General features: G+C 33.5%; 7 protein-coding genes and 1 long non-coding RNA gene across 12 annotated transcripts; 5 read left to right on the top strand and 3 right to left on the bottom strand.

The window, feature by feature from the left end:
* The first annotated feature begins 11,065 nt into the window (after positions 1 to 11,065).
* LOC145015751 (putative receptor protein kinase ZmPK1) lies at positions 11,066 to 13,747 on the top strand. The gene has a single exon (XM_078974224.1). The coding sequence runs from the start codon at positions 11,105 to 11,107 to the stop codon at positions 13,484 to 13,486; it is 2,382 nt and encodes a 793-aa protein (XP_078830350.1). The 5' UTR covers positions 11,066 to 11,104; the 3' UTR covers positions 13,487 to 13,747.
* A 22-nt stretch (positions 13,748 to 13,769) lies between these two features.
* LOC145015752 (uncharacterized) lies at positions 13,770 to 16,122 on the bottom strand. Its single transcript, XM_078974225.1, has 8 exons — positions 15,847 to 16,122; positions 15,384 to 15,533; positions 15,074 to 15,253; positions 14,903 to 14,991; positions 14,679 to 14,743; positions 14,387 to 14,489; positions 14,167 to 14,280; positions 13,770 to 14,070 (listed from the first exon to the last, which is right to left on the bottom strand). Exons 1-8 carry the CDS (start codon positions 15,983 to 15,985, stop codon positions 13,948 to 13,950), a joined length of 963 nt encoding a protein of 320 aa, XP_078830351.1. The 5' UTR covers positions 15,986 to 16,122; the 3' UTR covers positions 13,770 to 13,947.
* A 250-nt stretch (positions 16,123 to 16,372) lies between these two features.
* On the top strand, positions 16,373 to 17,911 carry LOC145016115 (amino acid transporter AVT1G-like). The gene is made up of 4 exons (XM_078974528.1): positions 16,373 to 16,641; positions 17,119 to 17,405; positions 17,545 to 17,759; positions 17,864 to 17,911. The coding sequence occupies exons 1-4, from the start codon at positions 16,418 to 16,420 to the stop codon at positions 17,909 to 17,911; spliced, it is 774 nt and encodes a 257-aa protein (XP_078830654.1). The 5' UTR covers positions 16,373 to 16,417.
* Positions 17,912 to 17,988: 77 nt separating this feature from the next.
* On the top strand, positions 17,989 to 19,717 carry LOC145017930 (amino acid transporter AVT1E-like). The gene is made up of 7 exons (XM_078975875.1): positions 17,989 to 18,163; positions 18,252 to 18,471; positions 18,552 to 18,687; positions 18,788 to 18,953; positions 19,238 to 19,281; positions 19,364 to 19,426; positions 19,536 to 19,717. The coding sequence occupies exons 1-7, from the start codon at positions 18,007 to 18,009 to the stop codon at positions 19,620 to 19,622; spliced, it is 873 nt and encodes a 290-aa protein (XP_078832001.1). The 5' UTR covers positions 17,989 to 18,006; the 3' UTR covers positions 19,623 to 19,717.
* Positions 19,718 to 21,931: 2,214 nt separating this feature from the next.
* On the top strand, positions 21,932 to 26,024 carry LOC145018648 (DHHC-type zinc finger family protein). The gene is made up of 7 exons (XM_078976521.1): positions 21,932 to 22,472; positions 24,316 to 24,408; positions 24,488 to 24,589; positions 25,065 to 25,142; positions 25,217 to 25,315; positions 25,414 to 25,509; positions 25,596 to 26,024. The coding sequence occupies exons 1-7, from the start codon at positions 22,200 to 22,202 to the stop codon at positions 25,746 to 25,748; spliced, it is 894 nt and encodes a 297-aa protein (XP_078832647.1). The 5' UTR covers positions 21,932 to 22,199; the 3' UTR covers positions 25,749 to 26,024.
* Positions 26,025 to 35,832: 9,808 nt separating this feature from the next.
* Positions 35,833 to 41,323, bottom strand: LOC145014993 (general transcription and DNA repair factor IIH subunit TFB1-3-like). Of its 5 annotated transcripts, none has more exons than XM_078973441.1 (21): positions 41,129 to 41,323; positions 40,079 to 40,221; positions 39,830 to 39,935; positions 39,320 to 39,487; positions 39,112 to 39,190; positions 38,948 to 39,009; positions 38,752 to 38,812; positions 38,536 to 38,656; positions 38,354 to 38,429; positions 38,159 to 38,263; positions 38,032 to 38,076; positions 37,903 to 37,959; positions 37,668 to 37,823; positions 37,534 to 37,599; positions 37,272 to 37,455; positions 37,060 to 37,193; positions 36,675 to 36,995; positions 36,525 to 36,602; positions 36,348 to 36,395; positions 36,159 to 36,227; positions 35,833 to 36,068 (listed from the first exon to the last, which is right to left on the bottom strand). In XM_078973441.1, the coding sequence occupies exons 4-21, from the start codon at positions 39,398 to 39,400 to the stop codon at positions 35,991 to 35,993; spliced, it is 1,821 nt and encodes a 606-aa protein (XP_078829567.1). In that variant the 5' UTR covers positions 39,401 to 39,487; positions 39,830 to 39,935; positions 40,079 to 40,221; positions 41,129 to 41,323; the 3' UTR covers positions 35,833 to 35,990. The 5 variants fall into 5 exon arrangements, with proteins under 5 accessions (XP_078829567.1, XP_078829564.1, XP_078829565.1 ...); XM_078973438.1 differs by having other exon boundaries at positions 40,079 to 40,227; XM_078973439.1 differs by having other exon boundaries at positions 39,830 to 39,951; positions 40,079 to 40,227.
* An 18,085-nt stretch (positions 41,324 to 59,408) lies between these two features.
* LOC145014644 (uncharacterized) lies at positions 59,409 to 59,947 on the bottom strand. Its single transcript, XR_013665569.1, has 3 exons — positions 59,818 to 59,947; positions 59,584 to 59,662; positions 59,409 to 59,460 (listed from the first exon to the last, which is right to left on the bottom strand). It is a non-coding gene; the product is annotated as an uncharacterized LOC145014644 (long non-coding RNA).
* A 9,705-nt stretch (positions 59,948 to 69,652) lies between these two features.
* On the top strand, positions 69,653 to 70,993 carry LOC145016116 (uncharacterized). The gene is made up of 3 exons (XM_078974529.1): positions 69,653 to 69,762; positions 69,867 to 70,009; positions 70,778 to 70,993. The coding sequence occupies exons 1-3, from the start codon at positions 69,735 to 69,737 to the stop codon at positions 70,991 to 70,993; spliced, it is 387 nt and encodes a 128-aa protein (XP_078830655.1). The 5' UTR covers positions 69,653 to 69,734.
* The last annotated feature ends 378 nt before the right edge of the window (positions 70,994 to 71,371 follow it).

A 71,371-nucleotide genomic window follows, 5' to 3' on the forward strand; every position in this document is an offset into this window, starting at 1 on the left:
GTTTTGACTAAAATAATTAAACAACTATCAAAGGACAATCCAAAGTTCGACGAGGATTGGTCGCTTATGAGTAGTTGGAAGTATAGTATTAGAAATTATGAAAATGTTTCCATATTGGATGGACCATATCGACCTAATTACGAATAGATAAGATTCTATTAAGAATGAGTTGTCATATGGAAAATATGGAAGCGTGTCCATATTGGGAAGTAAATATTGAAAATCTATGTCTAGATTAGAAACTTTTATGCAAAAGGATGTTCAAAGGAATGTACTTTGAGAGAGAGACATCATATCTAAGGAATTGTCTTGTAACAATCTACGTTAGAGGAATTTGTAATATCATTGGCAATAGTCTTTGAGACTTTGGTGCAGTGACATTACAAAAGGATCATTGCATAAAGTGTTAGAATCTAGTATATTCTATAAGTAACAAGAATTTGATATTCTTACACTTAAGAAAATGGATTTGGAGTTGTAAAATGAGAATGATTGGAAATGTGTTCAATTTGTCTATTTCACAAAAGTAAGAACCATAGGTAAACATTGTGTGCATGCTAGGAGCATGGGACAAGTGTTGGAATTCAAGTAAGAAGTTGATTACCCGAAACGACAAATAATGAGTAATCGATATGGTGATAAATAAAACGTGTTTTGTTTATACTCAAAGGTTTGAGGCCATATGGGATTAGTATTATTCTTGTGTTTCACCTTGCATGTTTTGACTTCCAGAATAATTGAGTTTATTAAGAATAATCGAATTATTCAAACGGACCACAGTCGTTCATATGTTGGAAGTAGATATGAATGAAGATTGTCGTGAATTGGTGTGTGGATTGTCTAAAAGAGTATTAGACATAAGCAAATGTTTGCTGCAACGTTCATGAGTGCTTACGAATATGATTTCAGCATTGGATTAAACCCACGCTCACTTGGATCACTATCTCGAGTGATTAGTGAGACGATAACATCTTATATTCTTGAAACCGAGATGTGTGAGTTGTATCTTGCGAATCGGTTGCACATTGATAATATGTAAACGCACTAGTAACTTGGTGTTATAAAACATATTGTTGTGTGTGATATGGTTAGTGAGTGCAAGCGAGCATTGTATCAAAGTTTATCCGTTCCTTTTATCCAAAGTAGGATAAAAGCGATATCTTTGGGCCCCTCGATGGTTTAGTGATGACATACGTAAATGCTCGGCCGGGCTAGGGCTAATCTGATTTGTTCAATTAGTCTGTCGTCATAAATCGGAAATCGAGATATGGTACAAAGAGAATGATTTGAAATCATATCTCATACGATATCTAGAATGGAGGAATTATATGATCCCTTATCTAAGGACACGCGTATCTGATATGATCAGAGTTGACAGCGGCTTTGGAAAGCTAGATTGCAGATTAGGATCTGAAGTCATACGCAGAATAGTTGTTAGACTTATCCAAGTGGGAGACTGTTGGATTAGTGTCTAAGTCCATAACTATTTTGGTATGTACTTGACCCGATGGTGCATGGTCCTTTTGGGTTGCCTTCACCAAAGCAACTTGATTGGAGAAATGAATAAAGAGAGAGAGGATAATATGATTTATTAATATGTTATAAGAATAATATATTAAAGGAGAAATCATATTTGTTTAATTAATATTGGTCAATAATTAATTAAGAATTAGTTTTGTGATCAAATGTAATTAATTAAACTAGAGGGGCTGATTTGTAATTATGTGATAGTTACAAAATCAGGTAAGGATTATCTTATTTATATGGTGGACGAATTTAAGGTTGGAAAGCCTTAGAATTCGAGTATGATAAGGATTCAAGGATTATCTTATTGGTTGCTTAATGGATAATCAACTAGATAAGGATAATGACTGAAACCCTATCTCTACACCTATATAAACACCCCTAGGGTCATGAATTCGTGTATCCCTTCCCAAGAGGTCCTAGATACGAATTCTAACCTCTCACTTCTTTCTTTATACCTTCTTCATTTGCTTATGGTGTTTGTGAGCCATTAGAGGAGTGACACTTGTGACTCTAAGCATTCCAAAGTCAATCCAAGGTGGAATTGGGATTGTTATTGCTACATAACAATCAAGGTATGATCTTAAACCTAATTACATATTAATATGATTACTTGCATGCTAGAATTAGGGTTTATAGTCTTGGATTCAAAGCATGTACAATAGAGAAACCTAGATCCAAGCATTAGGGTTTGTATGAGCATATAGGATGTCTTATGACCAAAACCCATCATCTTCCTGATTCCTTCTAGCAGCCGAGAAAGAAAGAGGGTAACAAAAAAAAAGAACAAAATTTGTTGGTTTTGTTTTTAAACTATTCCTCTTTAGCACTTCTGGTCTATTGATGCAAAAACCATCAGATTCAGAGAAAGAAGTCTCTACCGATCTAGAAAAGTGAAATGAGTCTCCAACGGTGGTGAAAGAGACGGCGAATGTGTAACATCCTAAAATTTAAGACTAAGTTCTTAAATTAATAAAGTAAATAAATTAAAGATGATTTAGTTAGTTAAATCATCAAATATTAATTGTATCATTAATTGATATGAAGTTTAGAAAGCTAGAACTGAAAATAATAACATTTTAAAAGTTTAAGGGCCATTTGTGACAATCGCGTCAAAATTAGGTTTGACTAGAGATTTGATAAACTTAATAACTTGGACTAGTTTTGTGAATATTAGGATGGAGAAAGATCATTTTGGAATTTATTGAAGCTTATAAGTTAGTTTGGAGTTATCTTGAAAGATCTTTTGCAAGGAGGGACCAAAAGTGGTAAGTTAGGAAAGTTTAAAACTACTTAACGGGTCTTCTCTCCCATTTGCTTGGGAAGAATGTAATTGAGAGAAAGGAAGAAGGAAATGGCTATTTTTGATTCTCAAGAGCTCTTAGGGTTGATTCAGGTGGAGATTTGATTGTCCAAGTAAAAGGAAGATCAATCAAATTCTTTTTAAGGTAGAATCCCTTCTCCTCTAGCTCTCAAATGTGAAATTATGACTTGGGGGAAACCCTAATGTCGATTTTAGATTGTTATGATGGTTAGGGTTTGGTTTTCTAACCTCTCTTGAGTTGTTTTGATAATCCTAATCTCAATCCAATCATCTCATTGATGGATTTGAGGATTTGAGTGAAAACCCTCATGAACCCTAGAAACCCAAATTATGGATGTTGTAATTGATGATGAAATGAGATTTGATTCTATGACCTAGATGATATATGATAGCAATAAAACCAATTGGAATGCTAAAATTCATCTATAATGGTAGAATCAAAGCATAAAGATGGGTTTTATATGGTTATGTGATAAATTGTGATGAATATAATGAAATTCTTGGAATGTGAGAATTTGATGAGTATATGATACTCATAATCATGAGTTGATACTAAAAATATGATTTGAATGCAATAACATGAAGGCTTGAGTGATTTATGGTTGAATTTATGGAATAATTGGCCATAAGGGCATTTTGGGAAATCTAAGGATAACCACATGATGATTGACATCTAATAGGTGAATGACATTCATGGATATGAATTGACACTTTAGAGATGGAATTGGAACATAAACATGAAGGATCTCTTGAGCTATAAGTGGTTCTAGTGATTATTTTAGCCTAAAGGGAAATTTTGGGAAACATGGAATAGAATTGAGGATTCCATGGTTTGTTTATGTACTTACAATGAGATTAATGAAGGTTTTATGTACTTGACAACATTTATTTGAGTGTTCAATAAGTTGGGAACAAGCCTTGTGAGATTTGGAATGTTCAAGTGAAAATGGACTACTTACCCTTATTTTAAACACTTGAGGATCATCATGATCTTAAGGTTTCAATGAACACTTAATGGATTAAATGGAGTGTTTTAAGATGATAAAACACCTCATAAACATGTGTGACAACCTATACAAATGGTACAAAGTGATTTGGAAAAAGGTCTTTAAGAACTATGCAAAGTATAGTTGTATTTTGAGAAAAATTGAGTTGTGTGTGTGTGTGCAGACATGAAAACACGGCCCGTGTAAATGCATCCTTTAATTTAGACGGCCTGCGTAAATCCCTGATTTTGAGATTTTCTTGTTTTCTTCATAACTTTTGCTTACGGACTCGGATTTACACACGGTTTTCGTCCGCATTCATATTTTTGCATGAGGAATGATTTGAGACAATAAAATCCAATAATGGAAGATATGAGGGGTATTTTGGTCATTTTAATGACTTATGTTCATATATGGTATAGGTAGTGTTTGAAGAGTATTGCTATAGGGAAAGGAACTAGAAGAGCACTAGCTAACCTATGTGTGATTGAGGTGAGTATGTGTTGGAATTTTCCCACTTTGGGGTAAATGGAAAAATGATTTTTATTATAAAGAAATATTAATTATTTGATATACTAAATGTTTTTGAAATGTAAGTATTAAATGCTTTTGAAAAGAATGTTTTGAAAGAATGCCTTGAAGGCAAAAATGTTTTTGAAAGTAAAGAATGTTTTGGAAGATCGAATGTTTTGATAATGTGTTTAAAATGTTTTGAAATGATTATTTTGATAATAACATATGAAATGAGTGAATCATGGAAAGTAATGACAAGAAATGGGAAGTAATGGAAAGGAATGGAAAGTAATGAAATGAAAACTGCTCGGGCCATGATACCTAGTAAGAGGAACTAGAGGAATCTATCGGGGTGGCGCCTCCCCTTCGCGAGATAGATGTCCTATTGGAAATGATGCCTTGGTGGATTGATTTGTTCTTTCCACCTTGGTCTAGACTTGGGAGCGGTTCCTTTATTAGACGTAGACCTTAAGTATAAAAATGGCAACGATTTAATACCATAATTAGCCCTTAATGATAAAAGAAAATGAAATATGGAAATATGGCTTTTGAAATGAAATGAAATGATATTTGTGACATGTATGAAATGAGTTTTCCTTGAAAATTCTTGAAAATGTTTTATGGTCTAAAACTATGTTTTGCAAAGATGAAATGTTTTTGGTAAAAATATGATAAATGTTTTGGGTCACAAACTGTCACACCTGGAACTAGACGGCGGAAATATCCGGGGGCGGATGACATCATTGTACAATATCATAACCATTGAGTATAAATGAATCAAATAATTACAACCATTGCATTGAATATTAAATAAGTTTACATTATATTCAAATATTGTTTACATGATATCAAATGTATGTGACAAAAATAAATGACGTGATGCGATGACATCCTATCCACCAAAAACTCTCGTGGTTACATGTTTACTGATTTCCTCATAATACAAGTGATTTTGAAAAGTATCAACAATTAAGTTGATGAGTTCATAAGCGTTTTTGTTTGCGAAAGATTTGTAACTGTTTCGTATATAATGGTCAGCTTTACTTCCAGAAAATCCGATATTTTCTTTATAAACGAACTGTAAGTCTTAAATCCCAAGACTAAAAATGTAAGTAATACTGAAATGAGAAATAGTGTCATGAAGTCTATCTTTATATAAAACTACTTGAGTGTATGTTAACCCGTAAATCAAGTGTGTTGTCGACACCCTATGTGAGTTATTATAACCATGCTAATGCAACTAGTTGCCTGAACGATGTGCTTCAAACGTCGGAACTGTTACAACATTGTCACCCCAGACCTGCCGGTCTAACTGTAGCTAACAGTTTAGGTGCGGGGTTGTCAATCTTGTATAAATCTATACACAAGTGTCACACTCTCCTTACAAAAGACTTTGATTATAATACAGGTCTTAGTATGTGTACTCTGGTGGGTATGGTGAAGCCAAATGTCTCACAACCAGTATCAATCGATTTACATAAATTGAAAACTCCTTTTTCTTATAGATGGACTAATTATACCTTTGAATAATTAGATGTTTCTTTTGTAATGATAGTGTAGTTTTGTGACTCCCAAACTATACCAGTTATAGTTTATTATGTTTGTTTGTCAAGAACATTCATATAATCTTTTATATAAATAAATAGTAATCATCTTGTTTAGTTTCAAAATGTATGATCCAACTTCATGTTTTTGGGTTTTAACCCACAAAATAGTGAAATAACTTGAGTGTACTCCTTTTTGTTGGAAAAGCTATATTTTGGTAAAGAGCTTCCAAAAGCCTTGTAGTTTTGCAAATCATATTTTTTACCATGATTTTTATAACATAGATCATGTTTTGTTTTTGTTAGTTTGCATTTGAAAACTAATATATCACAAATACTTGTACAAAAGCAAGTAATAATCACATCTTATGCAAACAGTGGCTTATATTTTAACATAAGGATGAAATATGCAAGTATTTATATAACAAACAAATTTTGACTTGTATCCCCCCCCCCCCCTTAAAACATCGAAAATCTCGAAAATATGGGGGTATGAACTCACCCTGAGTGGATTTGTGGGTTGTTTGAAGTGATGATGTGAAGATTTCCAAGCCTAAACACTTAAATGTTGTTGATGAACTTCCTTGGAAACAATATTATCCTAAAAAAATTTAACACATAATAATATGTGTAAAATGATGAAACTAACATAAAAGTGTATAAATACACTAGACTTTGAAGGAATACTTACCAAATTCTAAGAACACACTTGAAGAATTTTGAATTTGGAAGATTTTTGCTTTCTTTTTTAGAGAGTTTGAAGTTATAGCAAAGAGAAATGGAAGTGGGGGTTTTTGATTGCTTACCGTCGTGTATAAAAGGAAAGGGTGAAGTGATATTACCTAGTTAATTGTTGGTTATAAGTTTGGATACTTGTTAGGTATACATCTGTTAGGTGCATTTCATGTACCTATTTTGTAGCTTTATTTTATAAAAAGTACATTGCATATAGGCTTAAACTCATGCATTTTGCATGTTTTTTCAGGATTTTTCATGAGGCAATTTCATTCAAATACTTTTTTGATATTTTAGGGACTTTTGGAGGAAGGATATTGTTGGAGGAGGTAAATAAAAGTTGCGGACAAAATTTCAGGACTTGCGGAGCACCGAGGAGCAAGATATCAAAGAAATGAGGATTTTGGCTTTACAGACGTTTACACGGCCGTGTAAATGGAAGCCTTGCGTTTACGCGGGCCGTGTAAACGTAGATTTCTGTGCAGTATATTTTTGCGTTTACGCGGGCCGTGTAAATGACAGTGTTAATTTACGCGGGCCGTGTAAACGTAAACGTGGGTTTTAAAGCAGTTTTTCACCATTCTTAAAGGGGGGAACTGATTTTTTACTTAGGGGGTCGAATTTTGGAGTAGAGAAGGCGAATTTCTTGAGGATTTTGAAGTTGATTAACACTTGGGAACATTTGATTTCATTTTGTAAGAACTTTAATTTCATTTTCTAGATTTGCGATCTTGTTCTAGAACCCTAAATTCTCCAACTTTATGTCTTGACATTTGGATGTGATTTCAATCATATGACTTGATGTTTGCTTTCAATTTTCTATCTAGTGAATTTAATTTTGTCTCAATCGAATGTTTGATTCTAATTGTGATTCTTATTGGCCATTTGAATTAGGGTTAGATCATTCAAGTTATCTAATTGCAAAATCCGTAATTGTTTTGTAAATTGAACTAGGTAACTAGTACTAATCTGATTTCTATTGAATGAAATTAGTGTAAATCTATTCACACATTCTTATGCTCCCGAGCTTATGAGGAGTATTGGGTATTGTTGGGAACATTCACATAAAGTTTAATACAATCTTTCAACCTAATTCCAAGAGCTTGTTTAGATTAGATTGGTAAGGTTAGGATTAATCAAAGAGCTTGTTTTGGTTAATTATTGTGGTGAATGGGAAGTGTTAGAGCTTGTTAACACTTTCAAGTACCAACTTAGATAGAATTAAACAAATATATTGTCATCCATGGAATCACATTGCTAATTTGTCTTGCATAGAGTTGGAGTTCTCACAAATCCTGAATTTGTTTCATTTAATTGATCATTTACTTATTGTTTTATCCTCTTGTTTAAATCATTGCATACCAACCCCCCATTTATGTGACCATTATTGTACCTTCCGCAAAAAGGTATAAACAATTGTTCCGTGTCTCTGTGGATCGACCCTGCTTACCTTGTATTACATTTCTAGTACAAAGTAGTAGTGTTTAAGGAGTTATTTTACCCCTTTATTTGTTGGGTTTGACACGCTCAACAACATCGCATGGGAAATTGATGAAATATCCTATCACAAAGTCAACTATCCTTATCTTTTACTTCTCTTAAACCAAAATCACATTAGAAATGACTCAAAGTACGTGGTGATTTCAGCCAAGGTATGACCGAAATCACCTTGCACCCTTTGTGATTTCGGTCCTAACTCCCCCACAAAGGTGTTTTCGGTCTTAGTTGTTTGGATCTTAGGTGTTTTCGGCCTAGGGGTGTTCTAGGTTGGTGATTTCGGCCTCCTTACAACCGAAATCTCAAGGACGGTGGGGTACTAGGCCAAAAACTATAAAGCAATGTTTTAAATTCATGATTTATGTTCCAACTATTAGGCTTTGCTTGACCTTTAAGTGTTTACTATAAATATGATTTTCAAAGTATGCATATATACATACATATATACTTTTACAAATAATGCTCTTTTTGGCTTTCAAAATTTTACTGCAACAAGGTTACATTATGGTTGTACTTATACATAGCTACATTTTAAACCTTGCTTACACGAAATTTGTCAGTTGTCACACAAACCCACGTATCTCACAAGACATTATTGTCTTACATATCTCTTTTTAGTGCCATGTATCTCAAGTTACCTTTAAGGAGAGAAGATGATAGATGGAAGTTAGAAGTCAAGTTATAGAGAATGGAGTGGAACTTGATTAGTTCCTTATTATTTTGTATTGATGTAATTCCTATTTGCTTGCTATGGATTTATTGATGCTTAATGGTAACACTCGATGTTTTGATTTAGAAAGGTTTTATGGGATGGTTTTGTTAAATATTGGTTAATACCAGAATGTTTTTTAAGAATTACATTTTAAAGTTAGAAAAAGTTTGAAATTTTTGGGGTGTTACAAAATGTGTGGTGGGTATGACAAATTTGGTGATGGAGACGGCATTTAGTGGTGGCTAGATTGTGTTTTGTTGGTTGATGAGGTGACGGTAGAGATGAGGGGATGGTAGTTAAGGTTTGGTAGGGGTGGCTGAAAGCGATGAATTGATTTATGGTCACGGTTGCCACGAAGTCGTTTGGTAGGGCAAGGAAATCTATGGGATGTGTCCCGATAAACTTGAATCCTCAAGGATATTAGTAGTGTTCATGTGATGTAGTAGTGAATAAGAAAGAGAGAAAAGGAGGAAGGAGACTCATCATCTTCAAAACAATGGTCCAGTTGTGAATGATCCACTGACTTCTGTAAGTTTGTCCTTACCTAGATCTAAACTGAAACAAAAGTTCCCAGAAGAGTCTCCGACACTACCACAGGCGGCGAAACTGCAAAGTGGTGGTGCGAATTGTGAGTTCTCCAACCAGAAATTAATGGCGATGAAGTTGGAAATGATAAAAACGAAGTAAGGCATTACATGTCTAGGATGGAGAAAAAGTCAACAAGTTGAAGGTGTTATCGGAAATGCTTTGATTAATCATATGGATGTGAACAAAATCGAGTAATGATTTGGATGAAAATATAGAAACTAGGTTGGTAATTGCCATTGATGATGATGATGATGATAAGCTTCGATTTAGTTCTTAAAGAGAAAATCAAAAATTAGAAATCTTGGGTAGTTGATTTGCATAGATATACAAATATAATTCTGGTGAATTTTTAGGAAAATGGAAACATTCTTTATTGAAAGAGATTTATAAATAATTTAATAAAATGTTAGATAATAATAGTTCTTTTTAAATTAAAATATTTTTTTGTTAAATAAAAAAAATAAAAGAGTTTTGAAAAAGACAAATAAGTCATTTCATGTGGCTCAAAGTTTTAGAAACCACAAGATTATTTATCAAAAAAACTAACATGATTAAAGTTGTTATCTTTGGTTAACCACAAAGACCATTTATGTAATTTTGTGTTATTTTTATGACAATGTCGGTAATTAATAAAATAAGTGTTGTCGTAATTCATTCATATGTTAGCAGTGACCATCTAGATTTGTAGTTTCGTACATGGATAAATGAACATGAATAAATATAGAGAAAATTACAAATTTAGACATTTTCTTTAATTATTTGCAAAAAATAGGCAAAAAACACAAATTACAAAATTAGCCACCAAAATCGCAGATGGATTAGAATCATCTGCAATTTCGACATTTAATATGCGAATGTACAATTGTTTAAAGTGTGGGCATGCATTGGCAGTTGTACGTTCGCAGATGGATTAAGTCCATCTGCGATTTTATTAGTTGATCTGCAATTTTGACTTTTTAAGGGTATAAATACCTTAGTCTTTTTTAGCTTTCATTTTGCAAGGTTTTTGTTGTAAGAACTCTCTTTGTAGACGAAAATCGGTAGCTATGGACGATTTCATATACAATTGTTGTTAAACCATATCATTTTCGTAGTCAATTTTTTTTTTTTTTTTTAAAAAGTGCAAAATCACAAATGAAACATTAGAGGAAATCGCAAATGAACTAACGTATAACTGGCAATGCACGTCCACGCTTTAAACACTTGTATATTCACAGATCAAATGGCAAAATCGTAGATGGCTCTAATCTATCTGCGATTTTGGTGGTTATTTTTGAAAAAAAAAAAAAAAAAAAAAAAACTATTTTTACAAAGTAATTAAGAAAAATGGCTAAATTTGTAATTTTCTAATTAGTATAACCAAAATGTTAAAAATCTACGAAATAGAATAGATTAATGAACCGTTGACATAATAAAAGAAATTATCATCAACTAAGACATAAATGATAATTCATAATATATTTCATGTCAGAATCTTTCATTGTATCTAATATAACATTAATCATTTTACATTTTAAACACATAGAACAAAGTCTTTAGTATTAAGAAATGTAAAATACAAGGATTCAGGTGATACATGCACGCCCTACCCCGAATAAATAATTAACACTTCCAAACGCAAAGTCTTCGCTCTTCACGAAAACAAAGTAAGCTGTTTACTGAAAGAATTAAACAGCCAAACATGACGAAAAGAGTCTTTCTCCTCCTCTTCTGTTGCTTAATGAGATCTTCCGTATCAAAGAACAAAATTCAGGATCATCTTTATAGAGGTTCGTTTCTCTCCGTAGATGATGATTCACACTTCATAACCTCCCCTGACAACACTTTTACCTGCGGCTTCTATGGCTTTCAAACCAATGCTTACTGGTTTGCAATCTGGTATACAAACTCCAAAGAACGTACTGTGGTTTGGACTGCAAACAGCAACAAACCTGTCAATGGCCATGGCTCAAAGTTGACACTTGAAACAAATGGTGCCATGGTTTTGACGGATGTAGATGGCGCGTTTGTGTGGGAGACCAACCCAACGTCCATGGATGTAGATAGAGCAGTGCTTCTTAATACAGGTAATCTAGTACTCATGAACAACAAAGATCAGATTCTTTGGCAAAGCTTTGACTATCCAACTGATACTCTTTTGCCTTCTCAATTATTAACAAGGAGCAAAAGCTTGATATCTGCTTTCGGAAAAGAAAGTTTTCAACCTGGGTATTTTAGTTTGAGCTATGGTAGTAATAACGTTTTAACAATGTTTTACGATGGCCCAGAAATATCAAGTGTCTACTGGCCTAGTCCTGATCCAAGTTTTAATGTTTGGGCCTATGGAAGAACCCCTTTTAACAATACCAGATACGCATTCTTTAACGATCTCGGTGTGTTTAACTCAAGCGATGGGTTGCAATTTAATTCTTCAGATATGGGTTTTGGGATCAGAAGGAGGCTCACCATCGACTATGATGGTAATCTCAGATTTTATAGCTTGAATGAGTCGACAGGATTATGGTCGATCTCGTGGCAAGCTATATCACAACCATGTAATATTCATGGAATCTGTGGGAGAAACGGGGTGTGTGTTTATGGAGACAAACCTGAATGTTCATGTCCACCTCACTATGAATGGAGTGACCCTAATTATTTAGGTCAAGGTTGTAAGCCTACTTTCAACGATACATGTGGAAAGTCAGCAACGTTTGGATTTGTGCCGATGCAGCATACCGATTACTATGGCTTTGATCTAAATTTCTCATCGGGCATTTCGTTTGAATCGTGTAGAGACATCTGCTTGGGTGATTGTCGTTGTGAAGCATTTGGTTATAGGCTAACAGGTGAAGGTACATGCTATGTAAAAAGCGACCTTTTTAATGGATACCAGTATCCTAATTTCCCAGCAACCATGTACTTCAAAGTACCAATAGGCATGGAAGCTCCGGAATCTGCCTCAATCCTTAATGGTTCAAAGGCGATATGTACAGATGTCCCAGTCATGGTGGGTTCTCCATCTATGTATAAATCACCTGCTGGAAAGGTGAAATGGGTTTATCTTTACTCGTTTGCTATAGCTATTGGTTTGGTTGAAGCTTTGGTCATCTTATTGGGCTGGTGGATATTTTATGGAAACAACGCATTGGTAAACAGCCTAGAAGAAGGGTATCGTATGATATCTAGTCAATTTAGAGGGTTTAGTTATAAAGAGCTGTTGAAGGCGACACATAACTTTAAGGAGGAGATAGGCCGAGGAGGATCAGGAGTTGTGTATAAAGGGATTCTGGAAGATGAAAGGGTGGTGGCTGTGAAAAGATTGGGAGATGTGAGCGAAGAAGGTGGAGAGTTTTGGGCAGAAGTGAGCACAATCGGTAAAATCAATCACATGAATCTAGTGAGAATGTGGGGATTCTGCTCTCAGAGAAAACACAAACTTCTAGTATATGAGTTTGTAGAAAATCAATCTCTTGACAAAAGATTGTTCTCCTCGAGTTTTCTTCAATGGAAAGAAAGGTTCAAAGTTGCCATAGGCGTAGCAAAAGGTTTGGCTTATTTACACCATGAGTGCCTAGAATGGGTGATTCATTGTGATGTTAAGCCAGAAAACATTCTTTTAGATGAGTCGTTCGAACCAAAGATTGCAGATTTTGGTTTGGCAAAGTTGACTCAAAGAGGTGGTCAAAACTCGGAGTTTACTAGGATCAGAGGAACAAAAGGATATATGGCTCCAGAATGGGCTAGCAACCTTCCTATTACAGCAAAAGTTGATGTGTACAGCTATGGGGTTGTGGTTTTAGAAATGGCAAGGGGAATTCGACTTTCTAATATTGTTGTTCAGGAAGGGGAAGAGGAAGAAACCGAGCTTATGAGGTTTGTAAGGGTAGCGAAAACGAAGCTTCAAGGGGAAGAAATGGAGTCATGGATTGAAGAGATAATTGATTCGAGGTTGGGAGGATTGTTCAGTATGAAGCAAGCTTCAAAACTTGTTGAGATTGGTGTAAGTTGTGTGGAGGAAGACAGGAATAAAAGGCCTACAATGGATTCAGTAGTCCAAGTTCTAATTGATTGCGAGCCTGAGTAGACTCGCTAAAAAGAATTGCATTTTACTGTTTATGAGAATGTTTGTATTACACTTTCCTTGATTGATGCTGCTTCAAATTAATGCAACTCCCGTCTTCTTTGGTCAAAGGTTTAGATCTAGATTGGCAGCCTCCCGCTCAAAAGTATGGAGGAATATTAGTTTGTATATGCATATTAGACTCATATATTATTTGCTAAGTCAATGTTGGTATTATGTAACTATATATACTTGGAATGAGAATTGGTATCCATTATGGGAAAATACGTGTCATAAATCCTCGAGATTAACAGAAACTTGCAATAATTTTCTTTTATTTCCTGAAATTATTCGTCCATTTCTTCATGCTAGAGTTCAATTAATCAAGAAAAAAAAAATAAAAAGGCAATCTTACAACGGTTGTCATGATGTATACTGACAACAAACTTATAGTCTCTAAGTCTGCAACTATCCAACAATAAATATTAAACTGCAACATCTGCATACGATGCAAATGCCTCTTCCACATGAATAACATCTCCAACATTGATAACCTTTCTCCAATTGTTATCAATACTCTCACACACCATCATATGCCCAAGGTAAACCTACAAATTTTATTCATTTAAATGAATAAGGAAAATTATACACAAGGATTCTTACTTTCTTACAACTAGGATAAAATATGGGGACATGTAACTCACCCTGCCCTTGTATTTTGTGGGGTTCACTTCCAAGACTTTGGCCGATCGGAACTTCATCATGGTTGCAGTTGGTTCACTCCCTACAGTCGCGTCCTCTTGATTGATTGTAGGCACCTGAGAAAAGGTTTTTGAATTAAATGAATATACATGTTCAACGTTTCAAAATAATAACAAAAATATATTTTAATATGACAAATGTGTTATTGACTAATTGCCATACCTTACAACGTGGGCAAAGCATGACGCCTTTAAAAGTTAACCCGTTAATTTTGATATGTTTCCAGAGGTCCTCAGCAAACGATTCACAACCTTCTACATAGATGCTGCATGAGAAATTTGTTATGAAAAAGCCAAAGATATGTTAATTGTTAGTACTTTTGACTTAATGCAGAAAGACTCGTTTGTTTTTTGTTTTTTTTTTCAAGCGTTTCCCAAATTGGATATAATTTTCTCAAATATTTTAAATTTCATCATCCAGATAACAATTTAAAACAATGTACTAAAAGACATACTTGGGCCTAAACCGGTTTATGCTAACCGGTTCTTTTAACTGTTCATTCACAGCATCCAAAGAGGCCTGCAGAGTTCAATATTTAAAATTATGATATGACATGATATAACAGAACCAAGCAGTTGTACGGTGCATTTGATATGAATGGGACAAAATTGCAATTCTTGTGTGGTGTGAAAAAGACGTAAATACCCTCCCTCCTCTCGAATAACAAATGTCACTAACCTGGGATGCTAAAAGGATGGGGAAAGCATCTGTAAATTTAACATTGAATCCAGGAGCAAATAAAGGGTCAGCTGGTCTAGTTTCGGTCTCTACATACAAAAAACACGAGTGAGTTAAATTTCTGTTGTAGTATTATAAAATGAATTTACAAAAAACGTGATAGGATTTTACCTTCATTAAAGCGCACCAATCGGCTAGGTTTTCCAAGAAATTCAGTGAACCATTTTGCAGCCTCGTCTCCTTCATCCAAGGCTGACCCGCACCACTCCCAGACCGAAATCCCGTCTGACCGTAATGATGGTTTGGTCAATGAGATCTTGAGCTCGGTAGTCATACCGGGCCCACGTGCCACTGCCCGAACAAGATCAAATCAATTCATATTGCATAAACAATTCCTCCACCAAAATTATTGGGACAATGCTTGTGAAATTTGGTAGACAATAAGTTTTAGTTGTGTTAAGGAAGAAAGAAAGATATATACCCATATAAGAAGTTTTTTTGGGCTCCCAACCCAAAGAGAAGGCTTCCATGGGCATCTCTACTTGAACTAGAGCAAGCTTTGGTTCAACCCTTTGAGTGTACGCTCTGCCTTTTGAGTTTATAACCACCCAATGACGATCCCACACAAACCCTGTATCAAAACAAAATCTAACAAATTTATTGATTGTTATGCTGTTGGCAGAGGTGCAAGTGAACATGCAGAAAGTACCACCTGGTTAAGCAAGCTACAGAGGTAAAATCGGTAAACGTTTAACCCCTTTTAGGTTGACCAACACAATTACGTAATAAAGATTAATGACTTTAACGAGTTGCATCCAGAGGATCTAAATCTAAACTTTTAGGTGGAATTGAATCTTTTTTTATTGAATTTGGAGACTGGATTTTTCACTGCATGTATAAAAATTGCAAGGATTGGAAGTTGAAACTGGAGGGACGAAGATTACCGGTGGGAGAAAGGGGTGCTTGTGAAACGGAAATGGCCTTGCATGATTTAATTGGATGAATGAAGATCGATTTTACCGTCGGTGATCCTCCGGCAGCAGCTGTTGCGGCTGAGCCTCCGTCTGCTCTCACTTCCGTCATCTCTCTCTCTCTCTCTCTCTTGATGCTTGGTTAATAGCAGCTAATATAGAGGTGGAAGTGTGGAATCTTGCTAAAAAATTAGGTGCAATTGACCAGTGTTTGGTCACTTTGGTGTGCGATGACAGAATAATAGAATGGGGATTCCATTACAACGACAACGGAATAAAAAAATGACGATTTTAACGTGATTGGTTAAAGCTGGTCCATTTATTTTTTATTTTAATTTTAAAGATTTAAGAATATAGAAAAAGGATTATTAAACATTAAAAACTAATAGTAAATTTCACCATATCGACATGCATGAATGCATAAATTTCGGACTTCGTGTCTCTAATTTTACACTAATCATCAAACAATTTAGCCTAACAACTTCACAATACATCTGACACCAAAATTCTATGAATGTGGTTGTAATTGAAGAATAATTTAGCTATGACAGGGATGAAAATCGACGAAGAATTTGTGCCTGATAGGCGCATTGAGGTTGAAACAGATGATGAAGAAAACGAAGCGGAAATACATTGCGATGGCGAGGATAACGACGATGATGAAACCGGATCCGACAGTGAATTAATCTACGCTGAAACCAATTCCGGCTTCATCACCGCTTCTCAATCTCAAAACTGTTCCATTGATCCGTGGCCTCAAACTTACAGGTTCTCTTCGTTCATTTCGAGCTTTGACCATTGATGTTTCCGACCATACCAAATCTCTATGCAACTGTGATCAATTTTGAGTATAAATTATCAAATCTAGAAGAAGAACACTTAAGGATACTGCCATTCATACCAAAAATTCATAGTGTTTATTTTTAAATATCCATGATTCTATGAAATTTGCACTTGAAGAGTAGATATCTCAGTCTTCTATTATATATATATCATATATAATAGTTTGAGTAATCCTGCATTCTCAATCTTTGGTATATTCAACAATGCAAAGAGTCTTTGCAGTTTGAAATCTCAAGTTTGCCCCTTCAGTCTATGGGTATCACAGGAGACAAGGAGTTTGATAACAACTCAAACCCTATAGGATATATAACTCACACAAGTTAAACAATAATATATATCCACAGATACAGTACATTACATTTAACTTTTATAGTTTTCCATGATGAATTGCAAATTATGCAGGCAGTCAATGGACATGTACACAATGCCCCTTCAGTCTATGGGTACTTTAAAAGGCGCATCAGAGTTGAATCTAAATCTACCTATAAAGAGATCACTTAGTCCTACAGATGATCAATCCACCTTGCAGAAGCCCCTCATTACTGAAACAAGCTTGGACAAAGATCAAGTTCCTATCTCAACACTCCCTATAAAGTTCTCTCGAATATCATCAGCCTTAAGAATCCCTAGCCTCCATGATTTACCACCTCCTGTAGAGCAGTGCTCATTTTCTCAATCTGTTCTTAATGGTTAGTCCATTATATATCTTCCTTCATCTCTTTTTCTTTTCTTTTCATTGATATAATAATAGCTAGAATATTCTTTTGTTCTCTATTCTCCAAGTGTTTAATTTTTATGTTCTTATTGTCTATAGTCATTGTTATGCAGCAATAAATGTCCTATGTGGTATAGGACTCCTATCAATGCCTTATGCATTTAAAGAAGGAGGATGGTTGTGTCTTCTGCTTCTATTACTTGGTGGTGGTATTTCTTGCTATACAGGAATATTGATAAAACTGTGTTTAGAAAGATATGATGGGCTCCAATCTTACCCTGATATTGGACAAGCTGCATTTGGTTTTGTTGGCCGCATATGTATAGCTGTGAGTATTTATACAAAACTCAAATATTTCTACAAATAACAAAAAGAAACCATGAGGACCAAATATGTAACTTTTATTTCTCTTTTTTTTTTTTTTCAATGCAGATGGTTTTGTACATGGAATTGTTTGTAAGTGCTAATTGTGAATACTAATTTCATTTGCATGATTGTATCTAATTAACAATTTAAATTAATCTCAAGTTGTGTGCTAATTAATACTGCAGTCTTCTTGTGTGGAATATTTGATAATGATGAATGACAATTTATCATCACTTTTTCCACTTGCTCAATTGGATATTGGTGGCATACATCTTGATTCTCATTACTTATGTGCCATTATATCCACCCTTGTCATCCTTCCAACAGTTTGGCTTAGAAACCTCAGTTTACTCTCCTATATTTCAGGTTCTAATTTCTATATCCTTCAGTAATTTTTCCCTTTTTACCCCTGAGATAAATTAAAGGGACTAATTCCATAGGTTTTTTTGAGCAGCTTTTGGAGTTGTAACATTGGCAACTGTGATTCTATGCTTACTATGGCTAGGGGTAGTTGATGGAATTGAATATCAACCGAGTGGAACTGCATTAGAAGTTGGAAACTTGCCTGTAGCAGTTGGACTTATTGGTTTTTGCTATGGTAGCCATTCTGTTCTTCCAAATATCTACACTTCCATGAAAGAACCTTCTAGATTTCCATCTGCTATGCTTATCAGGTGACACTATTATTCATCAAAACTACTTTTTTACCCCAAACACTTTTTTTAATATTGAACTTGTGAATTCATGCATGCAGCTTTTCTATAGGTTTCGTTTTGTACACTGCAGTAGGAGTATTTGGATACTTGATGTTTGGGGACAACATTAAATCTCAATTCACTTTAAACATGCCACCTCATTATCTTACCTCCAAGATTGCAGCATGGACAGTGGTATATATGCATCAAATAACAATTTAAACAAAATCCCATCATATCTATAGCTTTAAAATTAATTAATCTAATAGTATTATTATATACATGTTGTACACAGGTAGTTACCCCTGTTACAAAATTTGCATTAACCCTTACACCAATAGCATTTGGTATTGAAGAACTTTTGCCTCCATCTCAACAAAGTTCTTATGCTGTCTCCATAATCATCAGAACAGCTTTGATGTTCTTCACCCTACTTGTAGCTTTAACAGTTCCATATTTTGGTAATGGATTGTTTTTATTAAAACTAAATTACATTTTTCCTCCTTATTTAAAGTTTTTTTTTTTCAATTTTGAGGTTCTTGTAACATTTTCGGTCCCTGTTCCAAGTAAATTACTAGTTTTGGTCCCAAAAGTTTAGTCATTTTAGTTGGAACATAGACTAAAAACGTCAAATAAGTACCAAATGTATAAGAGGACATTTTGGGACTAAAATTGAAAAAATCAGCTATACACAAGAACCAAAACGTAATTTATACTTTATTTTAATTTATTATATTCATTACAGGAGTTGTAATGGCTTTGACCGGATCAGTACTCATGATGCTTGTAGTAAGTTTTACATTTTTATTCTTCATTTTACGAATATTTTTTAATTAATTAAAGGAAAATTAATTTCTTGATGTTTTTACAGTCTGTAATCTTTCCGTGTGCTTGCTACTTGCGTTTGCTCCGTGGTCAGACCACAACAATTGAGGTCCAAAACTTACATTTTTATTTTCATAGTCGTATAAAATATATTACCTCTTTTTTTGTATGTTCCTCAAGCATAAATCTATAATTTTTTTATTTTCATTTTTTTACAGATTACAGTATGTTCTTTAATGATTCTTGCTGGATTGATAAGTGCTATTGTAGGCACATATTCATCACTTTCAAGTATTCCTGGTTAGATTATAGGAAGATGGTAAGTATTATTAGGAAACGGGAATTTTATTGATACCACATTTTTATGTTTGATTAGATGTTGAAAATGATTTTTGTGTTGAGGCCATAAGGTTTATGTCGTTGCTATTGTTTTGAATCTTTCGTATATGGTGGTTTTTGTGTATTTAAAGGTTTCATTTGGGGTTAAGGGACTATAATTTTCCCACTTTGTTTTTGAGTTATTTTAAGAATTAAAGAGGGAAAAGAAAGTAAGGATGAAAAAAAAAATCTTGTTATTGAGTTAGAAAAAAAGACGAAGTTTTATATACGTTTGTCATTCAAAAAAGTCAAAATATATACCATAGCGTAATGAAATACATATTAACAACAAATAACTTAGTGAAATATCACATCAATCTAATATACTCATGGTATTACTCTATATACTTGTACCAAAAATATCACCAAATCTTCTATGATATTCCAACAAAGGCCACTTCATTATCACATTGAATATACAGTTTACGCTAAATAATTGAAAATAAATATCATGTATGTGTATATGTAAAGATTGAACCATTTACTCTAAATAAACCATAAATAGATAGATCATAGATACTTCAAAGGAGTCCAAAGAATATTCAGAAGAAACATAAACGCTTCACAAAGTGGGACAATATTTCATATCTCTAGTTCTACAATTGAAGCAAGACAAATGGTCGCTCTAAACTTGTTGGGCGCCGGTGTAAAAACAAAAATAAAAACAAAAACAAAAACAAAAAACCATAAAAAAACAAAAACAAAAACAAAAAACCATATTTGGCTAGAAGGGTGGATTACTCAATACAAGTTAAACAAAACTAAAGGGTTGTTTGTTTTTTTGTAAAGAGCTGCGCAACCACTTTTGTTTGTACCGCGCAGACATATGCCATCGCATAATATTTGTTTTTTGGAAGTGCGCAGACCAAAAAACGTCTGCGTGAGGTCTTCCTGACGCAGATATGGGCCACTGTCTTCAAAGGTCTTCAGACCTCATTTTAACCCAAAAAAAAAAAACCCACCTGTTTTTTTTTCTTTCTCTTTTTACTGAAAATACATTTTTAATCTTTATGACATGAAATTAAGTTTGAAAAATTAATTTATTTCAACAGCTGCAGACTTTAAAAACAAACAGTCTTCTTATTGCAGACTGCAGACATTTGGTCCACCTCTTCTGCGCAGAGGCTTGCAGATGTGGTCCGCAGACTGCATACATTTTGGCTTCAAAAAAACAAACAACACCTAAGATGTCTTTAACAAGACCTTTAAAGCTGTAGTTTTTTATTTGTTTAAAAATATTTAGCTATGTCTTTAACAAGATCTTTGAAGCTGTAGTTTTTTATTTGTTTAAAAATGTTTGACAGAAGTAGCTATGAAAAGGTGTAAAGTTCTATAGATTATAAAGCTAAAAGTTTAAAACTCCTAAAAGTTATTTTAATTGTCTTTTTAATTATGAGTTTTTTATAAAATTAAAGTTTTAAGCTCATATTTTTTTTTTTTTTTAAAAAAAGAATTTTTTCTTAAATTAGTATTTTTTTTTTTTTAACTTTTAAAAAATCTCAAAAACTTGTTGTCAAACAGCCCTTAGGGGACTTTGGTAAATTGCGTTGAATTTTGAACTCTTACTAGTTAAGGGAATGTAAGATTGCATAACCATTCAGATATAGTTATGAGGTTTTTTATTCATTCGGAAGTCTTTTGGAGATTGGATCACACGTATTGAATCCGAACAATTCACCTCAAAATGGTTTCATTTAAAGGTGACCAAAAAGCTATTCAGTTTGAACTAAAAAATGTCTATAAACGGAGCCTAACATGCTCTACATCAATAAATGGTTAGATGAATCTATAAATATTAGGTTAATAGTAACGTCAACTTACTTATATGTCTTGTGAAAATGAAAGATCATGGATTCTTCTTTATGAGGCATATCAATTCTGGTTATAAATCATTGTCATTTATTGATGAGAGAAATATTTGTTTGATTTCAATGGTCATATGTACAACTAAGATTATGTACTAGTCCTTGTAGTTGTTTTGTTGGTAAAGAGATGAGAAGACTATAGATTATAAATCAGTTTTCTTACTTTGGTACTATTTTCTTACTTTGGTACTATTATGATTTACAACACATATGTTGGTCACTGTCAAGAAATGATCGTGACCTAAAAGTTAAAAACAAATCTACAAAATCATAAAAAGGAAATATGACTAATGTTGAGCCACTTTTAGATGATAGAGAAAAGTGTAAGGGTCTATGTTGTAACTTATCCGTACTTTTCTTCTTCCGGAGCCTTTCAGGCTTTGTTTGACGTGGAAGCCAAAACTGGGAGCCTTCTTTGTCCAAATAGACCTATCGGACACCCACCGCTCCCTTCTGCAATCTCTCCTAATAATAAACAAATCCCCCCGCCGGAGATGCCGTCGTAAACCTATACGCCGGTACCTCCGCCGCACTGCTTCTACCTCAAAGATCAACCTACAATTTCCCCTAATCTTGCGCATTGGGAGATCACCGGAAAAGAAATTTTGAAAAAGAAGAAGGAGCGTGGCTCCTCGAGAAATGGCGAGTGGCGGCAAGCTCTCGCCGCACGTGATTGTCGTCTCACTTGCCATCGTTTACATATACTTTTCGACTGTCTTCGTTTTTGTGGACCAATGGTTTGGGCTCCGTTCGTCTCCAGGAATCATGAACACCGTTGTTTTCACCGCGGTTGCGATTATGTGTATCCGTAACTACGTCGTCGCCATGTTCACGGATCCTGGTCGGGTCCCGCCTTCATTTGCGCCCGACATTGAGGACTCGGAGCACCCGATTCATGAGATCAAACGAAAGGTACACAATGCGGGATCTCTTCTTTTTCTTCGAATGTTACTTGATTTGCATTTTCTTATTCTATTCATTCGATTAGTTTCCTTTTCAGGTTTAAGATCCCATCTGTGTTTTTAAAATCATTTCTGCAAATCAAAATCTGTGATTTGATAATCCGTTGTTATGTTAAAAGGGTTTTTCCCCTTAGCTTGCTAAGTAGCCATTACTTCTTGGGATTGATTGTTAGCTTGTTAATGTTCAACTACTCTAGCTGGTTCATATCAAAATCTACATCATTCCCAAAATACTCAACATAAGTGATCTTCATCGATATTTAAGATAAAAGTGTATACTTTCTTCCATTAGACGTTAAGGCATGTACTGAAACCAGGGGGTTGCTTCTTCTTTTTTTCCCGTTAAGTGTTCTTTCTCTGTTGAGTTGATCTTTCTGCATTTAGTAAAAAAGAAACAGTTAATTATAGCTTACCAAATTGAGCCATATCCCCATTGAAACTGTTATATTAGAAAAACTTAACACCTAAATGTGGTAATGGCATGTTCAAATTTAAATACCGTTGGCAGGAGGTTGCTTTAGCAGACACATTGATTTCCCTCACGTGCTACACCTGATGGCTATTCTTCTTAAAATTGAAACCCTAAGGTTAAGTCTTGTAAGCTTCTTCAAGATTGTTGTAAAGAGTTGTGTTCATGGCCATTTATAAATAGCTCTAATAAATAACAAACTAATTTCAAGATCATCCAACATGGCTTCCTTTTTAGACATGGAAACAAATTTGTTATGGTGATAAATGATAATTGATCAATGCTTCTCTTTTGAGTATATCTCTAATCATAGGTGCCTTTAGCTATTTTCATATCTACTTACTTACACCTGATGATTATGACCATTTTTGTCAACTCAACAAGATCCAATTATTTTTACTAGCATGATTCATACTAGATCTATCTCTATAATCTGTATATGTAAAGATGTTATAAATACTTAGGGGAAGAATAAAGGAAAATGCTTTAGAACATAAAAGTTTCCTATACTTGTATTTGGTGTTGACTTTTGAATTCTGGTCATGTTTTTTCACTAGTTTGTTCAATGTGATAGTAAGAAATCATGCAAACTGAGGAATAGTAACGCATTCGACAAGAAATTTGTAACTATTTTTTTTTGACTTGAATGTGTAGCTAGGAAATACAAAATATATATATGCTCAATCTTGTGAAGTTACATAATTTCTATGGTATATTCAACTCCCTAATAACTTTACAACATGTAACTATGAGTTTTCTTATTAAATCCTGTATGGATGAAGTGGTTGAATGGATAGTGATGTCTGTCTGGATAAAGTGATATATATATATATATATATATATATATATATATATATATATATATATATATATATATATACACACACATAAAGACTGTTTCTTTTATTGAACAGAATGAAGTGTATGAATATGATGAGTACATGACGGCCATTTTACCCTTTTGTATAGAAATGTTGGTAAATGACAAATGAATGTTTATATAAGAACTATTATTAATCACAAACTATTTTCTATAAATAACAATACAAATGTAATTATATTTAACCTCAAATATGATTAGAGCTTAAATTGAACACGATATTTGATCATAATATCAAAATAATAAATTAAATAAACCGAATGTAATAGTTAAGAATTAATTGCAGCATAAGCTTCATTTAGTGCTCAAATGGTGTCGATACCAATACCATATGAGACTGTATGAACAAATGCTGTTTCTTTCTTTCTTTCTTTCTTTCTTGGGCTGAAAATGACGATTTTACCCTTGTGTTTGAGACTGTAGATTTGTTTTTTTTTTTTGCAGGGGGGTGACTTGAGATACTGCAAGAAATGTTCATCATACAAGCCACCTCGTTCCCATCATTGTCGTATATGTAAACGTTGTGTCTTAAGAATGGTATGCCTGCCACCTTCTGTTGTTTTATGATTTATGCTAGTAAATGACGATTTTACCCTTTTTGGAAATGAAATTGAAGGATCACCATTGTGTTTGGATGAACAACTGCGTGGGCCACGCCAACTATAAGGTGTTCTTTGTGTTTGTTGTATATGCTGTCCTTGCATGCCTATACTCTATGGTGTGTATCTATCATCTTAAATCTTTCTTTCTCCATTTCTGTTTAAACTTTTAAATGATTGAAGTGATTTATTTATTTTTGAGTAAAGTGGTCCCTACGGTTTGGGGTAATTTGTGTGTTTGGTCTCTAACTTATTTTTTTTAACTCGGAAAGTCCCTGCTGTTTGTTTTTGTTACGTGTTTGGTCCCTACTACTGTTTGTTTTAGTTACGCGTTTGGTCCGGATCTTACAAAAAACGACTATTATTTAAATAGGGAAAAATGATGGGTAGGTAAGGTAAGATGAAGGGGGTGTGTTTATTTAAATAAATTAAAAAATCAAGGGAAAAATAGTCTTTCAAGGTAAGATAGGGACCAAACGCGTAACAAAGACAAACATTAGGGATCTTCTGAGTTAAGTTAGGGACCAAACGTGCAAATTACACTAAACCATAGGGACCATTCATGTAATTTACTCTTTATTTTTGGATGTGTAGATTTTGCTTTTAGGTAGTTTAACTGTTGATACACAAAAAGATGGACAGCAACCCGAAGGATCTTATAGAACTGTATATGTAAGAAGACTTTCAATTTTTTTTTTCTTTTTTTTTTTTTTGAAAAAATCTTACAAAGTTCATTTTTTTTGCAGATCATATCCGGGATGTTGCTAATTGCACTTACCATGGCTTTAGGTGTCTTTTTGGGGTGGCATATCCATCTTACATTACAAAACAAAACCACAATAGAGGTGTTTTTTTTTTTTTTTTTTGTTCTTTTTTAAATAATATATAGATTTTTATTGTAGGCATTATTATCTTTTTAAACATAAACATCAACATGTGACAGTATTACGAAGGCGTGAGGGCAATGTTGCTAGCTGAACAAGGCGGAAATGTGTACTCTCATCCGTATGATCTTGGGGTCTATGAAAATCTAACTACAGTGAGACAACATTTTTCTTTTCTTTTATAACATATTAAAAAAAAAAAAAAAAAAAAAAAGATTGATTAATTTATATATATTTATAGGTATTGGGTCCCAACATTCTTTGTTGGGTTTGTCCTGTATCAAACTACATAGGATCGGGTCTACGTTTCAGAACTGCATATGATCATCCACATGGCGTATTCAAAACAACAACAACTACAACTACAACTTCAACTTCTTCTTCTTCTTCATAAAATTATCATTGTTATATATAACTTAGTATAAAGGCCGGGGATCGACTAATGATATGATAGGGTGAGTAGAAGTACTAACAAGTTGTCCTTTTGTTGTGGGGTTTGTTTTTTGAGGGGTTGGTGGGGTCGGGTGGGGTGGGGATTACAGTTTGTTTTAGACTTTTAGTGCTTGTATTGTACATACAATAAGCAACATGGATGGATTATGGATAGATGAATATGGATTAATATTTGTATAGATAATTGCTTTAACTATAAAAGGAAGTCTTTTATCCCTTTCTTTGGCTTATGTGAAGGCCGGTAAACCTAAATATAAGACAAAATTTCACAAATTGTCATTTTGGTTTTAAATTTACCCACAAAACAGTTTTTATATATATATATATATATATATATATATATATATATATATATATATATATATATATATATATATATATATATAGGGTTGAGATTGGTGGAGCGTTAGATTAAAACTAATTCATTAAGGGTATGATCGTAATCTTATTAATTTCATTTAATATTTAATTTTTTGTGTTATTCTACATATTAATAGAAATGTCTAAAAAATTATATCATAAATCAAATTTTTGGATTTTTTTTAAAAGTATTTTTTTCAGTCTTTTTTAAAGTGCAGATTTTTTAATTTTTTTAAAAAAACATGAATTTTAGAAAAAAAATCAGTTTTTTTGCAGATTTTTTAATAAATAGTATTTTTCAGTTTTTTTTTTTTTAAAAAAAAAAAAGATAGCAGATTTTTTAGTTTTTTATAGAAAACATGAATTTTTGAAAAAAAAATTATTTTAAAAAAAAACTGCAACTTTTTAAAAACATTTAAAAATCAATAAGAAAAAATGGAATATTAAAAAAATACTATATTTTTTTAACCAAAAAAATCAATATTTTTGGTACATTTATGCATATTTTTACAACTGTATATATGCATATTTTATATACTATAATATTTGTAAGAAAATCATAAGAAACTCATTTTATTTACTAATCTATAAACACATTACAATAAATATTTTATTTGATACAATGTAAAATATGAAAAACAAAAAACAATGCCACAAAATTTCAAAGCATTTTCATGTCATCGTGTCAATATTTTCATATTTTCTTCAATTTATTATTTTCCACCTCTTCAATATTCACCACAACTTCTTCCAAATTTACAAGAAAATTAAAAAGAATCTGATTGATGCAAAAACACTCACAAAAATACATATGTGATTTACATGTAATTCATATGTGAATTACGTGTGATTCATATGTGAATAACATGTGATTTACATGTGAATAAATTTTGATTTACATGTGAATAAATTCATGTGAATTACATGTGATTCATACGTGAATAACATGTGATTTACATTTGAATAACATGTAATTCATATGTGAATTACACGCGAATCACATGTAATTTATATATAAATTACATGTGATTCATATGTGAATAACTTGTGATTTACATGTGAATAACTTGTGATTTACATGTGAATCATATGTAATTCATATGTGAATTACATGTCATTTACATGTGTATCACATGTGATTCATATGTCATTTACATGTGAATCACATGTAATTCATATGTGAATTACATGTGAATCACATGTAATTCATATATGAATTACATGTGAATCGCATGTAATTCATATGTGAATCATAAAAATTCAACGATGAACCATAAACAAGTAAAATAAAGAAAACCCCATAGAATTTGTTCTAGGTTTATAAAAAAAATGTAATTACAAGTTTTAGGATTTTTATAATTTCAGCATTAAAGGTATCTGTAAATGAATGTAAATGAATAGATTGGTTACCAGGTATGATGGATCTTGAAATGTCATTGTCACATTTGACCAAAATAAGACATGCCATGAAAATAAAAGTAGAGTATCATCTGTAAATAATGATATTATCTTTTCTGGTAATGAACTAGTAAAGATGAAAAGAACAAAATATTAAAAAAAAATAGAAAATGCTGAAACCAAGCACAAACCTGAAGAAGAGAAATGTTGGATTTATCCCCACAGATACTCTTCATCTATGTGGAGGTTATCATAAAAAGTTGAATCAATTCGAGCTTTCAGTTCCTGATCATATAAGTATTAACTCCATCATTTGGTGATGTTAATATACTTATCAGATTCAGTTACATGTATATAACTACATTTTATACATCTCAAGCTCTCAACTACTTATTTATTTATTTTATTGTTTTATCTCCCTATTTCAGATAATCCTATCTCAAGAGAAACAAATTCAAAATCTTAAAGCATTGTTACAATCTCTTCAAGAACAGTTGCTAGTATGTAGGGGCAAAGATGACATTGTGAATGACACTACAGGATCTTTAACTGAACTACTAAACAAACTAAATCATCACCAAATCATGGAGTAATAATTACATTATTAACATCACCAAATTTCTTATATTACTTAACACAATCAATGATGAAAATTTTCATTCAGTGAACATCGTGGGTGGTTACTTCCATAGAAATATAGATTTTATACGTGTTAATTGTATAGTGCAGTCGAACAGGGGAAACTAACTTGCCTCTGTCGGCATTGTAAGGTCCAATTCACTACGAGACTATAATTTTTCAAGAAGATAAAATCAATTCACTACGAGATAGAGAGAGAGAGAGAGAGAGAGAGAGAGAGAGAGAGACTAACTTGTTCCTTGCACCGTTGTAGGGATTATGAACACCATCAATAAAGAATAACACAGTAGGATACCTCCTAAGGATTTAGATCAATATACCTGATTTGCGATGGACATGGAAGTAGTCGTTGATTGTTTGATCGGAAAATCATCCGGAAACAGGAAGAATAACTTCATAGTCGACAATTATTGTTTCTGTTGAAGGTAATGACGAATTTTCGAGCATAAATTAGATATGTTAATCCATGGAACGACATCAATTTGTTGATTAATCGATTATCTTCCAATGATTTAGAAATTAGGCATTGTGGATTGTAAGTCACTGTAAATTAGAACCTATAAAAATCTTGGTACTCTTGAACAAACTTCACCATCACAACCATTGGAGTTTCTTTTTCTTCATCTCCTGTTACATGTCTGATCGGAAAATTGGAAATAATGGTGGTTGACTCTGGACAACAGTGAGAATGCGGAGGCGATTGTAGACAACCACTTCTATTCACGATCTATGATGGTAGCTAAGATCCGGCACTTTAAGGCAAATCAAAATCAACAAAAAACGGAGTCAGTGTGGAGGAGTAAAGGCGGAGGCGGTACTCTCTGGCGATTGAAGACTAGTGAGAATGTGGCATCAATGAAAGTCGTATGAATTAGGGCACGAAACTTCGAGATGGAAGAATGACACAACCACCGCGATGTTAAATCTATCAATCATCGTAGAATCTTCAATGAAGGCGGTGGTTGTTGACAGAGGTACGGTGGCTTTTAGAAGGAGGAGGGATGGATCGACGAAGAGGGAGGAGGTCGATGGAGTCGGTGAAGAATCGGAGAAGGGAAAGAGCGATAGAAAGACTAATCACGGTTTATTTGGAGAGCTAGTTAATTGTTCCCTTAAATGCCCTTATCTTATTTTATTAAGATACCCTTCCTTGATTTTTTTTTTCTATTTATTTACAAAATTGCCATCAAAGATCATAGCCCTTAACTTTTTTTAATCTAACGGTCCACTTTTAGTTCTCATGTTCTTAGAAAAATATGAGTTCTCAAATGATCATTGCTCTCTCTCTCTCTCTCTATATATATATATATATATATATATATATATATATATATATATATATATATATATAAGGCAAAAAAACTAAAACATAGAAATTTATAATATTTATATAAATGAAAAATAAAGTAATTAATTTTAATCAACATGCAAAATTTCACAAGTATATTTCCGTTTTGGTTTATAATACAGGTACGTTGTTGTCTTCAATCAATCTATCTATATTTATATTTATATCTATCTATATCATATCATACTATACTTATAAATGAAACATTTTTTCTATCACCTCATGTATTTGAAACCCCCCATACAAATTTCCAAGCACCTCATGCATTTGAAACCCCCTACACCCTTTCAGCTTTAAAGTATTTGAAACCCCCGCATGAAAGGTTTTATAACTTGTATAATATGTTTAATAAGCATCTAATGGATAGTCTAATATAAAAATGCCATTCTCTTTGTATAGACACACAAATACAAATAACATACAAATTTCACAAAGAAAACAAGTTTAAAGGTTTTGTGTTGGTTTGAGGGCTTTAGACCACTTTTTGAGCCATGTTATTATGTTAAAGTTTTTAATTTGTAATTTTGTTATATACTAATTCTTTTTTTTATATTTTTCTCGGTTTAAGTATTCTTTAAAGACAATCATTTTATGTTGTGGTTTTAACTTTAATATAAATTAAGTTATATTCATGTTATCAATCATATGTTATGAAAAGTGATATAGATAATATTTAATAAATATTGTATATATTTTTATATGCTTGTGTTGCTTCGAAGTAATAATTAATAAAAAATCATGGATATGCAATAATATACATAGTATCCATGTGAAATGTTAAAAAAATGGCATTTTTGGAAAGTATTGTGCTTTCGTGTTTTCAATTCGAATAAAAGACTTTTCAATATGTTTTTTGTGATTAGGAGACATTCTCGAAAAAAAAGTCCATGTCTTATGGAGCCTCAAATTCTATCCAAAGTGTGAAAAGTCGAAGGAAAAAAGAGTCAAAGATTGCAACCAACATGTGCCCCCTTTACGCTGCCTCCCTATGTGACTCATGTTCCCTTATGTGACCAACTTGAACTTGAAGTAAAGATGTCCCGCACTAGCTGAGACAGTAGGGAGAGATTTTGAGGTAAGGAGCACTTGGCTTTGATACCATATAATTACAAAAGAATCGATGCCTTTCATTGATAAAGGAGGGGATTAAATACCCACTATACAGAGTGATTACAGGAGGAAATTGGGAAAAATCTAGGCTAAATAAGGAAGAAGTAATCTACATTAATTACACAGTAAATATAAGATCGGGAATATACAGAAGGTATATATTTTGGTTACTATTTTGTTGTTCCAACAACTTTGGCATCTCCAATACGGGGTGCATTAGGTTTCGTTGCTGATTCATAAACGTCATCATGAAGATCGTAAACATCTACAAGTTTACATTTGGCACTTGTAGGTGGTGAATTGAGGTTGTCGGCTGTTCTTGATGATGGAGTTGTACAAATGTCAGAGGGAATATTCGACACAAGAGTCCTATCAGCATTGTGAGAAGTAGCATCCTTAAATTAAAGAAGAAATAATGTTCATTTAGTAATATAAAGGATAACATATATAAAAAATGATGTTGTATTATAGCTTACCTTACAACCCATTGTGTCTTGAGATTCAAATTCTGAGCCAATTATATTAACAGATTTAGTATCCATATCCTATAAAAATATGTATAAAATAAAAAGTATGTTTGGTTAAGGAATCTAGAAAATAGTATTTTCAATATATATATATATATATATATATATATATATATATATATATATGTTTTAAATTCTTTAAGTTGGTGTATTTTTACCTGTTGAATCCTACACTTTTTCTTAATCTTTTCCAAAGCAGAAATAATGTCAACATTTTCTGTTATTTTGGAAATGTTGTAAGTACGAGAAAATCTTGAAAAATTAAATGTCTTGACAAGAATCTTGAAAGCCAATTTTTTGTCGATCATGGCATTCAACTCAATAGGAAACTCACTTGTATTGCCGAACTAAAAAAAATATTAATAGATAATAACAATTCAATTGATTGTGTTGATTGGTTTTGCGCATGTATGTATGAGGTTTTTGTTGGATTAAGATGTCTAAGTCGGTAACTAAATTGGTATATTCTTGTAAGTAGAGCCAAAGTCCTTTTTGGGTTGCCCTCGTAACTAGAAATTAATTAGAATGACATTTATAGAGAAATCATGATTTATTAGATTATTATATGATTAATAAAGTAACTGGAAATTATGACAAAATGATTTGTTAATATATTATATGATTAATATATTAATTGGAAATAGACAGTAGGTTTACTAGTTTATTATGTGATTAATAAATTATTATGAGATCAATTGTTAAAATAATTCTTTTGTTAATTTATATGGTTAATAAATTGATATGAAATCAATTAGAATTGATTAACTATTAATCATAAATAATCTAGAAATAATTTACAATTAACTGGAATTTATTAGAGGTGCAAGGGGTGAATTGTAATTGTTCAATAGTTGAACAAAAGAAGTGATGCTAGAACCATCCAAGGGGTGGACGGTTTTAGGAGCCTCCTTAGGGTTTCCAGAAGCCTCTTTGATGTATATAAGGAAATGATTTGGATTTTGATTAAAATCTATTCAAAACTTACTTGGTCCCTAAGTTACCTAGACTATAAATATGACCCCTTATGATCTTGATTTCGTTCATACACTACCCATAAAGCCATAGGAACAAAATTTTCCTCCCCTCCTCCCTCCTCAATGGTCTTCTAGTTCTAAGGTTTGGGTGTGAGTCATTAGAGGCATCCAAGCTTTTGGTGCTTGTTTTCTAAGGAACTTCAAGAGGATTTGATTTGATTATTTTCAATAATAATCAAAAGGTATCTAACCCTAATCTTTATGTTAATTTCAATTTTCATAATCTCTCTCTATGGTTTTCTTGATGTTCATAGGTTATTTCTATCAATAGAGAAAACCTAGATCCTTGCTAGGTGCATGTGAACTTAAAGGTTTAAGTGTTTTTCTGCCACATGATTTTTTTTTAACCTAGCAAACTCAACAGTGGTATCAGAACCTTGATTTTCTAATTGATTGTGCATAATAGTGAACTGTTCAAAATTAGGGTTTATGGAAATTAAACCTTAATGGCCTTAAATTTTCGCAAAAGACTTAAGGTTCTTGAGACCTTAGCCTCCACTCCTATTTTCGAAATTGCTAGGGTTTCTTTTAGGGTTTCTAGTTTCCTTAATTATAATTTTAAATGCCTTAAAGTTTGGATAATACTATTTTTCTTTGTATTACAGTGATGGACTTTGTGTCAATTTCTTAGGTCAATCCTTAGGAATGAACGAGCGAAGGATGATCGATTCTTAGGGTAAATCCTTAAGAAATAAAGGAGATAATGGGGTTGGGTAATTGGGTCGATTTGTTTGACGATTAAATATAATAATTGTATTATTGTGGGTTGAAAACCATATATGCTCACCATGCTCCCAAGCTTGACTCACTCAGTTTTCTTTGTATTACAGGTAATGGCACAAGAGTATAAGTTGATTGACTTGACGATAGATTTCGGGATTATAGACTAGTAGTTGTAAATAACTGTCGTAAGGTCTGTATTGTACTGTTTATGCTTTTGGTCTGTATCGGAACATGACATCATGAGGTTTTATTATTTAATGAAAATACATTCTCTTTGAGAGATGTTTTGATAAATTTTATCACATTTTTTTGGAACGAATTCCGCAACTCTTTTAATCAAATGATTACTCTGATTTATGATTACTCTGATTTTATAAAACAAAGCATAAACAAATCAGTTTTTTCTAGCCGTGAAATTGGGGATGTCACAAAAACCTCTTCCCATCCTCTTCTTGGGATAGCACTTGAAAATTACTTCTAACCTCTTCAAACCAACCTAAACCATACAAAAAAAAAAAAAAAAAAAAAAAAAAAAAACCCGGCTGACACATTCCCACAACTTCTCGTTCCAAGAAGTCCATCGCAGCACCTCTCGTCTCCCACCTCCCGTCGACCACACTCCTCCTCCCAGCGCATCCACCACTGGCGCAACCCCCCACCGACACAGCCCCCTTCCAACAGTCCCTCATCGCAGGTATGGTTTTTTTTTCGTTTTTTGCTGCTGAAGGCAGCACATCTGCTTGGGGTTATTCAACATTTCGATTTTGTTGGTGGAATTACTTCATTGTTCATGCTTGACATTAATTTTTCGATTTTTGTTGCTGAATCTTTGTTCTTGCTTAATCTTGATGCTAATATTATCAAACAGTTGATGATGTTGTTTCTATCTTGATAAATGATAAGTTCTTGCTACAATGTCTTCAATTTGTGCTTAAAAGTCACATATTGTTGTTTAATTGTCGTGAAATATTGCTGAAATATCATAAAATTGTTACGGAATTATTATAAATTGTTGCTGAATTGTCACAAATTGTTGTTGAATTGTTATAAATTGTTGCTGAAATGTCATGAAATATTGTTCAAATGTCATAAAATTTTGTTGAAGTGTCATAATTGTTGTTGAAATATGAATAATCTTTGCTGAAATTGGTTATTTTAATCAATACAAGTTGTTATGCTGAAAGTTCTTGGTATAAGGTTATGTTTGCTAAAGTATGTATTCCATATGTTTTTTTTATTAGCAATAGCAGATAAACATACATGGACCAATGAGCAAATAAAATTCTTATTGAACATTTGTATCGAAGAAGTACAATGTGTTGAAGTACTACGCATGTCTCGTAAATTATTTGTCCGACTACACGCGCATTTTAGACTAAGTTACGCGTTAAAGGATAGCAAACATGTATCAGTTGAGGAAAAGATAACTATGTTTTCATGATGATTGGTCATAACCAACGATACGTGATTATCAAGCGAAGATTTCAACACTCAAAACAAACAATTCATAAATTTTTGCATGAAGTGTTGGACAAAATGTTGCTTTTCGCACATGACATTATAGTACCAACTTCTTTTAATCCGAATTCAAACATTTCGGAACATAATAGGAGGCTATGACGGGTGTTATAAGGAGCAGTTGGTGCACTTGATGGCACTTTGATACATATTGTTGTCCCCCCAAACAAACGGGATTTATATAGAAGTAGGGGAAAAGGCGATTGTTACCAAAACATATTGGCAATATGTGACTTCAACATGATGTTTACGTTTGTCGTGGCCAGTTGGGAAAGGATAGCACATGAATTTTATCAAAAGCATTAGTAAATCCACAAGCAACACCCGTTTCCACCATCAGGTAAATTTATTGTTATTTAGATAGTTTTATCTTAGTTTGAAAAATAAATGATTTTTTTTGTTTTTTTTTTTACAGATAAATATTATCTTTTTGATGTCGCCTATGCAAACATTCGAGGTTTTATAACACCATATCATAATGTGAGGTATTGGCTTGGAGATTTTCATCGAAGACGTGCATTAACGAAAAAAGAAAATTTTAATCATACACATGCAAAACTTCGAAAATGTCATTGAGCATACTTTTAGTGTCTTGAAGGCACGATTCCCTATATTAAGGATGATGACACCATTCTCGTTGATCATACAACGAAACACCTTGCATGTTTCGCGCTTCATAACTTTATAAGAAAAGAGGGACTACATGATGAATATTTTGCACGATATGATAAACCAAATATCTCGGTTCGGAATAACAATGCAGTGGTTGATAATAAAGAATGTGAGATTCCAACACACGATACTACAGCGGACCGTGAATATGACCCAGTTACAAAATGAAATTGCCAAAAAATTGAAAGTTCGATTGTATGAATTTTATTTTAAAATGTTATTTTAAGACTAATTTGGTTATTTGAATCTTATTTCAATGTTTTAAGATTACAATTATTAAATTTTTGATATTAAAAGACTATTTGTGGTTTATTAAATCACTTTATTTTAAATTTTTTAATATATGCAGTAGCCTGCGGATATTAAAAAAACAAAAACGTTTCTCATTGCAGTCTGCAGTCATTTGATCCACCTCTTCTGCTGCAAAAGTCTATAGAAGTGATCCGCAGACATGAGACAGTTTCACTTCGGAAAAACAAACAGCACCTAAGATTAGTTGCTAAAATGTGGATGTTTTGTATCCATCGAGCAAAGTTTGGTTGTAATTAGATAGTGGCATGTGAAACCATATTTTGAGGATGCCCTAAAGTGTTGATGAAATCATTATGAAAATATAGAAACGACAACCTAGAAAGCTTGCATGCCCTAATCTAGTTTTGATGATTTATTTGGTGATTGATGTCTTTAAAAAACTGATTGACATTTGACAAGTGATATTTCATCATATTATATCGGAAAAAAGTCTTTTTTAAGACCAAACAAGCAAGCAAGCAAGGTGGGTCTCACATGAAAATTTTGTTGAATGTACAGTATGCAAATCAATGATGATGAATAAGTAAGAAAATAAGTGATGATTAGACATTGTAACCATTTGCAGAAGATCTCTTGCGTTGATCTACTGCATCATAGTGTGCAAAAGCAGCATCTAAAGCCTGCACCAACAAACAATAAAAGAATAATAATAACAAGAATAAGAATGTACAACAAAACAAAAGAAAATGAATAATAAATATTAAGCACACCTGTAACATTGGTTGAACAAGGAGGGAAACTTGATGCCTTGAATCTGACTGCACGGATTCTTTAATCTCCTGGAAGGAAATTATTAAACTTCTTTCAGTAGAATATACAAAGTTACAAACATAATTCTTCACATGATAATGATAATGATACAGTTAACTCCTTGATTGACCAAAGAAAAGAAAAGATACCTGTAACTTTGGGTAGATTTGTGACATGGCATCCTTGAGCCGGCTCACCTACATTACAAATAACAGGATGAAGGAAAAATCCAAATAAATAAAAACCAAACCAACAAAAGATATATATAGATTTGTGGCTTAGTGAATTGATTCACCAAATAGGTTTTTTTGAAATGAAATTATTACCTTTGTATAAAGATATGAAGTTGTGATTGGATATGAGGACCAGAAATGCTTTAACAATTCCTGAATAGACGTCCAATGCTGGAATTGAATATAAATATAAAAAGTTAATAAAAACCTACCTTTCTTAGAGTTATATTATATAAAACTCACAAGCAAAAGCTCATCTTTTGTGACAGTTGGCAAGGTATCCAATATGCTGTCATGTGGGTTTTTACCAAACCCACGTTGATATTTGGAGCTTGATATAGTCTGGGTCAACCCATTCAACACCTTCACAGCAGCTTCAGGTCTAACAACAGGATCAGTCAAACCTAGGCTTCTGATTTCAGATATAAAACCCCTCAAAGAAGCATACGTCTCAGAGGTCTTCATCCTTGATTTAAACTGTCTTCCTCCCCCACCTAACTCATCACCCATTCCCATTCCCACTCCCACAACTTGTTGTTGAGAATCAAAGTAATCCCGAGGATCCTGTTTTTTTTTTTTTAAATCAGTCACAACAAACAAACAAACATCAAACAAGATCCATTCAGACCTTTATAGATAGTGGTGCAACAGGAGGATCACGTGGTGCTTGTAGATCCTCAATCTCAGCCATCCGTGTTATCCGATCCAACCGTTCTTGATGCACCAAATTCCCATCAGAAGAGGCTTCTTTAGCTAACTCAACTGTTTCATTTAACACCAGATTAATTTTTCTGAACAAAAAAATAAATAAATATTGTATACTGTATACTGTATACTGACCACGTTTACAAGTAGCAAGAGCTTGAGCTACAGATCTTGTATCCCCTTCAGTCTCAAAATCTACAGTTCTTCCTTCAAGAACAACTGCAGCATGTCTGTTGATGTCTTGTAGGAAAGATCTTTTGAATGGCTCATATTGTGCTTCCAGCTCATCCTTCCCACTTTCAGTAGCTAGCCCATGACCCTATCAATTCAATCTCAATTTACATACATACATACATTACTAAAGAAAAAAACAAAAAAATCCAACTCTGTTTCTTACTGGAATATGTGTGTAATCATCTCCTTCATCGGCCTCCATGTCCAGAGTTGGATCTACCTTCCTAATCTGTATGTATTTCAAGTTACATTGTGATGTGATCTGAAAAACAGAATGTTGAAAGTTGGTTATAATACCTTGTGCTTAATTTCACTAGCCAGAATAGCATCTTGCCTTAAGAAAACTGCAAGCTCCTCATCTTCTGCAGCCTCTGCAGCAGCAGCAACAATATTTCTGGTGCTGTGAAGGTATTGTGCTCTCCAGTATTTTGTCCAAAAATCTTTCTCTGTCATCTAACAATCAATCAATATGCTTAGAAATTAGAATTACAAAGCAGGTTCATAATTCATATTCATTCTCTTTACTCCTTACCTTGTTGGGTACAAAATTTAGATATGCCTGCCTCACTGCTGGTTTTTCAGCAAAAATCTGGGAAAAACATTTTCATTTTCATGTATTAATAATAAAGAAAAAAAACCATCATCAAAGATAGATACATACCTGGTGAATCATCTCTGGTGTCAAGTTAAATGTAACTTTGTTCGACTGAAACAAAAACAAGGCTCCAAAATCAAAAAGATGCAAAAAGTGGACATATGAGTTTTGAATGGAGTGGAGAGATACATACCTGACCATCAGATGAAGGTTTGACATTGAAAATCATGTCACTTTTCAACCCCACTCTTTGTTTTGCTTTTCTACTGCTACTTGTATTATTCACATCTAGCAACTTCTGCACTTCATTGGTAAACATACATAAAAATTTCCCTGTTACATATATAAACAAAATCATACAGGTTTCATTAAGCAAGCAACTACTAACCTTTCTTGTAGCCCAAAATTCAGTCTCTGACAACACACCTCTTATCACAAACTGCTTATGAAGCTTCTGCAGCTCACTACAGTACACAAACAGTTTATCCACATAAATAATGTTCATGTTATTATCTCAAACACATAAACTATCTCAAATCTCAATAGATGATGAATGTTATTGTTAGCTACCTGTCCTCTTGCAGCAGCTTAATCCTACGTTCCATTTCTGCTGAGCTAAGTTGTTCATCTTTGTGTGGAAGTGGAACAGCTTTTTCAGAGCCACCTTCCCCATAAAATGTAATAGCTTTAGCTGTGTTCAATCATGTCAAGTCATGTCATATATAAGTAACAAAGAATCAACAAGAGAATAAGAACATAACAGAAGCACCAAATGGCATTCATTACCTACAAAGTCTCGACAAAGTTCCCTGTCTGAGAAATTTTCAAACTCAAAGATGTAATTACCCTGGAAATGGAATCATTGAAAGCTTTCTTGGATGAAACATCAAATGTTATAGACAGATATGTTACAGTTGTTGAAAGCCTGAAACATGATTGATATACAGTTACAAAAGAATTGAAAAATGGAAGAAAAAGAAACCTGATCTTGAGTGAGATTAAGTAAGGCAGGCCTGTTGGAACCCTCCTTGCTGGATTTGTGTCCTTAAAAAAAAGACAAAGAAACAGATGGAAAGCAATCAACAACATCATTGATGCATGGATGAAAGTAAAATAGACAAACATTCATAAGGTAATTTTACTTGCCTTTTATAAGTCTGAATTCTACATTAAGCCTGATGGAGGATGATGGATCATTAGGCATAAAAACAAACCTCTCCCTTGTCTGCAGATTGACTATTCATTAGTAAGGAAACCAAATCCTACACCTCATCCAATATATCAACAATAATTACATTAACAAAGTAAGAAAACTTATAAGAATCCAAAATAATTGGGTTTAAGAAAACTTCACCATTTTCAATGTCCCACGAACACCAGGGTCTTTGACAGAAGATTTGTATTTCGCACGTTTAACAACCTGCGTCTCCATCATGCTTCAGAAGATGATTTTCTTGATGCTAAATAACTTAGGGGCTGTTTCGTATTCGCTGAATGATTTAGCGCTGAATGGCTAAGAGGCCTGAAAGATTCATGTTGTTTGGTATGATTGATGAATGGATGTGCTCAAGGATAAATGTTACCATTTTAACCTTATGAACCATTTTTTGCTGAACGAATTATTTCTCTTTAACAAAACATGGAAAATATCAACTATAAAAGCCACTTTAAGTTTAGACATCTTTTGACATTTTATTAATTATTCATAGTAATTACTGAGCACACATAGCAACTATAAAAGCTCACCTTTCTAAACAATTGTTTTATGCTGCTGCACTTGGATACTTGCCAACAATAAACTTTTCTAAAAGTGTGAAATATTGTGCTTTATAAAAAGAATAAAGGAAATGTGACAGATGCATACCATGAACCGGCTTCTCTATAAAAATCCTCTTCCCTTATGCCTACTGATGCAAAAAAAAACTATTTTGATATCAACTGCAAGCTTTGTGCTTTTCCCCTTGAGACATCTGCAAAATCACACACCTGCTCAAACAAGAATCGCAAAATAAATGGCACTAACAGAGAATGTCAAAATTTGAGTAATGAAACAAGGGCTTTTGATAAGAGCTGTTCCATATAGGTTGGTATTAATCTTTCTTAACAGAAATACCCTTCTCTGAGACTGATACTCTTGTCCCATCTTCACTTTAAACTCTACTACACAACTAAGACCATCAATACATCAACACTAGAGTCATCGATTCATATCTGAACGGTGCAGATGTCTGGATGATATAGAGGCTCTTTATGAATCTGTATCTGAACAATAAATTGATGTTTGGTTAGACATCTGAATGTCTATCTCTTAACAATTTTAACCCTCTAAACTATATTTTGCATACCAAATATACATCATACAACATTCAATTACATATCATACAACATCTAAATTTATCAATTTGATAGTTCAAACTATGAATAAAATATTAAAAGTAGATATAACTTGATCATAAAATTGGATTTCACAAAAATGGAATCTGTCAAAAACACCAAGCTTTGTTCATCAACCTGATCACAAGCAATCTGAACGTACCAAGAACACCCAAAAAAATAAAATGGAATCTGTCAAAAACACCCAACAAAAATTACACTGGTGTTGACTAAGAATTTGTCAAAAACACCAAAATCTCATAAAAACCGAGTAGAAGGAACATAGATAGAGTTGATGGAACACGATTAAAACACCAATTTCATAGAAACCGAGCTGCAAGAACATGATTGAAACACCGATTTGGAGCAAAAAAAAACAAATTAAAAAACCTACCGACGAAGGGGAGGACGCGAGGGGGAGGCGACGAAGTCAGAGATGGAGCAACGCTGCTTGAGGCTGGCAGGGAGAGGCGGCGGTGAAGCCGGTGGCTGGCAGGGAAGCGGTCGACGGGGATGAAGAAGAGGAGGAGTGGTCGATATGTAGGAAGGAGAAGAATAAAAAAGAAACGGACGATGTTTTATTGTTAGGTCAAGGATAACAGATGTAATTTTTTTATTCAGCCAAAAACAAATTGATCAGCCAACATAGCAAGACAGCAAGAACATGAAAATAACACAACACATTGTTGATTTCGTTTCCAGAAACAAATTTAAGAGAGAAAAAAATTTAAAAATCGCTTCAGTGAATAAGGAAGAAAAAAAAATCGCTCCAGTGAAGTTGGAAACGTACCAGCGAAGGGGATGAGGCGGCGCAGGTGGAGGCGAATCGGCGCTGTATAACGTCCAATTGCAAGCTGAAATCGGTGGAGGGACTGTTTTGTTGTTCGCTGGAGTAGAAGAAGGAAGAAAAAAAGATGCGGACGATTTTAGGGTAAGGGCATTCTTTGGAAAATCTTTCATCCAGACTCCTTGTGATTAAGAGGCTAAAAATTTATGAGATGATTACGAAACCAAACAAACACCTCCTAAACCTTAAAACGTAATAACTTTCTTTTATAACCAGATAACCCCATCGACCCTTTTTTAATTTTTGAGTTTTATTTTTACTTTTTATGATAATCCTTATTATTATTATTTATCCTATTTAAAACAATAAAAATATCAAATTCGTATATATACTTCGGATTTCGGATTATCCGAAAACCCGAAAATCCTCATTATCAATATCAGAATCCGTATCCGGAAAACCGGATATCTGAATTTCGGATATCTGAAAAATCGGGTATCCGGTTTTTCGGATATTTTCGAATCGGTTTCGGTTTTTGGATCGGGTTTTCCGGATACGGATATTTTTAAGCGCCCTACCCTTAATGATTAGGGCTTTTGGTTCAAGTGATGAAAAATGAGCCATTTATGTGGAAACAAGAGCAATAACAACAATAAAGATGAGAAAACAAGAGTTTATGTATGCAACAATTCAATGATACAGTATCAAATGCTACGATCAAGGATTTTGTATGGGATTTGTGATATGTTATTTGCTTTCAAACTAATTTTCTTAGGTTGGAAAAGCACCCACACATAAAGAGTGTTTGTGAGTTACTATATATAATAGTCGATGGTTTGAGTAAATAGTTAATTGGACGATTAATCACCCCTCAAGTTCTTTTTCTCGTATGTAATCACCGATTCTTAATAATAGTTTTATCATACATGGTACTTTTATTAGCCACATCTCAAACCCTAAATCATTTCTTGTGCTAAGGTAAGTTAATAAATGACAAATCTTTCACTGTCTATTTTACGATGGTTTTATAAGTGTTGAGACGAGAGTTTTGAAACTTAATTTTTAATGTTAAAATCTTTTACGTACATTTATGCTTGAAATGTTTTCAATTTATTCTTGGTGTATGGGATTTATCATGTTGTTCTCGTGTCCAATCCTTCCCAACTTCGTTATTGAACATACAATGCATGGATGTTCCCCTTTCTCCCTCCTTTCTCCTTCTGGTCTTACCTAGCTTCTCCCTTTTTTTCTTTGTATCATTCCCTCTTCAACACATACTTCCTGAAACTTTTATCCTTTTAAGAATACGTCTCGATCCTCTTTGGTCAATTATGTAACACTCCTCATACAGGCTAGTAGAAATGTGATAATCTTTTGAAATCTTTTAAATGTTTTAGAAAACATTAGTGCAGAATTCGGTCCTAAAACATAAAACATCAATTTTATTAAAAGTGTTGAGTACGAAAGTATTCAAGTATTGAAGTACATATCATTTACAAAGGTAAAAGGTGAATCATGGGCCTTCTAGAATATTCAAGTATAATCCTAGTTGAAATCCTCATCTCCGAGTACATATCAAAATAGTAACATTAAGTTTGCGAGCCTAATGAGCAATACTATCAGAGATAATATTACCACAAATCACTCTAAATCATAATCTTTGATTTGTTCACCCATTATTCACTTTCCTTGTATATTCCTTAATTTATGTTGTACTCTGTACTATATATTGTTTGTTCAATGTTAAATGAAAGTGTGGTAAATTTTATTTTACCTCTCATGGTATCAGCCAGAATATCACCTCTTCTAATTGCAAACCCTAAAATTCTTTCTTTTGCCCTTCTCTTCTCAGACAGTCATCATCGATCCTTCTTTTGCTTCCCTATCTCCCCTCAATACAACTTCTTCTTCTTCTATCATGCCTGGTTCATCGACTTCACAAGACTCCCCTCTCCCCATAAATACTCTACTGCATATGCTCACGATAAAGCTCTCATCTGCCAATTTCCTCTTATGGCGAAATCAGATAGCAATGCTGCTTCTTCATCAAAATTGGATGCGTTTTGTTGATGGGTCTCATCCTGCTCCAGCTAAAACTATCATTGCAGAAGGTAAATCTACTTTAAACCCAGAATATTCCTCATGGTTTGATACAGACAAAAAAATTCTTTTTCTCCTCCAATCATCTCTCACAGAGGAAGCTATGGCAGAAGTTTTAAATCTTACAACCTCTCATGAAGTTTGGAAAGCCCTAGAATCGGCTTATAGCCATGATTCCATGGAACGCTCTCAAAATCTAAAAGATTCCTTACGTCAGTTAAAGAAGGGAAATCTCTCCGTTTCTGATTACGGGAAACAATTTAAAGCTATATGTGACAAGCTTGCTGCTATCGGACAACCTGTATCTGACATTGTCAAAAGTCACTGGTTTCTTTTTGGCTTAGGACCGACTTTTGAGACGTTTTCTACGGCACACAGGGTTGTGCAACCTCGTCCCCCTTTTCGTGATTTGCTTGCTCAGGCCGAAGGCCATGAGTTGTTTGTTTCTTTTTACATGGCTCTCAAACATCTCCTGTTGCCTTTTCGGCCCAACATTAGTCTTCTAGGCAGCAATCCTCTCGTGGCAGAGGACGTTCTAACAGTTTCACTAATGGTCGATCTTATTCTCGAGGGGCTATCTCTTCACGTGGCCGAGGTCGAAGATCACCCTACTGTCAATTATGTCGTCAAAACGAACAGTATGCAAGTGCTTGTCCCGACTTAGCAACTTATGCCAAACAATCTTCATATTCCGCTGCAAATCTTGCACAGGCTTTTCATGCTGATTGTAAGATCAATGAGACGACACCGGATTGGTATGTTGACTCCGGTGCCACCGCTCATATGGCGCCATCACCAGCTCATGTTGATTCATTTACTCCTTATCCACGAAATGAGCAAGTTTACTTTGGCAATGGCAATGTCCTTCCCATCTCTCATACTGGTACACTATCGGTTAACCCTCATTTGAAATTAAAAGATGTCCTTATTGTACCTAATATCAAGAATAAACTACTATCTGTTAGCAAACTCACTAACGATTACCCGGTTGATTTCTTGTTCTCTCAATCTTATTTCGTTATTCAGGACTCAATCACCAAGGATATTCTAGAAAAAGTGACGCATAAGGATGGATTATATATTTTGAGCCCCGATTTTCAAGCACTAGCAGCTACTATTATTTCTTCTTCGAAAGCTTCTTTTGAATTATGGCATAAACGCCTTGGACATGTAAACCATGATGTTCTCTGTCTTTTAAATAAACATGGGTGCTTACATTTTACATCTATTTTACCTAGACCAAACATTTGTTCATCTTGTGAGCTTTCAAAACAACATCGTTTACCCTTCAAATTAAATGTGAAACGCTCACTTAATGTCCTTGATTTGGTGCATTGTGATTTATGAGGACTCGCTCCTGTTGCTTCAAACGATGGTTATCGTTACTATGTTTTATTTGTTGATGACTACTCACGATTTTCATGGTTTTATCCAATAAAAACCAAATCAGAATTTTTTGAAGTTCTCTCAGTTTTTTTACAATTTTTCCAAACTCAAGTTTTTTTACAATTTGTCCAAACCAAGACTTGGAATGGAACTGAGAATGACAATTCTTTATTTATAAGCCATGATTCCTACAAATGTTTGAAAAAAAAACAAACAAACTTTTTTGAAGTGTAAGAATGGAAAACATACAAATTTATCAGTTTCAAACCATGCATATGCCATTTACTACACTCAATAAGTCCTTCACATATTAAGAGTATAAATGAATGGATTTTACCAAACTTAAACTACATATTATACACATATGTATATTTATGGTTGTTAATTAATTTATTGGATATTTATACACTCTAATCAATTTAGACTATATATGAGCAAATCATTATTTATTTATTTGCTTTAAAAGTTTTAGGATAATTTAAATTTGCGGTTTTCTTGATCATTTCATGAAAATATAGTATATTGATTGTTAGTTGCGATTTTGAATAAAATTATTATCGACAAAAGGAAAAACAAAAAGTTGTGGAATATATAAGATGGGATTTGTATTATATGTTTGCCCCACATTGTTTTTTTTTTTTTTTTTTTTTTTTAGGGGGGGGGGGGTGTCAACCAATGGCTACAAGCTATGGTGAGATCGAGAAATGAGAGAGAGCAATTATAACATGCAGTGTTGGGTTCATGACATGTCAAAACAATATATAGTTTGAGAGAGAGTTGAAAGAGTTTGACCTTAATCTGACTCATTTAATTAATATTTTGTGTTGTGTCAACTCAAAAAGTTCGTTACCTGTAGGTGATAAATTATGAGTTCAAGCGATGTCGAAACTACATATTCATGCAATGATACTCTAACACTCAACACTTACTGGACACGTATTGGGGGAGTAATCCTCGAAACAATATTGTCTTTGAGATGTAGATGATGATCCTTAGGAAAAATTCTTAGCAACAAACATATAAGGAAATGCAATGTAGGAGATGATAGGTAAATGCGATCTAGGAGATGACCCTTAGGATAAATCTTTGTGAAAAATAAAGAATAAAATGAGTATGGGTAATTGGATTAAATGTTTGATAATTAAACATATTAAATACATTATTGTGGGTTGAAAACCCTATGTACTCACCAGGTTTTTCAACCTGATCCACTCAATTTATTTGAATTCATGTTATTAAATAAATATACACGAATAATGATGTATGAGAAATTCAAAGAAATGTGGACCGATAGAATACCGAGACATTGTAGGTCTCTGTTTATGCTCATGTTCCTTTATTGACAATGATATCCCAAGCTTTATAAATAATACACATTTTCTAAAAATGCTTTGATAATATCATTATCATGTTTTTGTGACAAATTTCGCATAATTGATATTTTTAAAACAATACTCTGATTTAATAAGCATAAACAAATCGGTCTTTTCTAGAAGTAAAAATGGAGATGTTTCAAATGGCATCAGAGCATTATTTTAAGTGAATTAGGAATTTTAGGGAATTTTTAGACTTAAACTTGGAATGCTAAACAATGATCTTAAGGTGTGTGTCCATATTATGTTAGGTAGTACACCTGAATTAACACAAGTACTAGCTTACTTTGGGATAAGATACATAATTTGATTTTATGTGCTAAACGATTTGTAACATGCTTTTGGCTACCTAAATTGCTATTTATTAATTAGATTTAAGTTTTGTTGTCGACCTAGATATAAGAAATTTTATGTATTCAGTTTTTTAAACGTTTAATTACGATATTAGAACCGGCATATAACTTTTTGGAGTAAGAATGAGGATTACGTGTGACATCCCCAATTTCACGGCCAGAAAAGACCGATTTTATTTATTCTTTATATAAAAATCAGATTACCTTTTGAAGAAAAAGGTTGCGGAATTTGTTCCCAAAAATATGATAAAGAAGATTTTATCAAAACATTTATGAAGAAATGTATTTTCATTATGTTAAAACTTCGAGATGTCATTGTTAATACATATCAAAAGCATAAACAGAAACAACATAAGCCTTACAACATTTATATATTACTACTGGACTATAATACATAATCTCCCATCTGATCATCGCATCTATACTCTTGTGCCACCACCTCTAATACAAAAAAACTAAGTGGGTCAGGCTTGGTATCCTAATGAGAACATATGGTTTCAACCCACAATAATTAAGTTTATTAATTTCATCAAATTAATCAACCCGATTACCTGTTTCCATTACCCCACTTTCTGTCCATAAAGCATCTAATTCAAGAGACCTAGCCTAAGGATTATCATCGAGATTGACAATATTGTAACGTCCGCGTTTCCAGGCTAGACATTATTGTTTATGTAATAGTTTAGGTTAACCTTTGTAACTATTTTTGAAGTAGCGGGGATGAAATATTTGAGTATTATGCGATTTATGTGTTTATTTTCTTAATTGTTATAAATTAATGAATTAAGAATAAAATAAGCATCAAAATTAAAGTGTGAGATAAGTCTGATATCTTTACATTAAGTTGTAGTGGTTGAAACAAGGATTACGGAGATATAAAGAACACTGAAATCCGAGTTATAACGAAGAAGTTATGACACAACCGACATGACGTTGAATGACGTAAAATGTGAATTTACGATAGAGCAATATTTAGCCTTAGTGATCTAAACAAAAGTCGTAGAGTTCATTAAACCAGGAGCGTGCATAAAAAGAACACCCAAATATGACTTCGTATGAGGAAGTTATGAATTTTCAAAGTTTCAGCTTAGTAGTGTGCAGCTCGAAACTCGAATATGAGATCGTGTGATTTCTAGCCGAAGCAATCTAAACGAGAATCGAAGATCTCTTCATTATTATTGCAACGATAAAAAGACAGACGAAAACGGACGTCAGATGAAGAAATTATGAATTTATAACGGAGTTTTCTGTCCCGACCTACTAAAAATAAATTCAAAATTAGCCGATGGAGTGTAAACGAAAGTTGTAGAGCATAGTCTCACCTACGTGTGAATATAAAGAACATCAAAAATGGAGTTTGTATGAGGAAGATATGAATTTTTGAAGTTTATTAAATAATTAAAATATTAAATTTAAATATAAATTCGGATGTTATCCAAAGGGGGGGGGGGGGGGGGAGTCACCGGACTTATCCGGGTTACGCCCGCGTAGCTGAGCATTACACCCAGCGTAACGTGAGGTTCCAGCCCCTATATAAAGGGTGCAAGGGCAGCCGACCTTTTTACTCATTTTCTCTTCTCCCGTTTTACCTCGTTTTTTGTGCGACAAATATCCCGAAGCCCCGGTATCATTCCCGAGCCCCGAAGTAAGTCCCGAAGCCCGAAAATCCCAAGAAGTAGAGTTTTTGAACCAAAACTCTGCCCGCAAGAAGCCCGATTTTTGTGGAGATCACCCGGTTTCACCGAAGGATACTACCATTATAAGTTGTAGTGATGTCCGATCATCTTTTGATCAAGTGAGTGTGTAGTTACTTTCTTCTAATACATAAATACTAAGTATTTACTATGAAGTACGTGTTGTGTGTTTATATATTGGTGTTGATTTGAAGGGGGTACATAATTTCTTTCAAATGCACGATTTTATACAAGTATCGATTTAACGTACTATGTATATGTGTTGTGTGAGTGTATCGATGTTATCTTCTAGTCTCATAGATATAATTTATTCTCCATGAAATATGTGTTATGTTTATGTGTCTCATCTTTTATCTGGAATGTGTTTTGAATGAACTTACTATACAGGTTTTAAAACCATGTATAAAAATGTATATTTTATATACTAAAATGTTGGGTAGATAGTGGTCGTGTGATAAAAAGATGAGAGGCCTCAATGTTTTTGATTTAGTCATCTAGCGGAGTTTAGATGATGACCACAGACTTTCCTAGACAACCCTATGGAACGTTAGGAGGCTCGCCACCTGTAGGTGTTAATGAACTTGGGTGCTGATTTGCTGTACTCCATCCCCCTCATGGTTGCCTTATTTGACATATATTGCTGGAAACCCCCGAAGCATGTTTTGTCGCCCCGATGAAATATTCTTAGACTAGGTCCCTTGTGTTAGTTGTTCTAGGGACGTAAAGTGAGAATAACGGGAATGGGTAATTGGGTTATTGTTTGATGAAAATCAATTTAATTATTTATTGTGGGTTGAAAACCCTATATGCTCACCAGACTCCCAAGTCTGACCCACTCAATTTTCTTTGTATTACAGGTAGAAGCGCCAGAGCATAAGTTGGATGACTTGTCAAGATTAATTTTGGATTATAGATGTGTTGGTATATTTAACTGTTGTAAGGTCTATTTTGTAATGTTTATGCTTTTGGTTTGTTTATCGGAACATGACATCCCGAGTTTTGTTATATAATGAAAATACATTTCTTTAAGAAAAGCTTTGGTAAATCTATTTTTATCATATTTTGTTTTAGGAACAAATTCCGCAACTCTTTTAATCAAAGGATTACTCTGAAATTATTTTAAGGGAAAATGTCACTATGACCCAACAAACTAACACCTTTTGTTTTAAAAGGTCCTTGATCGATTTCTTTTTTTTTTTTTTTGCATTTGAGGGGTGTAAACTTGATATTAACCTGTTAATCTAGGTAACTTACCTCCTACTACCGGTTTCTCATGCCAAATATAAATAATATCAAATAATATGGCTTACTTATTCCACCGTGGATTCCCTTTGCCTTACATTAGGACCCACAATGTAAATCACTTCAAAATTTAACCATCATTTATGTTTACTATACTCCTCTATTCACCTTCATATTCGGCACTCTCCTTAACCACCAAACCCCCACCACAACTAATATGCTTCTGCCCCGGACCAACTTATCACCGAAAAATCAATACCATTGATTATGCAACCATTACAAATAATCGTTTATGATTCGGGAAAGATTTCAGTTGTAGCCCTAGTTTTACCGGATCTGAATGACGAAAATGATGGCGGCGATGCTTGTTAATTTGCCACAGACGACGGTCATAGTTGTTGATTCGCTACAAAACGAAGACGACGATGGTTGTGATCCACCACATACGGAAATGACGGCGATGTTGGTTGTTGATCTGCCATGCCACAGGCAGCAGCGATGGTTTTTGATCCGCTACAAACGATGGTGAAGATGGTTGTTAATCTGCCACAAACGTTGGTCGCTAAGAACCTATTCATGTTCATGGGACAAGTATTGAAAAATTGGTTTTTGTTTCACCCCTTCACTTCTAATTCATTGGTTTGATTTTTGTAAGAGGCGGTGGTGGTTTGGATTAATGTTTGATTGCAGATGATCTGAATTTTTTTTTCTAGGCTTTTTGATGTTATGGGTTTATTAGATTTTCAATATGTGTTGACAGTGATTGGTGGATGGTGGTGGGAGAGGTAGGTGTCTGATGGTGGTGGTGGTGGTGACCCGAAATCTTTCATGTAGATGTAGATTGATTCCACTACAAATCTTTCACATCCTTCCCATATAATCATTTATGATTTAGAATTTTGATGCAGATTGATTCCGAATAGTTGTAATTACCAAGTTGCAATGTTTGTGCTACCATTAGTGTTTTCTTCGTCGTTATTATCTTCTAGTAGTTGTTAGCTTCAAGTGGTTGTAAATAGTGGCTTCAGTGGTTATAGATGGTGGTGGTGAAATCATTTAAAGAAATGGATATTAAACTTGCTGACTGGACTTCTTACCGGTAACAAGTTAAGAAATTCAAAAATAAGGACATTTTAAAACATAAAAATCAAGTATACACCCTTGTAATGCAAAAAAATAAGATAAGGGACCTTTTAAAACAGAATGTGTTAGTTTGTTGGGTCACAATGACATTTACTCTTATTTTAAAAGCATAAATTAAACCTGTCTTTTCTGACCGTGATTTTGGGTATGTCACAAACACCTGCAGGTTGTGAGTCTACTAGCATTCCACTAAACAGTCTAAAATAATCCGTGGTCGTCATCTATACTCCGCTAGATAACCGAATCAACTTACACATCGAGACCTCTCATCATTTTATTTCATCATCTATATTATCCACCCATCTTTACCATCATAATCATGGTTATAATATATATATATATATATATATATATATATATATATATATATATATATATATATATATATATATATATATATAAAGTTTAAATCAAGTAAAACATGTATATTTTGTTCATCCAGCATAGATATCAAGAACACAGATAATATGCACACATAGCACGTAATTTATACTAAATACTTCATATCTATGTGTAAGATGAAAGTAACTATGCACTAACTTTTTAAAGTGATGACTCCAAACTTGGGCAGCGCTTCATTTCTAACAATTTTATTTTCCTTTGACAAAACCTACTATCATTATTACTAGATTTTATTTTAATGTTTATTGTGACTAATTAACTCAAGGTTTACGAGCAATATTGTTTTTCTTATATTTTATAAGTGTTAAACAACACTTTTCAACTACTATGTGCAGACAGGGGCCATACATGAAGCACCGAAGGACAACACCATTTTAGCAATTAATCCGTTCTGAAATCCAACAACCCAAGTAGCCCTTCGAACCAAATTCCTCGTACCTCAAGTAGTTAAAAGGTATTATAACTTATAATACTTAGCACATGTATTGTTTATAGGTTTATAATAAAGATAATGAACTTAAACATAAGTTATAATTAAAGTAGGGTACGTATAACTCACTTACAAGGGGGTTTAGCTAGGAGTCGGGCTATGCGGGGGGCAGAACTTATGAGCCGAAAACTCTTATTCTCAGAGCCTTCTAGCGCACCGGGACTCGCCTCTAGCACTTAGGATGTACTAGCGAAGGGGAGGGAGAGTTTGGGGGTATTGAGAGAGAAATAATGGAAAAGGTGTGAAGATATGTGGTGATCCTCACACCTATTTATAAGCTGAGGCTTCGTACTACATTGGGCATAGCTTCAAAGTACGTTGCGCGTACTCAGTATGCTGGGCATACAAGGCCCTACACTATGCGTACGAGGGGCAGATGTCATCATCCGAAGCAAAAACCGTGGAGAGAATGGAATGGCCCTGCTTCGGCCACGTGTCACCCTTGCATCCTTCCATAACTTAATGAACTTCTAAATTCTGTAACTTCCGTATATGAGCTCTGTTTTTTACTCCCTTTATATCCACGTGTAGGTAGCGACGTGATCTAAAACTTTTGTTTAGACTCTGTCGGCTAATTTTGGCTTTATTTTTAAAGTTTTATTTTAACAGGATTTGATAGATAAAGTCCGTTAAAAATTCATAACTTTCTCATCCGACATCCGTTTTCGTCTGTCTTTATATCGTTGAGCTCATATTAACAAGATATTCGATTCTTGTTTAGATTGTGTTGGCTAAAAATCGATGGGTCTAAAATTCGATTTCCGGGTTGCATATTACTATTCCAAATCTTAGAAAAATCATAAATTCCTCTAACGAAGTCAGATTTGGACGTCCTCTACATACACGCTCTCGGTTTAACGTACACTACGACTTTTGTTTAGATTGTTAAAGATAAAAATTATTTTATCGCAAACTCACTTTTTACGTCACACATCATCGTGCCAGTATTGTCATGACCATTTCAACTTTCTTCACAGATATTGGGTTTATCTATTATTTTATTTTTTTGGTGCATATTTTATTCTTAATTTTTATATCGTTAATAGCAAGTATAATGCACATAAAATCACATAATTCACATAATACTCAATAATTCCTCTTTATTACGTCAAAATAAGTTACAATTGTTGAACCTAGCTATTACATCAAATTATTAATGTTTATCTAGAAACGCAAGCGTTACAATTCTCTCCTCCTTAGGATGATTCAGTATCGGAATCATGCATCGGCAAATAGATGTGGATAGCAACACATCATGTCACTCTCTGTTTCCTAGGTGAGGTTCGGCTCATTCGTATGTTTCCATCGCACAATAACTAATTCAACCATCTTGCATCGCAACTTCTTTTTCTTACGGTCAACAATTACTTCAGGCTCTTCGATTAACCTCTTATTTTCATCCATCCTTAACTATAAAAGTGGAATTATATCGGGAACTTCTCCCATGAACTTCCTCAAATAACACACATGGAAAGTGTTATGAATACTATCTAGTTCTTTTAGTTGTTTCAGCTTGTAAGCTTGGTTCCCAATTCTCTGCAGAACCTTGAATGGTCCAATAAATCTTGGAATCAAATTTCTTCTCTTTCCAAATCATATAAGTCCATTCCATGGTGAGACTTTGAGTAATACATAATCTCCCACTTCAAATGTCATTGGTTGTCAGTTTTTGTCAACATAACTCTTTTGGCGATCTTGAGCTGCTAACATCCTTTCTCTAATCACTTTTAACTTTTCAGCAGTATGATAGACTATTTCGGGGCCCATAAACTGCTTTTCTCTGGCCTCAAACCAAGAAGACGGCGTACAACACTTTTTTCCGTACAAGTCTTGATAAGGTGCAATCTTGATGCTCGAATGGTCACTATTGTTGTAGGAGAACTCCATCAAGGGTAAATACTCATCCCAATTACCTTGAAATTATAGGGTACATACTCTTAGCATATCTTTCGTTGTTTGAATTATTATTTCTCTTTGACCATCAGTCTGCGGATGGTAGTTTGTACTTAAAGCCAACTTCGTACCCATTTCCTCTTGTAGACTCTTCTAAAATCTTGATCTGAAACGATTGTCACGATCTGATACAATTGTTAATGGTACACCGTGAAGTCTTACTATCTCCTTCACGTAAGAATTTGTAAGCTTATCCTTAGACCCTCTCTCATTGTTTGCTATGAAGTGTGCACTCTTTGGGAAACTATGCACAACTACCCAAATCATTTCATGACCGTTCTTTGTCCTGGGCAGTTTAGTCAAAAAATCTATGGTGATGTCTTCCCATTTACCCATAGGTACATGTAAAGTTTCTAAACCCCCATACGGTTTCTGATGTTATGCTTTAACTCTTGCACATGTTACACACTCTTCCACATACTTTGCAACATTTGTCTTCATCGTCAGCAACCAATAGTAAGGTTTCAGATCCCTACACATCTTAGTGTTGCCGAGATGAATCGAGTACATGGTCTTGTGAGCTTCTTCCATCAGAAGATCTATTATTCATCCCATTTTAAGCACCCAAATCCTATCTTGGAATACCTTTAATCCTTTACTATTTGTACGAAATATCAACATTTTGCCTAAACATTATTCTCTAAATTACCTTCCTGAGCTTTCTTGATGCTTTCCTTGATTGTTGAGACAACTTCTATTCTTAACGCTCCTTTCCTTCTTCTTTCCAGGTTTACTTTTTGACTTAGAGAATCAGCCACAACATTTGCTTTACCAGGGTGGTAAATTATCTCACATTCATAATCCTCTGAGCAATTCTAGCCAGTTCCGTTGTCTCATATTTAATTCCCTTTGATCAAAGAGATACTTGATACTTTTATGATCAATAAGGAGTTTGCACTTCGTTCCATAAAGATAATGCCTCTTATCTTTAATGTGAATAATATTGCTGCCAACTCCTAATCATGATTGGGGTAGTTCTTTTCATGCTCTTTCAATTGCCGAGATGCATATGCTATCGCGTTATCTCTTTGGGTCAGAACACAACCTAACCCAACTTCATATGCATCACTATAGACTGCAAAGTTTTCAACTCTGTCAAGTAAATAAAGAATCATTGCTTCACACAAGTTCTTCTTTAATTTCTCAAATGCTTCTTCATTTTTCTCACTCCATGTATATGTAGCTCCTTTATCAGTCAAAGTTGTCAGTGGAGAAGCTATCGAAGAAAAACCTTGGATAAACCTTCGGTAAAATCCAGCTAATCCCAGAAAGCTTCGACTCTCGGTGGGAATTTTTGGTCGTTCCCATTTCATCACAACTTCAATATTTGTTGAATCAACCATTATCCATTCTTAGTTAACCACATGACCCAAGAACTGGACTTCTAGAATCCAAAAATCACATTTGGAGAACTTTGTATACAACTTCTACTTCTTTAAAACTTCTAACACTTTCTGCAAGTGCTTTCCATGCTCTTGCTGGCTCATTGAGTAAATTAGAATGTCATCTATGAACACTGTTACATGTTTATCAAAGAATGGTTTACAAACCCTGTTCATCATATCAATTAATGTTGTTGGAGCATTGATTAGTCTAAATGACATAAACAAGAACACATAGTGTATGTATCTTGTTCTGAATGTGTACACCTCAATATCCTGCTCTTTCACCTTCAACTGATGAGATCCTGACCTAATATCGATCTTTAAGAAATAGCTCGAACCTTGCATCTGATCGAATAAGTCATCAATCATTGGAAATAGATACTTTTTCTTTACCATTGCCTTGTTTATCTCTCTATAGTATATGTGGATTCTCATGCTCTCATCATTCTTCTTCACGAATAACACCAAACCTCCCCAGGGTGATGAACTACGTCTAATGAAGTCGTTGTCCAACAACTCCTGAAGTTGCATCATAAGCTCTTTCATCTATATCGGTGCTAACCAGTATGGTGCTTTTGCTATTAGTGTCGATCGTGATAACAAGTCTATTCGAAACTCCACTTGTCAATTAGGGGGAAATTTAGGAAGATCTTCAGGAAAGACTTCCGAATAGTCACACACCACTAGATTCTTCTCCTTCTTTGCATCGACCATGAATGAAAAGTATGATGTGCACCCTTTTGACATACACTTTCTGGCTTTTATCAGGGAAATGATTCCAGATTTTACTCTACATTTGTCCTGTACACCACAAATGACTCTCTTCCAGGTGGGTTTACTCTCAGCATCTTCTTTTTGCATAGTATCTCGGCATCGTTTTCATTAAGCCAATCCATTCCTAGTACGATGTCGAAACCATTCAACTCAATAGGTAACAATTCTTCGTGGAATTTATTCCCGTTCAAGTCGATGATGATGTTCTTAATTCAATCGCTAATATATATGAGTTGTCGACTAGTAACTTCTACAACTAGAGCATTATCAAGTTTATCTACAGGTAATGCTAGTCTTCCACCAAATTTATGTGATATAAAGGAGTAATTAGCTCAAGAATCAAACAATACACTGGCAGGCAATCCATTTATAAGAAAGCTACCTGAAGCGACATCTGGTTCATCCTTTGCTGCTTCCAAATTCATCTGGAATGCTCTTGCTTTTGGACTTGGCGGAACATTAGGCCTTGCCACCTCTTTCTTCTTTGGGCAGTCCCTAGAAATATGCCCTTCTTCATTACACTCATAACACACCTTCTTGTTGAATGTGCACTCATTGGCATAATTCCCAATCTTTCCACACTTAAAACATGTCACCTCCTTGAGGTGACTCTAAATCACCAATAATCCTCTCCAATTTTCTTCCTTCGATATAGGATTGAAAATTAGATACAAAACCTTCAAAGCAGTCAACATTGCATTTTCTTCTGCCATCGTTTGAAGTCCAAATCAATTTCAAAATTTGATTCAATATCATCGTCAAACATAAAATTAATCATCCAACACTTAAGATTTTCATATTAATACAGGGTGTTCAAATATTGTATCATCACCTTCACCCAAAAAATTCTTAAAATGAACTACAATCTCATTCAACAAGTAAATTGATATTATCACAAAGATCGACATCATATTTAAAGGAATATTTAACGGCAATAAGCAAGATCATTTGATTAAAACAAGCACTAGAAGAGATAAAGAACTGGTATGATGAGTCGAGAACCCTGCCGGTGGCATTGTCGACGATATATATAATGGGGAATCGAAGGCGGATTCAACTACATCAAAGAGGGCCTTTACTCGAATCAGAACGTTGGATTTAGATGAAACAACTTGTAGGGTTTCCCTACGTGACGATTGTAACCCGATTCTGCAATTGGAGGGCCTGAGATTGGGTTTCTGGTGATGAGTCGGTACTAAGGGTGGTTACTATTAGCTATCTTTTGGGGTTTAACCGGGAACTGGTCTCGAATTTGGTTCTTACCGTTCGTCATGCGGACCAGTTAATTTTTTTTTTTTTTTCACTTTTGTATAAAATTACGACATCATCCGGTTTTGAGACAAGTGCAATAGGACACCTGAACCAGTAAGAAGGCCGGATTGATCTCCGGTCCAATTTTCAAAACATTGGCTATATGTGTGCTTGAAGTGGGGGTTTGGGTGTTATATATTTCAATTTTTTTAAGTATTATTATTTAAACAAAAATATAAAAGAAATTGATAATGGTATGAAATTATTTTTTTTTGGAGGGAAAGGGGTGGGGTGGGAGAGTAAAACTACCGTTCTTACAGAAAAGCAGGCGGCAGAGACCAAATTTTATATTCTTAGGTCTAGTACATATAAAAGCTTGTGGTTTAATACTACTTATAAGCAAAAAAGCAGGGCCGGGGGGGGGGGGGGGGGGGGGATAATAACCTCCACCACTAACCACGATAAAAACTGAAACCACATAGCCCTTCCAAGAGACCAAAAAAAATTAGGGACTAATCTTCATATTCCTAAAAACCACATGGGCTATTTATGAAGATTACTTTTTATATTATGATTGTATAAAATAAAACCCTGATAATAAGTTGCGTATAGTCACACATTTTTCTTATCAATAAATTAAACTGTGACCAATTCTACCTTATGATTTTGTGGCATAAAAGTAGAATTCATGTGACCTTATATGTATTTACGTGTCATTTAATAACCATCACAACATAAAGGAAGATATCAAACAAAAAAAAACGTAACAATTGATGATGTTTTGTAACAATTATCAATTGTGACTATTGGCTATATATGTCACACTTATTATGTTAAACCATTGCTAAATGTCTGAACATGGTTTACAATGGTGATAATGCTTAAGGGTATTTGAGATTACTTTTTAAGCCTAAAAGTTCTTTTGAGGAAGCAAAAGCCAGAAGTTTTTTTTAAAAAGTGTTTGGGTAGTATTTTTTGACTTTTGAGTGTGATTTAGCTTTAAAAGTCCAAAAGTTACAAAAACTCACACTTTCTTGACTTTTAAAACCCACTCTTTTCTTTACAAAAAGTTATTTTGAAAAGAACTTTTGCATCTTCCAAACATCTTTTTAGTAAATATGTGACTAAAATGTTACGTAAATTTCATTAATGACCTTTAGTGACACAATTAATCAAAATAGTGACACCGTGTTTTGAAAAGTGTTTGAGTAAAAGTCATTTATGTAGTAGTGTGAAGCTCCACTCCATTCACTTCTATCATTTTGTAGTTATCAAAACTTTCATTTCATCTAGAATCAACATTTCAAGGTTAGAAACTTTGTAGATTTTAATCTCTTTTACCATTTCACTACTAGAAACATGAGTTTTAGAGACGGACGAATCCATCGCAAATCCATCGCTAAAGATCATTTGTGACGGATCAACTACAGACTTACTCCATAGCCAATTAAAGGGTGGCTAATGACTTAGCGAGGGATTTAGCAACGGGTTAGTTTTTTGTTGCGACGAGCTTAGCGACAGAATACCCATCGTAAAATGGCACTTAATACTGCAATTTAGGACATTGGCGACAAAACCTATCAACAATATTCCGTCACTAATCCCTCGCAAACCTCTATATCAGTGTTTTTCAATGCCTCGCTAATCCCTTGCAAATTTTAGATGTGATTTCTTCTCTTTCCGTCAGTGATCTGTCGCAAATTTAAGATGTGAATTTTTTTTCCATAGCTATTCCCTTGCAAATAAATAATACCAGATTTTCATTTGTTGTGAATCTAAAAAAATACCAAAAAATCAAATAATTACATAATCCAAAACAAATATTCACATTTAAATACAAAAAACATCCACTAATTATACATTCACAAACCAAACTTTAACATTAAAATCCCAAAAGAATCTAACCATCAGTGTTTACCAAAACATTCATAAACATCAAATATCAAAGTTCAACGTTGATTGTTATTTGATTTTAAAGTATAATGTACCATAATTCTAAATTTCCTCTCATATTTTGCATTTATGCACACATGTTCTTCGTTGCTTTGATATCTTGTGTCCAAAAGAATGATCAGAATGGAATTGGATTCCAATTCCTGTTCAATCCGATGGAATTAGGAGAACCAATGTCCATTTAGTTTTTCTAGTAATGGAAAAAGACTGGGTTGCATGATGCCTTCCTGCTTTTTGCTAGATTTAATGTTTTTGTTGGAAGCAATGCTTTTCTGTTGATGAAAAAGAGATTAGTGTCTACTCATTTGAAACCAAATATGGGACCGGAATGGAATTAAATTCCGATTCCAACCAAAAAGTAAATGTTAATACATGTTGATGAAAAAAAATATGATGTTTGCAAATTGCTTGTTAGAAATTGTAATCTCTTAACGACCATCATCCAGACCAAAATTAACAGTAGATATTTTTAATTAGGAAAAAAGTTAAAGACTAACCTTCATGGTCTGTAGGTCTTTCCACAGGCCTTTGCTTCGACGGAATGGAATGGACAAAGGAATGGAATGAACAAGGTAATGAAATGGATCTAACCATCATTCCAAACACTACTTAAGAGAAAATAAATAAAGTAAATCCAAATACAATTTTATTGATTAGAGCCATAAGACTTTGGGAATTCTTCCTTACATTATTCCCCTATCCCTTCCTGTATGATTAAAATAATCATTAAAAAAGATAAAATAATTTAAAGATAAAGTTACATTATTGAAGAGCAGTCAAACCTTGGTCAACACATAGAGAATTCACTATGGGATTTTAGTACTACAAGACAACGCCTGCAAAATATATATTAAAGTTTTTAATGTTTCAAGTCATATATTTTTTATTTACTGAAGAAATATATAAATTTAAAGAAAAAGTTTAATTATCTGTGTATTTTTTCTGGAATGCACATGGACCAAATAATCGACTTTTCAACAACATTTGAAGTGATTTGAAATGTAATTCCTTTTTCAGCTAACATTGTAAGTATTTGTCCTAAACTAAGAGATAGAGTACATACTCACTCACATGTTAAACAAGATAAGTAAATAGGAATGCAATTGAATTCCTTCAAAACATGGAAGGAATGGTGAATTCCATGAATGATGGAAATGGAATTCGAAAGATTTCAACTGAAATTCAATCTTTACCTCCAATTGAGCCTTGTTATACTATAATGGAATGATGAATTGTTGAGCAAACTTTCCTTTTTCATAACTTTGAATTTCTTTTTGCATCTTCTTCATCTCTATAGCTTGTGCCTCGAGAGCTATTTTTTGTAACTTCACTTGCTTAAATATAAGATGTATTATTTATCAATATTTTAATCTACATAGCACATTATTAAATATAATTTTGTATTTTTTAAGATAACTAAAAGTTTAAAGCACATACCTCCTTTTTGTTGTTTCATTTCATTCATCAAATGAGCTTTTTCTTCGTTAGTAACTCCTTTCTTTCCTGCCAGCACACTAGTTTTTACCAGTCAAATTTCTCATCATCTTCTTCTTCTGTAGATTGAATAGAGACCTGACTACCGCTTCAAACAATTAATAAATTAGAAACTTTACAGACTAAAAAATTATTGTTTATAAACACATAAAAAAAAGAACAAGATAATAAATTTCAAGAAGAAAGTAGCAGAGATAGTTCATTTTCTAACATATATTTGAAACAAGAGCTCTCTCTATATATATATATATATATATATATATATATATATATATATATATATATATATATATATATATATATATATATATATATATATATACACACGACTTATGTTAGTATTTAATTAGTATTTGCTGATAGCTTAAAGCAAAATGACAATCTAACACCACCTTGAGCTAATCGCCAATTAACAATTGGTAAATGAGACAAAAAGTAGTCATCTCCATGAACAAAATCATTCCCAACTCCTTTGTATGCCCAACTACATGTTGCTTTTATTCCTTCACTTGCATATCTGTTGAAAGTAATCAAATTTATAAAAAAAATGTTCATTTGTAATTGTTTTTTGCATCTATGTATTATATACGGTTTCACATACAAGTTGGGACCAGTATTCTGATTTCTGATGCACTTCTCCCCTGTTGGAACTTGATATGCCCATTCTTTCTGCGAAACAAAATATATAAAAATACTAATTAAAATCCCAAAAAAAAAACTTTCTAATTCTTAAACAAGTCATGTAAAGTAAATATGTAAAATACCATTATGTTGGTCTAAATAGCTTTGACTAGATTTTCAACATCAGAATTATAGAATATTTCTTCTGCAGTCTCAGTTATGCTGTCATCCCAAACCTGTATAACGTATTGTATGTATTTTTAATCATTAGTTTAACAAGAAATCTTAATTTAGATTACATATGAACATTGATCATGTTCCCATCTCTATCAGAAGTGAATCCTACATGTAGTGACAGTAACAGGGGCAATTTAGTCTTTTAACTTGTTAGATAATAAAGTGAAATTGGTTACTATCACATACATGAGGAATATCTCCCATGAAATAAGAAAGAAAGAGCAGTGCTTTTATGAGATTATCTGCATATATTTCATAATGTTTTTCATCTTCAAAGTTGATAAAATCTAGAAACAAAGAATTAGATGACTAAATTTTGTAAATTTAATTACACTGAGATGTTTGTTTGCCAAAGTCGAGTACATGAGTGGTGTAGTTGTTAATTTCTTCGATGACACATCTTCCGGCCACTCCATGTATTGTTGTCGTTTTGAAATTGAGCCCCTTGTCAAATGCCTACACCCGGTACCAATCAATATCATACAATTTCATCTGCGAGAGCTTTAAATTATAATAGCAAAAACAAAATGTATGTAAGCACCAAGAAAACCCTAGGAAAACCAAAATTAACGAGTTGAGGAAGGCAGAGCTTAGAAAAACGAGTTCTGATTTGATCTAAAATGAAAGAGAAGAAAGAGAGCTACATGAATATGGAACTTACAGACAACAAGAAACCAAAATACGAAGGTTTACGATAACTGATGAATGACGACTCAACGAGGAAAGCAAATGGACCGAGAGGAAAGAAAGCGAGGATGTGATTTATAAGGTTTTCTTGTAATTTTCAAGTATACTTCAAAGAGGGACGCACAGGTAGACGGTAGTGGAGGTGATTTTCCGGGCGGAGGAGGAATTTAAGTCGACAGAGGTCGATTAGGGCTTTTGGAGAAAATTGTTTAGAGTTTAGGAATGAAAATAAAAGCATGGAAAGAAAAGAAAACGAGGGAAAGAAAAGTGGGGAATGAAAAAAAAGGGAGGCGTCCATTTTCTGTGATCGATGATTGGCGTGGGATTAAAAAAAAAAAAGGGTGTGTGATTTTTAATAGTCCGTCGTTGTTCCATCACTAAATTTTTTTAATTTGCGACCGATTGGGGAAGTGCCCATTTTTGTCGATAAATTCTTGCAGTTCAGTCGTTAATCCCTCAATAATACATCTATAAAAGTCTATAAGTATGTTGGTCGAAATATTTATGTGTGCCGTCGTTGATCCCTCTGTAAGCCGTCACTAATTAGCTACATACAAAATCCGTAGCTGATTCCGTCGCTAAAGGTCATGTTTCTAGTAGTGTTTTCTCTTAAAATGTTATTTATCTAGAATTTTCTTTACTTGATTAAATGTGCAAAGTGATGTGAATATGTATGTTTGCGACCACTGACTGTCTAAAGAAATGCCTTTTTGTGTTGATGTGGCTGTAATTCTTATTGTTAGTTTCTTACACATATAATTTGAGTAACTTGAACGTGTCTTGTTCAGATATAAGTCACAAAGCTCATCATGTTGTCATCCCTCAAATCTTTTACATGGAATCCAACAACCATATTACTTTGACGCCTATTTATTTCTAAAATCAATTAGATTTTGATTCTCTATAAAAAAAACCATCAGTAGATTGTAGTCATTGTAATTTCATTATGTTAAAAGAGAACCGTAATAGCATAATGAGCATTGCTAAAAAGATCTTTCACTAGTTTTGGGAGTTATAAGTTATTGGGATGATATTAAATACATTTGAAAGTTCAATTACAATGGTATATATTGTGGGGCTTTCTTATGAGCAAAGTATTTTATCCAAACTAAAATAGTATGATGACACTTATCCATTTTGCTAATTATTATATTGTTGAGAAATGACTATTCCTCTTCTTTTTTTAATAACATAAGTAAAAGGTTACTGAAGTCAGGAAAGCATAAACAAATATATTTGAGACTAGTTATTACGTAAGTAGGATTCACTCAAGTCCTTATACTATTGTTCCAAGCTTGGCATTAAGTGTTTATCTCTTAACAATTGTGCCATTACTAAATCGAAGGTTCGGTTTCAAACAAAATCAGTTTGCATATCCCTTAACAATCGCCATACATATCCCTATACAAACGATAAGTTGTCCCTATAGGTTCTGCACAGATTTACAACTTTTAGCCATGACCCTGTGATTTGTTTAATTTCCCATATTTTTGTATAGACTAAATTTTTTGTATACAATAAAACAAAAACAGTAAATTAAAATCTAAAACATTTTACATATCTACAATCCAAAGATTTAAAATATCTTACACCATCAGTTTACCAAATACAAACAACATAATTTGAAATCTTTTAGATGTCTCATACAAAACAAACTAGAGTTCATAATCGAAACAATATCTAATGAAATGTTTTGCGGGTTTCCATATTCTTCCTTGAACAAAACTAGTAGGTTTCTTAGTTGGTTTAAGGCAAGATGAGGGTACTTGTACCTGTCAAACATAAGCACATTGTCACAAATCAGAAATGCTAGCTATAAAAAATATATATTATTAAATACAAAACACGGAAAATAGCCACCCATGGTATCTGCCCTGATAATATGTTTCTAGATAAATCGAAAGTCAAAAGTTTTTCATCTCACCAATATTTTTGGGAATCTCTCCAAATAGAATGTTCTTTGACAAGTTCAGGGAAATCAAGTCATAAAGATTGGAAATTTCATATGGGATTTCTCCTGTTAAATTATTGCTTGATAGGTCAATGCTCTTCACCAATTTTAGAGTGCTAAATAATTCACGTTCATCTTCTTGCCACTCAATCATTGCATGGTCAATATATGCCCCCCATCCATACACCATGCCTCTTATCTTTCTATGAAGCTCTACATCTTAGGAGAATCCTTGTTGAACCATGCTCTTAAGATTATTCAAACATGAGTGGATGGTTCCATGGAGATTATTCATTGACAAGTCCAAAATGTGAAGATTTGGTAATTGACATGACTGTAACGGGATGGTTCCAGATAAGTTGTTTGATCTTAGAATAAGAACATACAACACTGATAAACTTTCCCCAATCCATACAGGCACATTACCAAAAAACTTTTTGGCTCCCAAATTCAATGACTTTAAGTTCGTGTAGTTTTTTAAAGACAAAGGCAATTCTCCAGAAAAGTTGTTCTTGTATAAATACAAAATCTTGAGTTCTATCAAAGATCCAATAGAGGGAGGAAGCCTTCCAAATAGATTGTTGTGTCTGAGATTGAGAAACTATAGTTCTTTGAAATGTCACAAGCAGTCGGGGAGTTGTCCACTTAATGAGTTATGAGAGAGGTCAAGAAATGTTAAGAACCCATCTACAATTTGGCATATAAAGGAGATCCCTCAAGAGAATTTGTTTCTGGAAGGATTTAATATAAACAAGGTGGAAGGAACATTCAGTATTGGACCATTAAAGCTATTGGAACTCAAATATATTATGATAGATTCATCGGCAAAATATGATGATAAATCTGATACTTTCCCGCTAATATTGTTGGAAGAAAGATTCAAATATGTTAAAGGAGAAGCCCACATGTCCCAAAACTTCAGAGGAATTGTGTTTGAAATTCCAGTATTGGAAAGATCAAGAACGACGAGATTTTTGAGTGTTTGGATCCATTTTGGGAAGTGAGGAACTATCTTACAGGACAACAGATCAATAGCTTTTACATAAGAAAGGCTTGACAAGTGATATGTAGAAGGAACTGTAAGATTATTAAAAGAAACATCAAGCAATTCAAGCCCCGATAGTTCCCACAGTTTCTCACTTATACTTCCATTTAAGTGATTATAAGATAAGTACAAAGATTCTAGGGATGAAAACTTTCAGATCTCATCGGACAATGACCCTGTAAACTGGCTATTAGAAGCATCCAACTCTTTTAATGCAAGTGATGTGCATCCAGACAAGTTATCAAGAAAATCAAGAAATTTGACAACAACAGAGTTTTCATCGAAATACAAAGTTTCCAGACTACAGAGGCTACCAAGATACTTGGGTATCCCATCTAACATGTTGCCAGAGAAGTGATAAAAATGGAAAAGACAAGGATTCATAATGTCAGTAAAAATCTTGATGAATTTAAATTGTATTGATGCCTGTATAAACTGATCCCTAGAAGGTTTATATAGTCAGATGAATGATTCTAAGTGTGTGACCTCAAATTGGTGGCCTACTTGAGTTGAGCAAACAGTAAGGCAGATTAATGATGAAGAATTGGAATCAACTGCCCCCACTAAGCCTTTCAAATATTTGTAGATTTACTAGTTTGTTTTGCCAGTCAAATACCTAATATACCCATTGTGTATTATCTGAAGAGGTCCCTGTTTGGGGTTACAAGAAGCAAGAATGGTAGTTGAAGATAAGAACCTAAGCTTGTTAGAAAACAACTGATTCTAAATTTGTCATCCAATATGTTTATTAGAGTATTCTGATGTACTCATTCTATTTAGTTGATTAGGAAAACTATTGAAATGGGAAAATTGATGTACTAAAAGAAAAAACATTTAGGCCTGCCATCCAATCTGCATAATGCATATAATAGTTCTTTTAAACAAGCTACCACATCCATAATCATCTAGCATATATGCATCTATGTGTGTTTGTATGTATATGGCTTTATGCATTGCCAAACTATATTTTTACAGTTCTCTTTTAAGAGAAAGTTGATGTAATGAAAGGACCTGCCTATTAGTTTTGAATCATTTTCACACTGTTACAAAAAGCCTATCATTTGTTCAATACAAAATGGGAATGGAAGTGCAATTGCTATAGGAAAGCATGATATAATTAATGCCTTAATGTGAAGAACCCACCAGGAATTTGTGTGTGTTAATACCCCACCAGATAATGGCGTGTGTATGTGTCTCACGTGTTGTAATCTCCAATATTTTTGTGAAAAAAAAAATATTATGATTTTTCTTTCTTTTCTGTATCCGTCAAAGTCTCTTAAGTTGATTACTTTATATACAGTTTTTTAAAGGGAAAATGAGTTGCTAAGGTAATTAACTTTTCGGTATGTTTACATTTAGGTAACTATTTTTTTGTACACATTAAGGTAACAAACTTATTGGAAGCGTTCACATATGACTATTATGACCGGCTATAGCAGGTCACATCCTAGATGTGAACACTTTCAACAAGTTCGTTACCTAGATGTGTACAAAAAAATTAGTTACTCAAATGTGAACAAAACGAAAAAGATTTGAGGACCTTTGTAGTGATGGACCAATAACCCTTCTAATTTTCAAAAATAAAGAGATTAGGGTTACTAGGTTTTAATTATCCAAGTTTTAAGGCATTTAAAATTATAATTAAGGAAACTAGAAACCATAAAAGAAACCCTAGCAATTTCGAAAATAGGGGTAGAGGCAAAGGTCGCAAGAACCCTAAGTCTTTTGCGAAAATTTAAGGTCATTAAGGTTTAATTTCCATAAACCCTAATTTTGAACAGTTCACTATTATACACAATCAGTTGGAAAACCAAGGTTCTGATACCACTGTTGAGTTTGCTAGGTTAAAAAAAAACCATGTGGAAAAAAAACATTTAAACCTTTAAGTTCACATGCACCAAGAAAGGATCTAGGTTTTCTCTATTGATAGAAATAACCTATGAACATCAAGAAAATCATAGAGAGAGATTATGAAAATCGAAATTAACATAAAGATTAGGGTTAGATACCTTTTGATTATTATTGAAAATAATCAAATCAAATCCTCTTGAAGTTCCTTAGAAAACAAGCACCAAAAGCTTGGATGCGTCTAATGGCTCACACCCAAACCTTAGAACTAGAAGACCATTGAGGAGGAAAGAGGGGAGGAAAAATTTGTTCCTATGGATTTATGGGTAGTGCATAAATGAAATTAAGGTCATAAGGGGTCATATTTATAGTCTAGGTAACTTACGGACCAATCAAGTTTTGAATAGATTTTAATCAAAATCCAAATCATTTCCTTATATGCATCGAAGAGGCTTCTAGAAGCCCTAAGGAGGCTCCTAAAACCATCCACCCCTTGGATGGTTCTAGAATCGCTTCTTTTATTCAACTATTGAACAATTACAATTCACCTCTTACACCTCTAATAAATTCCAGTTAATCGTAAATTAATTCCAGATTAATTCTGATTAATAATTAATCAATTCTAATTGATTTCATATCAATTTATTAACCACATAAATTAACAAAACAATTATCTTAACAATTGATCTCATAATAATTTATTAATCACATAATAAACTAATAAACCTACTGTCTATTTCCAATTAATATATTAATCATATAATATATTAACAAATCATTTCATCATAATTTCCAGTTAGTTTATTAATCATATAATAATCTAATAAATCATGATTTCTCTATAAATATCATTCTAATTAAGTTCTAGTTACGAGGGCAACCTAAAAAGGATTTTGCTTCTAATTACAAGAATATACCAATTTAGTTACCGACTTAGACACCTTAATCCAACAAAAACCTCATACATACATGCGCAAAACCAATCTACACAATCAATTGAAGTCCTCTCGGATACTTTCAAATACTCGTCGGATGCGTCACAACATATCTCGTATCTCAAATATCTAAGTGCAGCCGCACATTTTTGTATACTACTAAAACTCATTCTTCCTCTAGTATCGGATTTTTTTAAAATAATCATAAAGAATCTCTAAAGCATTACTAATACGTAAAAATACAGTCTTATTAAGACGGAAATGACGTTTTAACGAGTCATCATTATAGAGACAGTTATCGGCAAAGTAATCACATACCAATAAGTCATATACGACTTGACGATCTTGATTGACAACCGCTCTTGAATGCGAAACATCAAAACTTTTTTCATCATGCATGTGTTGCACATCATTGAAGAACGTCGAGATGAACTCTCCATCGTCTTTCAAATCGATCTTCTTAAAGAAATCCATAAACATGTGTTTTAAGAGAGTGTAAAAGAGATGAACGATCTAGGTGTAAAGGTTTATGTAAATTGTTGTGTTTATATAGGTAAAGAATATATATTAAAAAAAAAGTAAAAATTTTGACCGTTGAACGACTACAAAAGGAAGAATGAATCTTGTTGGTCGTCCTAGCTCGTTCTAGCCAACACGAACCACCACTACCATGAGCCACAACGAGACACTGGACTGCTGTGCACAGTCGTGATTCGGGCCAGCTAGACCACAGATGCCTTCGTAGTCGGTATTCCGGAAGGCATTATAAAGTGCTATCTTGCCAAATTAACCACACAAATGAAAGATACCGTTCGTTTCAACCCACTACGCGCCAAAAAAACCGAGGTTCCACACAACGAAAGATACATGGCCATTAACCGCGCTCCTTACCCTCCCTAGTTTGTAGTCTCTACACATTTCTTGACTGAATATGTCGTCGTTGGTATCGATCTCCGGTGGCGGACGACTTCCTATCCTACTTACCACCACACCCACAATAGCCACGACTTCTTTCTGACGCTTTTCAACTTCATTTGCTTCTATGGCATTACCACAATCTCCATCACCTCCCCCGCAACCAAGTCACAGTCAAACATCTCTTCCTCTAAAACGCCTTTTACCATCGATTCATCTTCCAAAGCTTCTGATAAGAACTTGAATTACGCACTCGAAAACCTAACGGAAGTAATCCTGCTTTGTAGTTTGTGAGGTCAACAGAGTCCAACATTGAAAATGTATGTTTTTTTATGCTGACATAACTTTTTATATCAGGGTTTCAGTGAGATTTGGGGAAATATCATGATTTGTGTATGTATTCGTTGGTTATGGTGATATGTATATTCGCTTGTATTATGTACGTGCTCCAGAAGCCCTATTTTATGAGGAACTTCGACATTGTATTGGTAGAGATCTCATAGACATGCGATTGAGACTCTATTAGTTCGATTTTTCAATGATTTTATTCATGCCGATGAAAATCTTCTATTTGGCAGGTGATATTTGACTTCATGTTTTTGGCACTTTTGGCTGTTGCAGGCTCTTTAGCTGGCTCCTTATTATGCTTCCTAAATGTAATCATCCTTAAACTCATCACTTGTGTATATATTTATAGATAAAATTCATTAAATAACCAAAATCTAGGGGGTGTTTTCAACAAATAACCATAAAATTTCGAGTTTCGTAAATGACCATCAGATATCACTTAATGTCTCTGGGGAATTTAGCACACCTCTGCGGAAATGAGGTGGTAGCACAAAAAGACAAATTTTCTTTTTAGGTTTTTAAGGTTCCGCAGAGGTGTCTCTGCGGATCGCTTAACGTCTCCGAGGAATGGGTATGAACAATTTTTTAAGAGAATTTTTTTTGGAATTTTTAAGTATTTACCCATTCCTCAGAGACATTAAGCGATCAGCCGAGGTGTTCACAAGATCCATAGAGACACCTCTGCGGAACCATTAGAACCCCCGGAAAAAAATTCTTTTAGTGGTGTCACGTCATTTCCACAATACTGTGCGTCGTTCCTCAAAGGAGTAAAGGGATCCCAAGGAACCCCTCTGTGGATCTCGTGGTCATTTTCCAAAACTCAAAATTTCATGATTATTTGTTGAAAACACCCCTAACTTTTAATTATTTCATTAATTTTCTCATATTTATATCTGTTTTCCTTGATATGATAGAGTAAATAGTTGATGCTTTGCTGATGTCATTATGTTTCCGTAAGGTTGTGTTTATATTGTTGATGCATATAAAGTCTACTAGACAAGCTATTCGAAAGGAGTTCATACAAGAAAGATGGTGTTGCGATTAGTTGAAGCGATAAGTGAGTTTCTCACATTTTTACTTTACTGTTTTTTTTTTTTTCTTTTAGTAAATTTAATAATATATTGTTATTCCTTTATTTATTTATTTCAAATATGGATGCAGATGTTTATCTAGCTGGCACAGTGATGCTAATATTTTCAATGGGTTTGTATGGATTATTCATTAGTAATGCACCTGGTAGTGTAGCACCACCAGATGATCGTGCTCTCAAGGGCTCCACCTTGTTTGGGATGTTTGCTTTGAGGGTAAGCATTTTGTATATGTATATAGATGGTTAAATGCAAGAAATAACAATATAGTTTCATTTATTTGTTTATTATATCATCTAATAGTAAACAAATGGGAAATCTACTCTGAAGTCTTTATATTTTGACCTCATTTATAAAAAAACTTCTATGCGAAAAACCTTTTGTACCAAATTTATATATATAAAAAAAAAAGAAACATATTTTTCACATATAAAAACCTTTTTCTAACAAAAATGTTTTGTAAAAAAGGTTTTTAAATAGTAAAAAGAAGGTTTTTTTATATGAAAATATGTTTTTTTTGTATAAATATGATTTTATAAAGAAATATAACATATTCAAAACAAAATTTTGAAAAAAATAAAAAATAAAAAATAACTAAATTTAGGATGAGTTTGTAACAAAATTTTGAAATATGGGCCGAAAATGTAAGTTTTTGACCAAATTTGTAGTAAAATTTAAAATCTAGACAAAAAGTGTAAATTTTAAAAATGAGATGACCTAATAACCAGGAAAAATGGTGAAAATCAATACATTTATAGACATTCAGGACTTAATCAGAAAAAAAAAATGACTTAAGTGACTATAAATTCAAAATGTAAGGATTTTATAGTAGATTTTTGTAAACAAATAGATAAAAATACATTGCTATTTATGCATTTAGCCACATATAGATTCATACTGTGATATCAGTCTTAGTCCTATCTGTTATGTTATGGTATGTCATGTCATGTTTAATGTGTCTAATGGAATCTGATTGACTTTTAGGAGCGACCAAAATGGATGAAGATAAGTTCGCTTGATGAATTAAAGACAAAAGTGGGACATGTCATTGTAATGATTCTTCTAGTAAAAATGTTTGAAAGGAGCAAAATGGTAACCATAGCAACTGGTTTAGATCTTTTAAGCAACTCGGTTTGTATATTCCTATCATTAGCTTCTTTGTATATTCTTCACAATCTTCACAAAGATGAACCTATATAATTAACTTTGTACAAATAGAATGACAAATATGTTGGTGGAATCTTCACGTGTATTATCACTTGGAGTTATAATTTATCTAAAAGGAAATTATATATGCATTACTTGTAAATTTTTGTCTTAGTTTTGCTTCTTGTATATTTGGGTCTAATCATGTACACTTGGTTAATGATGTTTTTTTAGAGAAAATAACAAAAATAACCATTTACACTAATTACATTACAAAAATAGCCAAAAAAAAAAAAAAAAACCGAAGTTGCAAAAATAACCATAAATTTCACAGATGGAATAGTCCCATCTGCGATGGGCTTTCCATCTGCGAATGTACAAGCAGCTAAAGCACAAATGTGCTTTAGCTGCTTTTACATTTGCAGGTGGTTG

The sequence above is a fragment of the Lactuca saligna genome, chromosome 9, assembly GCF_052625555.1.
Source record: "Lactuca saligna cultivar CGN05327 chromosome 9, ASM5262555v1, whole genome shotgun sequence".
Lineage (NCBI taxonomy): Eukaryota > Viridiplantae > Streptophyta > Magnoliopsida > Asterales > Asteraceae > Lactuca > Lactuca saligna.

Coding starts and splice junctions, on each gene's coding strand:
- LOC145017930 (XM_078975875.1), top strand. CDS start 18,007: ATGATGAATGACAATTTATCATCACTTTTTCCACTTGCTCAATTGGAT. Junction 18,472..18,551: donor CCATCTGCTATGCTTATCAG/GTGACACTATTA, acceptor TCATGCATGCAG/CTTTTCTATAGGTTTCGTTT. Junction 19,282..19,363: donor CAGTACTCATGATGCTTGTA/GTAAGTTTTACA, acceptor ATGTTTTTACAG/TCTGTAATCTTTCCGTGTGC.
- LOC145018648 (XM_078976521.1), top strand. CDS start 22,200: ATGGCGAGTGGCGGCAAGCTCTCGCCGCACGTGATTGTCGTCTCACTT. Junction 24,409..24,487: donor AACGTTGTGTCTTAAGAATG/GTATGCCTGCCA, acceptor ATGAAATTGAAG/GATCACCATTGTGTTTGGAT. Junction 24,590..25,064: donor TTGCATGCCTATACTCTATG/GTGTGTATCTAT, acceptor TTGGATGTGTAG/ATTTTGCTTTTAGGTAGTTT.
- LOC145016115 (XM_078974528.1), top strand. CDS start 16,418: ATGACAGGGATGAAAATCGACGAAGAATTTGTGCCTGATAGGCGCATT. Junction 17,406..17,544: donor TTCTCAATCTGTTCTTAATG/GTTAGTCCATTA, acceptor ATTGTTATGCAG/CAATAAATGTCCTATGTGGT. Junction 17,760..17,863: donor TTGGCCGCATATGTATAGCT/GTGAGTATTTAT, acceptor TTTTCAATGCAG/ATGGTTTTGTACATGGAATT.
- LOC145015751 (XM_078974224.1), top strand. CDS start 11,105: ATGACGAAAAGAGTCTTTCTCCTCCTCTTCTGTTGCTTAATGAGATCT.
- LOC145014993 (XM_078973442.1), bottom strand. CDS start 39,400: ATGATGGAGACGCAGGTTGTTAAACGTGCGAAATACAAATCTTCTGTC. Junction 38,813..38,947: donor TTAATCTCACTCAAGATCAG/GTTTCTTTTTCT, acceptor TTCCATTTCCAG/GGTAATTACATCTTTGAGTT. Junction 37,824..37,902: donor TAAATTTTGTACCCAACAAG/GTAAGGAGTAAA, acceptor ATTGATTGTTAG/ATGACAGAGAAAGATTTTTG.
- LOC145015752 (XM_078974225.1), bottom strand. CDS start 15,985: ATGACGGAAGTGAGAGCAGACGGAGGCTCAGCCGCAACAGCTGCTGCC. Junction 14,490..14,678: donor ATAAACCGGTTTAGGCCCAA/GTATGTCTTTTA, acceptor TTTCTCATGCAG/CATCTATGTAGAAGGTTGTG. Junction 14,071..14,166: donor CCACAAAATACAAGGGCAGG/GTGAGTTACATG, acceptor TAAAATTTGTAG/GTTTACCTTGGGCATATGAT.
- LOC145016116 (XM_078974529.1), top strand. CDS start 69,735: ATGGTGTTGCGATTAGTTGAAGCGATAA. Junction 69,763..69,866: donor GCGATTAGTTGAAGCGATAA/GTGAGTTTCTCA, acceptor ATATGGATGCAG/ATGTTTATCTAGCTGGCACA. Junction 70,010..70,777: donor TTGGGATGTTTGCTTTGAGG/GTAAGCATTTTG, acceptor ATTGACTTTTAG/GAGCGACCAAAATGGATGAA.